Source organism: Marmota monax, unplaced genomic scaffold (assembly GCF_021218885.2).
Source record: "Marmota monax isolate L192 unplaced genomic scaffold, Marmota_monax_Labrador192_F-V1.1 WCK01_AAM20220418_F8-fsc00003, whole genome shotgun sequence".
NCBI lineage: Eukaryota > Metazoa > Chordata > Mammalia > Rodentia > Sciuridae > Marmota > Marmota monax.
In genome coordinates this window covers 27,094,149-27,166,237 of record NW_026694084.1, presented here as the reverse complement: position 1 = coordinate 27,166,237, position 72,089 = coordinate 27,094,149, and the positions used below count along the sequence as shown (strand labels likewise).

General features: G+C 37.5%; 1 protein-coding gene and 1 long non-coding RNA gene across 2 annotated transcripts; one reads left to right on the top strand and one right to left on the bottom strand.

Annotated features, from left to right (window-relative positions):
- Positions 1-25,218: 25,218 nt before the first annotated feature.
- Positions 25,219-28,921, bottom strand: LOC131424967 (uncharacterized). Its single transcript, XR_009228677.1, has 3 exons — positions 28,710-28,921; positions 28,243-28,390; positions 25,219-27,490 (listed from the first exon to the last, which is right to left on the bottom strand). It is a non-coding gene; the product is annotated as an uncharacterized LOC131424967 (long non-coding RNA).
- Positions 28,594-57,974, top strand: Has2 (hyaluronan synthase 2). Its single transcript, XM_046464757.2, has 4 exons — positions 28,594-29,190; positions 40,304-40,930; positions 52,727-52,828; positions 54,477-57,974. Exons 2-4 carry the CDS (start codon positions 40,304-40,306, stop codon positions 55,404-55,406), a joined length of 1,659 nt encoding a protein of 552 aa, XP_046320713.1. The 5' UTR covers positions 28,594-29,190; the 3' UTR covers positions 55,407-57,974.
- The last annotated feature ends 14,115 nt before the right edge of the window (positions 57,975-72,089 follow it).

The window sequence follows — 72,089 nt, the reverse complement described above, 5'->3', positions numbered from 1 at the left end:
TGACAGAGCAGAGTCGCCTCCCTTGCCAGGAACAGACCCAGCATCCTGCAGGCGGGGTAGTCACGACACCCCAATTGGAGTAGGGGCAAAGCAGAGCCTCCACCCGTGCCCGAAAGGTGGGCAGATCTGCGACAGACCAGCGGGACAGGCCCACTGGCCTGCTGGTACGACAGACACGTCACCCCAATTGGAGTAGGGGCAGAACAGAGACGCCACCAGCTCCCAGAACAGGCCCAGTGACCTGCCGGCGTGGTAGCCACGACACCCCAATTGGAATAAGGAGAGAGCAGAGCCGCCGCCCGCACCTGCAGGAAAGATACGCAAGCAGTATGAAAAGACAAGGAAAGAAAGGACCACAAGCAATGCAGGTCAACGCAACTTTAGAAGAGGTAACAGCTGCAGCAGATGGAATGTCAGATAAAGAATTCAGGATATACATGCTTCAGATGATCTGGAGTATCAAGGAAGACATTAAACAGCAAAATCAGACAATGAAAGATCACTTCGACAACGAATTACGCAAACAAATCCAGGAAGCAAAGGATCAACTATACAGGGAGATAGAGGTTATAAAAAACAAGCAATCAGAAATCCTAGAAATGCAGGAAGCAATAAACCAACTTAAAAACTCAATGGAGAATACTACCAACAGAGTAGAACACTTAGAAGATAGAACATCAGACAATGAAGACAAAGTATTTCAACTGGAAAAGAACATAGACAGCTCAGCAAGACTGTTAAGAAACCATGAGCAGAACATCCAAGAAATATGGGATAACATTAAGAGACCAAACTTAAGAGTCATTGGGATACAGGAAGGTACAGAGCTCCAAACCAAAGGAATGAGCAGTCTATTCAATGAAATAATACAAGAAAACTTCCCAGACTTGAAGAATGAGACAGAATCCCAAATCCTAGAAGCCTACAGGACGCCGAATGTGCAAAATCATAAGAGATCCACACCTAGACACATTATAATGAAGATGCCCAACATACAGAATAAGGAGAGAATTTTAAAAGCTACAAGAGAAAGGAAGCAGATTACATTTAGGGGCAAGCCAATCAGGATAACAGCTGATCTTTCAACACAGACTCTGAAAGCTAGAAGATCCTGGAATAACATATTTCAAACACTGAAAGATAATGGGTTCCAACCAAGAATTGTGTATCCAGCGAAATTAAGCTTCAGGATGGAGAATGAAATTAAAACCTTCCACGATAAACAAAAGTTTAAAGAATTCGCAGCTAGAAAACCATCTCTTCAAAACATCCTAGCCAAAGTATTACAGGAAGAGGAAATGGAAAATAACAATGAAAACCAACAGTGGGAGGTAGGACAGTAAAGGGGGGGGGAACAATCAAAGAGGAAAACAAACCATGTTTAGTAACAGAAATAAACAAATATGGCTGGAAGAACAACCCATATCTCAATAATAACCCTAAATGTTAATGGCTTAAACTCACCAATTAAGAGACACAGGCTAGTAGAATGGATCACAAAACAAGACCCAACAATATGCTGCCTACAGGAGACGCATTTGATAGGAAAAGACATACATAGGCTGAAGGTGAAAGGTTGGGAAAAATCATATCACTCATATGGACTTCGGAAACAAGCAGGCGTGTCCATACTCATATCAAATAAAATAGATTTCAAGCCAAAGTTAATCAAAAGAGATAAAGAGGGACACTACATACTGCTTAAGGGAACCATACACCAACAAGACATAACAATCATAAATATTTATGCCCCAAACAATGGTGCAGCTATGTTCGTCAAACAAACTCTTCTCAAGTTCAAGAGTCTAATAGACCACCACACCATAATCATGGGAGACTTCAACACACCTCTCTCGCCACTGGACAGATCTTCCAAACAAGAGTTGAATAAGGAAACTATAGAACTCAATAACACTATTAATAACCTAGACCTAATTGACATATATAGAGTATACCACCCAACATCAAGCAGTTACACTTTTTTCTCAGCAGCACATGGATCCTTCTCAAAAATAGATCATATATTATGTCACAGGGCAACTCTTAGACAATATAAAGGAGTAGAGATATTACCATGCATCTTATCTGATCATAATGGAATGAAACTGAAAATCAACGATAAAAGAAGGAAGGAAAAAGCATACATCAATTGGAGAATGAACAATAGGTTACTGAATGATCAATGGGTTATAGAAGACATCAAGGAGGAAATTAAAAAATTCTTAGAGATAAATGAAAACACAGACACAACATATCGGAATCTATGGGACACATTGAAAGCAGTTCTAAGAGGAAAATTCATTGCTTGGAGTTCATTCCTTAAAAAAAGAAAAAACCAACAAATAAATGATCTCATACTTCATCTCAAAATCCTTGAAAAAGAAGAGCAAAACAACAGCAAAAGAAGTAGAAGGCAAGAAATAATTAAAATCAGAGCTGAAATTAATGAAATCGAAACAAAAGAAACAATTGAAAAAATTGACAAAACTAAAAGTTGGTTCTTTGAAAAAATAAACAAAATCGACAGACCCTTAGCGATGCTAGTGAAGAGAAGAAGAGAGAGAACTCAAATTACTAGCATACGGGATGAAAAAGGCGATATCACAACAGACACTTCAGAAATACAGAAGATAATCAAAAACTATTTTGAATCCTTATACTCCAATAAATTAGAAGATAGTGAAGGCATAGATAAATTTCTTAAGTCATATGATCTGCCCAGATTGAGTCAGGAGGATATAGAAAACCTAAACAGACCAATATCAATTGAGGAGATAGAAGAAACCATCAAAAGACTACCAACTAAGAAAAGCCCAGGTCCCGATGGGTATACAGCAGAATTTTACAAAACCTTTAAAGAAGAACTAATACCAATACTTTTCAAGCTACTTCAGGAAATAGAAAAGGAGGGAGAACTTCCAAATTCATTCTATGAGGCCAACATCACCCTGATACCTAAACCAGACAAAGACACTTCAAAGAAAGAAAACTACAGACCAATATCTCTAATGAACCTAGATGCAAAAATCCTCAATAAAATTCTGGCGAATCGGATACAAAAACATATAAAAAAAATTGTACACCATGATCAAGTAGGATTCATCCCTGGGATGCAAGGCTGGTTCAATATACGGAAATCAATAAATGTTATTCACCACATCAATAGACTTAAAAATAAGAACCATATGATCATCTCGATAGATGCGGAAAAAGCATTTGACAAAGTACAGCATCCCTTTATGTTCAAAACTCTAGAAAAACTAGGGATAACAGGAACATACCTCAATATTGTAAAAGCAATCTATGCTAAGCCTCAGGCTAGCATTATTCTGAATGGAGAAAAACTGAAGGCATTCCCTCTAAAATCTGGAACAAGACAGGGATGCCCTCTCTCTCCACTTCTCTTCAACATAGTTCTCGAAACACTGGCCAGAGCAATTAGGCAGACGAAAGAAATTAAAGGCATAAAAATAGGAAAAGAAGAAATTAAATTATCACTATTTGCAGATGACATGATTCTATATCTAGCAGACCCAAAAGGCTCTACAAAGAAACTATTAGAGCTAATAAATGAATTCAGCAAAGTGGCAGGATTTAAAATCAACACGCATAAATCAAAGGCATTCCTGTATATCAGCGACAAATCCTCTGAAATGGAAATGAGGACAACCACTCCATTCAAAATATCTTCAAAAAAAATAAAATACTTGGGAATCAACCTAACAAAAGAGGTGAAAGACTTATACAATGAAAACTACAGAACCCTAAAGAGAGAAATAGAAGAAGATCTTAGAAGATGGAAAAATATACCCTGTTCATGGATAGGCAGAACTAACATCATCAAAATGGCGATATTACCAAAAGTTCTCTATAGGTTTAATGCAATGCCAATCAAAATCCCAATGGCATTTCTTGTAGAAATAGAGAAAGCAATCATGAAATTCATATGGAAAAATAAAAGACCCAGAATAGCAAAAACAATGCTAAGCAAGAAGTGTGAATCAGGCGGTATAGCGATACCAGACTTCAAACTATACTACAGAGCAATAGTAACAAAAACAGCATGGTACTGGTACCAAAACAGGCGTGTGGACCAATGGTACAGAATAGAGGACACAGAAACCAATCCACAAAACTACAACTATCTTATATTTGATAAAGGGGCTAAAAGCATGCAATGGAGGAAGGATAGCATCTTCAACAAATGGTGCTGGGAAAACTGGAAATCCATATGCAACAAAATGAAACTGAATCCCTTTCTCTCGCCATGCACAAAAGTGAATTCAAAATGGATCAAGGAACTTGATATCAAATCAGAGACGCGCCGTCTGATAGAAGAAAAAGTTGGCTACGATCTACATACTGTGGGGTCGGGCTCCAAATTCCTCAATAGGACACCCATAGCACAAAAGTTAATAACTAGAATCAACAAATGGGACTTACTCAAACTAAGAAGTTTTTTCTCAGCAAAAGAAACAATAAGAGAGGTAAATAGGGAGCCTACATCCTGGGAACAAATCTTTACTCCTCACACTTCAGATAGAGCCCTAATATCCAGAGTATACAAAGAACTCAAAAAATTAGACAATAAGAGAACAAACAACCCAATCAACAAATGGGCCAAGGACCTGAACAGACACTTCACAGAGGAGGACATACAGTCAATCAACAAGTACATGAAAAAATGCTCAACATCTCTAGCTGTCAGAGAAATGCAAATCAAAACCACCCTAAGATACCATCTCACTCCAGTAAGATTGGCAGCCATTAGGAAGTCAAACAACAACAAGTGCTGGCGAGGATGTGGGGAAAAGGGTACACTTGTACATTGCTGGTGGGACTGCAGATTGGTGCAGCCAATTTGGAAAGCAGTATGGAGATTTCTTGGAAAGCTGGGAATGGAGCCACCATTTGACCCAGCTATTCCCCTTCTTGGTCTATTCCCTAAAGACCTAAAAAGAGCATGCTACAGGGACACTGCTACATCGATGTTCATAGCAGCACAGTTCACAATAGCAAGACTGTGGAACCAACCTAGATGCCCTTCAATAGACGAATGGATAAAAAAAATGTGGCATTTATACACAATGGAGTATTACTCTGCATTAAAAAATGACAAAATCATAGAATTTACAGGGAAATGGATGGCATTAGAGCAGATTATGCTAAGTGAAGCTAGCCAATCCCTAAAAAACAAATGCCAAATGTCTTCTTTGATATAAGGAAAGTAACTAAGAACAGAGTAGGGACGAAGAACAGGAGAAGAAGATTAACATTTAACAGGGATGAGAGGTGGGAGGGAAAGGGAGAGAGAAGGTAAATTGCACGGTAATGGAAGGAGACCCTCAGGGTTATACAGTGGAGGGGGTAGAGAGAGAGGAGGGGAGGGGAGGGGAGAGGTGGGGAGGGGGGAGGGTGGATGATGGGAAAGGCAGCGGAGCACAACAGACACTAGTATGGCAATTTGTAAATCAATGGATGTGTAACTGATGTGAATCTGCAATCTGTGTATGGGGTGAAGGTGGGAGTTCATAACCCACTAGAATCAAAGTGTGGAATATGATATGTCAAGAAATTTGTAATGTTTTGAACAACCCACAATAAAAATTAAAAAAAAAAAAAAAAAAAAAAAAAAAAACTATTGCATCTTAATTCTTTATTTTTTTTTCCTTTGGGCTACCCTTTTCTAACTGTATGATGTGAGCTAAATTCAACAGTTAGAATAGTTAAGCTAATAAAGAAATGCATAAAAACAGACAAGCTTATCACTAATTGGGTTTTCTCTTTTTATACAATTTGTTTTGTTTTGCAGTGCTGGGGATCAAATGCAGAGCTCATGCATTCTGGGCAAGCATTCTACCACTGAGCCACATCCCAGCCCTTTGTACAGCTATTTAATAAATTATCTTCCAGAACTCATCTTCTCATGATGCAGGTGGGTCCTTTGCCACAATGTAAGGCCACAGGATGAACAATCGGATTTGAAAATCAATAAATACAGTCCAGATCTTTTTCCTGGGAAAGATCAAATGTTTTGAGTTTAACTTCCTCTCTATCCCTAAAAACATTTCAGAAGGAAAAGACTGATGGATTCCTCATTGGTCCCTTTTCCTTTGTATGTTTTGCTAGTTGTTTTTTTTTTTAAAGCAGGCTGAGAAAAGTTGTTGTTCATTATTGAAGCTCAGAACGTAGTCAGATCCCTTTGAAGTTTAATACAGCATCTGTTCTGCTGTCCAAAGAGAGTAGAAAATTAACATCTTCATCACATGGGTTTCAATGTCAAGCTATTGCCACCCAGAAGGTGCAGGTGCAAGGATATAGTTAGCTTTGTTGTATAAAGCATATTCATATGTGAGTGGTGTGTGTGGGACCACTCACATAAAATAAGAACTAGATCTTATAAAATGCATACTTTAAATATAAGTTGAAAACACATTGATATTAAGCTAAAATTAGTCTTCAGATTGATTTTTCTGTGACCTGTCAAAGTAATTTAGAATTTAGTCAATAATAAACTCAGTCCAGTTTTGAAAAACTCAAAACTTTCTAAGGGTCTACTAAACTTTTCTGGTTTAGCTAATTGAAAGGTATGACTTCCAAAGTGGGAAATCTAATTCTAGCAGCCTGTATAAAGGGTACTTCTATCTCTTCTCCTCAATCAAGATTTTGAAAGTTAAATAAGAGTATTATAAAAATAATGACCAATAACATATTTTATAATGACATATGCTCTAATTTGTCAGTCTATAAATGTACATTTGTGACAATGATAGGGACAGAGATGAGGCATATGACTACTCATTAGTGCCATTAGGCTGTGATAAGCCTTTTCCATAGTGCAACTTCTGTAATTTTCAGTTTTGCTTCCTTAGAGTGAGGTGAGAACCTAGAAATACCTGAAATGCAATCTCAGGGCAGAAGATTTCAATTTTTAAAAAGTTTCTCATTGATAGTATTTCAAATTAAATTAGATTTTATAGATTCATTAATTCCCCACACATTATATTTTGCAAATCTATGTAGAATTTACTAAAGCAAGGAATCACAGTAACTCTCAAACATAGAGTCAACTTCTACTACTAGGAAGATAGAATACACATAATTTTTCCAATTTCTCTCACTAAATAAAAGCCTTGGAAATTATGCGTAAGCAGGCTTTGAAACATAGAGAAAAGAAGGCAGATGGGATAGTGACCTTGGGATCAGAGGACTGACACAGTGAGTTTCCTAGGATTTCCTTTTTGCCTTATAAGTCTCAGATATGGAGGTGAAAAAGCCGGCCACCCAGAAATGCTGACAAGCTCAGTCAACAAGAAAGCCCTGTCAAAGCCTCCTCTCTTCAGCCAGAGGATCAGGGAAGGGACAGCCTAGTAAGACTGCAAACTTTTAGATAAGAACTGCTCTACTCCAGCCAAACACTGCAGGACAAACTGTGGCAGCACCCCATCCATGCAAAGGTCCCATTGGGAGCCTAGATTTCCCACTACATCCGGCTGTAACCAGGTGCCCCAAGTCCCACAGTCTCCTGCCAGGGTGATGTCAAAGACTCAACCAGAAACCAGTACGGCCTGTCTGCTGTCATGAAAACTCAGTCCCCTGAAGTACCAATGGAGAGGATTTAGGGATCCCAAAGCTTCCCATCCAGCACTGTTCCTGCTCCATTCTGGGATGGTACCAGTGAGGCCCAGTGAAACATAGGACCTTTACCACTGCCCAGTGGTGAAAAGGCTGGATACCCTTCCCTACTCACGGTGTCCACCCTTGTCCATAGTTTTGACTACTCCAGCCAACACAATTTTTTCACATTTCATTAAGAATTATTTTTGCATGTGCTGATTGCTTTTTGTCTTTATTTGAATATATGTATTTGTTTACTATCATTTGTTCCATTATTTTTTTGTTCTTTTGCTTTGTTTTTCTTTTGATGGAGGACTAGTGAAATTTTTGTCTCTGTATTGTTTTGGTGTTTGTTTCTCCTATTACTCTTTCTCTCCTTTCTTCTTCCACTAACAGCCAAATCCTCTTGTTCTCTCTTTTTCCTTGTTCCTTTTATTCTTTTTTCTTCTTCTTCTTTATGAACTTCACTTGATATTGCTCTTCTGCTTTCTTCCCTGTCACCTTTTGAATACTCTAAACTTTCTTTTGCCTTCTTACTCCATTGTCTTTTTTTCTTAAGGAAATATATATATATATTTTTTACCATCTTCCATAATTATTTAATTTATACAGTTTCTGTCCCTACCACTTATGTTGCAGTTATTAGTTCAGTGAATGTCACTGTTGACTTACTGTTGTTGCTATTGTTAATTGCTGATGCCACCATTCCCAGTTTTGAGGGATTTGGGGTTGTAAACACCTGGTGTTTTTTTTTTTTTTAATACTATTTACTGTTTACTGCTATTACTGTTCTTTATCATCTTTTCTGTGAGGTGCTGTGAATTTAGTGTGACACTGTGAGTTCACAGAGTAGCTATTCAGCTGCGAAGATTCACACCCAACCTATCTAAGAGACAGGTATCTTTATTCCATACACAATCCAAACCCATTCAAACTTTAGCAATACTTTAACACAACAAATAGGTGGGGGGGGGGAAAAAAAAAAACCTCCAAACTGATGACTAACTCCAAGCATAAATGTCTATGGGGAGACCTCAAGTACCTTTCATCAACATCTTCTCCTGCAGCAAAAGCAGGAAGAATTAATAAACCGACTGCAGACCCTACACCTGCAAGAGGCTTCATTGTAGATTGTTCCCAGACCCTTTTAGAACATATAGAGTTTTCAAGTTTAGAAGAGCAATCACAGAGTGTGTACCCAATATATTCTACTGTGGACAACACAACTGTCTGACCTGCTAGAAAAACCACAGTCTTGTAAGATCTACAGAGAAAATGGGATCCTCAAGCTTCGATACAATAAACAACATATAAAAATACGCTAAATATCACAAAAAAACTAGCAGGGGAATTACACTACAAAAACTCAGAAATGTAGTCAAAATTTCACCAAAACCTGATATCCCAAAATACTGTGAGAGAATGCTCTGCCCTAAAAAGATCTCTTATTAAAAGGGAAGGGACATCCCATTTCAACAGATGCACAAGTCTCAACATAGGGATACAAGTAATATGAAAAAAAAATAGGTAATATAACAGCTCCTTTAAGGTTCATAATTCACAAACAGCAGATTCCAAAGATACTGACATAGATGAAATAATGAATAAATAATTCAAAAGAATGATTATTTAAAAATTAATCAATTTTCAAGAGAACACAGAAAAAGAACTGAAAGAATTAAGGCAGTCAGTTTAGCATAAGGATAAGAAAATCAATAAAGAGAGAGAGATTGTAAAAGAACAAAATGAAAATCTTGGAAATGAAAGGCACAATAAATCAAACAAAAATTTTTGTTGAACACTTCTCCAATAGAGTAGGCCATGTAGAAGTCAGAATATTATAGCTGGAAGACAAAGTGGCTGCCCTTGAATACACGGAGTGCATTGAAAAGAGGAAAATAGATAACCTTGGGCTGGGGATGTGGCTCAAGCGGTAGCGCGCTCGCCTGGCATGCGTGCGGCCCGGGTTCGATCCTCAGCACCACATACAAAGATGTTGTGTCCGCCGAGAATTAAAAAGTAGATATTAAAAAACTCTCTCTCTCTCTCTCTCTCCCACTCTTTCTTTAAAAAAAAAAATAGATAACCATAACCAGAATAAACAAGAATTCTAGGACAACATTAAGAGACAAAATTTAAGAATTATTGAAATTGAAGAGGGATTCAAGATACAAGCTCATGACATAGATAATCTTTTCAGGAAAATAATAAGAGAAAAAAATCCAAATTTTATTCTGTATGGTAGGTATTTTAATTATAACATGTCATGGATTTTCAGATATTGAAGGTATTCAAAATTCCAAATATACAAGGTGAAAAAAACGAGCCTCTCCATCATATAATTAAAATATCTAATATACAGGACAAGGTAAGGATTTTAAAAGCCTCAAGAGTAAAACACCAAATCATCTTTAGAAGTAATTCAATCATAATTATTTATGATTTATCAACAGAAACTATAAATTCCTTGAAATACAAAACTGTCACACAAGATCGCTATATCCAACAAAGCTAACCTTTATAATAGATGAAGAAATGAAAATCTTTTAGCAAAAGCGAAAAGAATTCCTGACTAGTAAGCTGGCACTACGTAAGAAAACATATAAGGAAATACTACACCATGAAGAAATTAAAAACAAACTCCAGAGCCCACAGTGGAAAAATATCATTAGATGAGGAGAGAAGGAAATGAAACACAAACATTACAAATAAATAAAAATGCCAGGAAATGACAAAAATCTCTCTGCAGTGACATTGAATATAAACTATTTCAAAGATATAGATGGGCAGAATGGATTTAAAAGACTCAACTCTATGTTTTTTTTTTTTTTCAAATGATTCACTTCCAGACAAAGACAATAGCAAGCTGAAAGTGTGAAAGTGAAAGGATGGAAAATGATACTTCATGCACAAGGAGTCCACAAACAAAGGAGAGTAGTTACTCTGAAACCTGACAAAGCAGACTTCAAACCAAAATTAATCAGAAGAGACAAAGATGGTCACTTCATACTAGCAAAGGGAAAAATCCAACAAGAAGAAGCAATGGTGTAAATATGTATGTTTCGTAAATACATGTCATGCAGTGTAATTAATTAACACAACCCAACTCAGATAGACCTAAAAACAATAATATTGATTGATTTCAATACAACCCTCTCACTGAAAGGTCAATCAAACGTAAACAGAGTAGATTTTTCAGACCTGAAAGATAAATTGTAAATCAAATTGATCTAACAAACATCAGTAGAAAATTACATGCAATGGCAGTTGAACTCACTTTCTTCTTTGCTGCCCATGGAACTTTCTACAAAAGATACCACATTTTAGGCCAGAAAACAAGTCTTAGCAAATATAAAAACAATCAATATAAACTTTGCATATTATCAAATCATAATGGAATGAAATTAGAAATCAACAGCAAGGAATACTATAGAGACCACATAAACACATGGAAATTGAACAATATAATTTTGAATGATGGATGAGAAAGGTAAACAAATCAGGAAAGAGATTTAAAAATTCTTAGGATTAAACTAGAGGGGAGACACTACATATCAGAATCTCTGGTACACCAATGAAGGTAGTTGTAAAAAGAAAGTTTATACCTATGATTACCTACATAAAATATATATATATATATATATATATATATATATATATATATATATATATCCCAAATAAATAAACTAATGGTGCATTTCAAGGCCCTCAAGGAATATGATTTATCCTATTTCAAAACCAGTAAAAGGAAGGAAATAATTAAAGTCAGAGCCAAGATTTATCAGAGAATTTTAAAAAATATAAAGAATCAATCTAATGAAAATTTTGATAAAATAAAACATCCTTTTTTTTTTTTTTTTGAAAAGATTAAACAGACCTGACAAACTTTTGGTCAAACTAACCAAAAGAAAGAACAGGAAGACACAAATTAATAAAATTAGAGCTGAAAAAGGAGACATTTCCACAGACATGACAAAAATGGGGAGGATCATTGAGGGCTATTTTGAAAACTTACATTCCTATAAATCGAAAAGTCTAGAAAAAGTAGATAAACTTCTAGACTTAACAAAGTTGAACCAAGATGATACAGAAAACCTAGCTAGACATGCCCAAAACATTTGCCCTTCTGAATTTGAAACAAGAGGATATAGAAAACCTAAGGAGACCAAAATACAGGCAATGAGGTTGAAACAGTAATAAACAGCCTTTCAACAAAGAAAAGCCCAGGACCAGAAGCATTCTCGGTTGAATTTTATCAGACATTTAAAGAAAAACTAACTCCAAAGCTTCTCAAATTATTACATGAAATAGAAACGGGTGAACATTTCCAAATTCATTCTATGAAGCCAATATTACCTTGATATAAAAAGCAGACAAAGAAACATCAAGGGAAGAAAATTACAGACCTAAATCCTTGATGAAAAATAGATACAAAAATCCTCAATAACATATTAGCAAATTATATTCAACAACACTTTAAGAGGATTTGTACATCATGACCAGGTTGGTTTTATTCCAAGGACATAAGGATGGCTGAACTTGTACAAATCAATAAATGCAATTACTGCTATAAACAAAATCAAGAACAAAAATCACATAATCATCTCAATAAATGCAGGAAAAAAGCCAACCAAATACAACATCCATTAACAAAAAACAAAAACAACAAAAAAAAAACAAACAAAAAACTAGAGATAAAAGGAACTTATCTCAACATCACAAAGAATATCATGAAAAACCCAAAGCCAACAACATAGTAAAGATGGTTAAACTGAAAACATTTCCTCAAAGATCAAGAATGGGACAAGGATGTCCATTCTTACCTATTTAATACAATGATTGAAATTTTAATCAGAGCAATTATTCAAGAGAAAAAAAAACCAAAGTGGATACGAATAGGAAAAGAAGAAATCAAATTATCACTGCAAATTATATCATCTTCTATATATAGAAGACCCAAAAAGCTCCATCAGAAGACTTCCAGAACTAATAAATTCAGCAAGTAGGGGATTACAAACTCAATAGCTTTTCTAAATTCATTTCTAATAATGAATCTCATGAAATGGAATCAGGAAAACAATTTCATTCACAATAGTCTCAAAATATATAAACAAAAAAAAAAAAAAAAAAAAAAACACCTAGGAATAAATCTAAACAAGGAGATTTATAGAACACTAAAGAAACAAATTAAAGAAGATACCAGAAGATGGTATCTCCCTTCCACATTCATGGATAGGCAGAATCAATATCATTCAAATGGCCATGTTACCAAATATGATCTACAGATTCAATGCAACTCCCATCAAGATATCAATTTGACTAAGAAAAAAAAAGTTCTAAAATTCACATAGAAAAATGAAAGCCTCGGTATGGTCAAAGCAATACTGAGCATAAAAGCAATATGGAAACATCATAACATCTGATTTCAAATTATACTACAGAGCTATAGTAATAAAAGCAGCATGATACAGGCAAAAAACAGACCCATGGAAGGGTATTAGAAGACCAGTGGAGAATAAAAGACACATAGACAATCCATATAGATATGGTTATCTATCTGTTCCTTGACAAATGTCCCAAAAAAACATGTTGGAGAAAAGATAGCTTTTTTAAAAATGGTGCTGGGAAAATTGGATATCGTTATGTAGAAGAATGAAACTAGATCTCTTATCCTGCACCATAGTCAACTTAAAATTGATCAAAGACCTAGGAATTAGACCAGAAACATTGCAACTCTTAGGAGAAAACAGGTTCAAATTATAGGCACAGGCAATAACTTGTCAATAGAACTTTTAAAGCTCAGGAAATAGTATTATAAATTAGTTAATGGGATGGCATGAAACAATTAAGTACATGAGGAGAGATCCTACAGAATGGAAGAAAATCTTTGACAGCTGCTCTTTCAGCAGAGGACTGATATCCAGAATATATAAAGAACTCAAAAAACTGAATGCCATAAAAACAAACAACCAGTCAATAAATGGGCAAATGAACTAAACCGCCACTTCTCTAAAGAATATAAACAGCCAAGAAGTATTTGAAAAAAATGTTCCATATCTTTATCACTCAAGGAAATGCAGATCAAAACTCCACTGAGATTTTATCTCACTACCCAGTTAGAATGCCAATTATCAAGAATACAAATAATAATACTGGCAAGGATGTAGTGAAAAAGATTGTTCACTTTTAGTGGGCTTGTAAATTAGTCCAATCACTACAGATATCAGTATAGAAGTTCCTCAAAATATTAGGAATAGAATCATCATATGACCCAGCTATACCACTCCTCAGTATTTTTCTACAGAATTAAGGTCAGTATACTATTGTAAAACATGAATACACACATTTATAACTGCACAATTTACATTAGCCTAATGAGGGAACCAGCCTAAGTGCTCATCAGTAGCTAAATGGATAAATAAATAAATGTGTGTGTGTGTGTGTGTGTGTGTGTTAATTAAGTCTTTTGTAGGAAAATAGATGAAACTTGAGAGGATTATGCTAAATGAAATAAAGCCAGACTTATAAAGTCAAGGGTCACATGGTTTCTGTCATATGCAGAAGCTCCAGAGGAAGAAGGTTAAAAACAATAGGGGGAAATGCTATGAAACTAGAAGGGAGATAAAGACATCTTTCCCCCCAAAACCCCTAGATTCCCCCCATCTCTAAATACACACAGCATCAACAATCAATATTATACACCTTTGTACTTAATTAAGTTGGAGAACATTTTTCATGTCTACTGAACTGCCACCAAATCAGATGGCTGTAATAAATTTCTGCTGATTAATTGAAAGTTTTAAGTTTAATAAGTAATATCGAAAATATCTGACAATTCATGTAGACTTTAAGAAACTAATTCCAAGTATGATGATAGAGATATGTTGAAAATTAAAGAATGGAAAAAAAGAGCATCATGCAAACATTAAAAGAAAGCAGGTGTAATGGTTAATTTAAATAGTCAACTTGATTGGATTAAGAGAAGTCTGTGGTTAAGGGGCTTATGGGTGTGTCAATGAGGGTGTGTCTAGGAATGTTGGGCATGTGGGATAGTCAGTGGAGACATTCCCTAAGTGTGGGCAGCACCGTCCAATAGGATGATGGCTTGGTTGGAATAAAAGTTGGAAGAACAAGGAAGCAGTAGCAGATGTCAGCTCCATTATTCTTGAACTGGTTCTGGATTGCTGCTGTGATCCTCTAAGAATAACAGACTCTGGCTCCTTCACTCTTCTAAAGTGGATTCTCCAGAACCCTTCGGTCTCAGATTAGGGTAGCACCATTGATCCGTTTGTTTTCGGGGTCTTCAGCCTCTTGGACTGCACAGCTACTGGTTCTTCCAGCTCTGCAGCCTGCAGATGGACATTATGGACTGTCCAGCTTTTGGTCACCTAAGCTAACCTAATAAGTCCTCCTTTTATAATTATACTTTCTGTTGATTCTGTTCCTCTGGAGAACCCCGACTAATATAGCAGGAATGTTGTATTAATATCACCCCAAATAGAGCAATGGAAACTACCAAACATAGAGAGGTATATCTGATCCAGAACTGCAAAGCCTAGGAAGGCAAAAGAGATAGAACTCTATGTGATGAAGTGTGCAGTGGTGTTTGCCTGTAATCCCAGCGACTCCAGAGGCTCAGGCAGAAAGATCCCAAGATGGAGGGCAGCCTCAACAACTTAATGACACCCTAAACAACTTAACAAGACCCTGTCTTAAAATAAGAAAAAAAAAACAATAAAAAGGGCTGGGGATATTACCCAGTGTAAAGCACCCCTAGGTTCAACCCCCAGTACCAAAACAAGCAAAAAACAAAAAGTTATAGAACTCAAAGGACAAACAGGCAAATTTGCAAAGATAATTAGAAACTTCAACACCTCTTTCTCAATCAATGGAGAGACCAATTATGTAATCAGTAAAACTCAACAATAGCATTTATTTAAAAAAAAATCTAACCAACAGTTTTATAGAATATTCTCCAAGAGCAGAACACATTCTTTTCAAGTACTCACCGAATACATAGATAGACCATGTCAGTCTAGAAATTCACAACAGAAAGGGAAGAGAATTTCCAAACACATAAAAACTTTTATATAACCTAGAGAAAGTTCCTAGGTAAATTAAACAAAAACAAAAACAAAAACCAAACATTTAACTGAATGAAAACAGAAACAGTATATTAAGACATGTGAAATATAGCTCAACAGTGCTAAGAAGGAATTCCTAAGGCTACTTAGTTCCATTAGAACTGAAGAAATGTCAAAAAAAAACCTATGAGAAAAATTTTTTAAAATAGATAAATTTAGATTTATTTGTATATTTGTTTAAATATGAATATATAGAGATTTCTTTGTATGTCTACAAATAAGCTAATATATTAGATTTCCCGTGAAAATTTGAAGACTGATCATATATAAACGTATCTTATATATATAAGCTAACATGTATGTATCTGTTTCTCAATATACACAATTTTTTTCTTGAACATTTAAAGACTGATCAAATTTAATTAGGTCAGTCATTGTGAAGGTTTTGAGATAACAAAAAAATTCATCTATAAAAATGAAAATAAGCTGATGATTGATTGCTAAAGAATATTTTGTATTAGACATCAGTATTAAGCTCTTATTCTTGCTCTCCCCTTCTCTTTCTTTCACTCTACTTACATATACTTTACATATCCCAGGCAGAGTACTAGGTGCTAAAGATTATTCAAAAGCTAGTGAAGGAGGGCCCAGTCACTGAATGAACCAACTCCATCTTATTTGTGGCTCCATTTGCCTCTTTTGACTTTTTCCCCTCTGAGCAATTTCCTTCTGCAAGTTACCTTGGATTCTAGGAACAACAGGACCCACTGGTAAGTACCTTCATGATAAGGCACTGAAACTACTTACAAGCAAAGAAGAGCCTTGCAGAACAGAACACCCATAATGAGCAATTGTCCTGAAAGAAAACCAAGGACGCTGACTCCACTGACTCCAAAGCAGGAGAAATCTCACAAGGTAAACTAAACCACCCCCTCTAATGATGACCTTCCAGAAACTCACAGAAACCAGCTGAGATAATGATCAATTAGACTATGCTCTAACAAGGTAGGGTTTTTTCCACCAGGTAAGCAAACCCCCTACCACGTGAGCCCCCAGCCCTAGCCTTTGTTGCTCTTTTCTATAAAGTCCCAAAGTTTCTGTCAGTCCCTTGAAGGCAGATCTTTTGTCACTATACCCTTATATCTGTTCTTCCTAATGTGGCCCACCCATGCTCAGCTTTGTCTAATTGACATATTGAGAGGGGTGGTCAAGCCTGGTCTTTGAGCCCAAGCTGGGGCTGGGCCTTCACCCAAGGACTCTGGTAGCACAAGAACTAGGAAAGACTGTGTCCGTGCTATTAGTGAACTATGTATGCTTAGTTCCTAGAATACATTTCTTCTTCATCTAAATAAGCTACTTATTTTCAACTTTAATCTTCAGTAACTGGAAGAAAGCAAAGCAGGCACTAGGTCCTCAGGTGTTGCTGGTCTGACGCTTAGACATCAATGAAGAAGTGGAAGGTTGTTAAGTCTTATTCTCCAATTTGAGTTTTTCCTCTGGAAAAAGCAGAGTTCTCCTAATCATAGTTATCTAAGAAGCCGGTTCCTCCAGCAAAATTCTGTTTTCCAATGAAGTGGTGAAAAACCATTATTTAGCTAAAAGACTGAGTAGTGTTTTCTCAGATACAACCCTCTGCCTTTTAAGTAAGTAGATAAAATCTTGAAGCTAGAATTCCTTTCATGTCACTCTGTCTCTTGGGGTAACTGACATGAGTCCTTAACATAATATCTTAATATAATATTTCTTTAATAAATATTACCTGAACAAATAAATTCATGATTCAATTAGTGACTGGTTACCTGATATATAATAACTAATACCTAATAATCTAATATCTAATAACTGACCTAGTGCCATACTGTGGTTGGATATTCTGAGAGGAGCCAGACTGGATTTGTGTAACTTCTTTTCACAGAGCAATGATTGCAATAAATTAAAAAAAAAAAAAAGACATAATAGGTTTTGAAATAACAGAGTAAGAGATATTTGCAGTGAATATTGCTGGTGTCATTTGATTTTCTTAACAACACTATGAAAAGATAGAGAGGATAATGTGATATCCACTTTTCACATGAAGAATCTTGAACTCAGAGCAAGTTCCTTGCCTAAGATCCCTCGGCTTTGCAATAGGACCAGGTAAAACAACAGAAAAGTTATTCGGCTCAGGGTTCAGGAGGCTGGGAAGTCTGTGAGTATGGCATGCCTACACTGGTCAAGAGACTTTTTGTTCTGTTATTTCATGGTGGAAAGGTAAGTCAAACTGCACAACAGTTGAAGACTCAATCTTTATATCAGGAACCCACTCCCTTAATAACCAGCCCACCTGAAATCATGGTCTTCATCCAAGAGCCCTCGTGACCTGATCATCTCTTAAAGGCCCCACCTCTTAACCTTGTTATAATGGCAATTAAATTTCAACATGTGTTTTGGAGAGGATTTTCAAACAATAGAAACTCTTTCAAGGAAATATTTCAAATTTTGCTTCTAAGCCTTTAAAACATAGAGTGTCATGGTTAGGATATGAAAAAATTCCCCCCAAAGCTCATGTGTTAGGACATGCAACAATGTTCAGAGGTGAAATGATTGTATCATGAGGCTCTGATTATCATCAGTGGATTAATAACTTGAATGGATTTAAGAGTAGGTGGTGAAAACTATAGGTAGGTGAGGCATGGCTAGCAGCAGTAGGTCACTGGGGCTGTGGCCTTGGGGATTATATCTGAACCTGGTCTCTTCCTCTTTCTTTTCTCTTTCTTTCTCCTCTGTCATGAACCAAACAGCTTTCCTTCATCAGGCCCTTTCCTCTTGATTGGTGTTTCTGCATTGGAGGCAGATGACCATGGACTGAATCTTCTGAAACGGTGAGCCAAAATTCATCTTTCCTCCTCTAAGTGGTTCTTGTCAGGTATTTTGGTCATGGTGATGAAAAAGCTAACAGAATTCTAAACTTTAGGTAGGTTTGGTGAATACACAAAGTTCCTTCCATATTACGTACTCAATATTTTAAAGAAATTTTTCTTTAGGGATTGAAAATCAAATCTACAGATTTTAAATCTTCCAGAAGACTTAACCACAGGCTGTGGGTGTAGCTCAGATGGTAGAGCACTCTCCTAGCATGAATTTGATCCCCAGCACTGTGCACAGAAAAATGTCTTTGGTAACATTTTAGTTTTTGAATTCTGGGCATCATCTAAAAATATTTAGTCTATTAGAAGGAAGTCTATCAGAACAGGGGAAATCAAACACCTCCATTGCAACTGAGGAGTGAGTTCTTAGGGACAAGTACACTTGTCATCTTAAAACATCAGTGTTTTCACCAACATCAATAATTATGGCCAACATTTATTTCAGGCCTATCAGAGCTTTAAAATAATGATTTTATTTATTTCCCACAATGAATTTCTAAGGTAAGGTTTTTACTCTCACACTCATTTTACATAGTGAGAAATTAAGGCTTAGATGAAGTAATTTTCCCAAGATCATACAGATAATAAATTTCTGTGTGCCCAAAGTAATTTAAGTCTAGAGCCCTCAATTTTCCACTTGATATTCACTTACCTATGATAGAAATTACTTGATTAATGTGCCAGCAGGTAACCTATAGATTACATAAACCTCATGGTGTTCAAGGCAACCATAAGGTAACAGAAGTTCTTTGGATTTCACAATCACATTTTACAAAAAAAAAAAAAAAAAGAGCATTGTTATTCTTTTGTTATCCAAGTAGTTTTAAGGAGAAAACCTATAATTTTAAGAATTATGTATAAAACATGCAGGAAGTCTATTTTTTCATCTATAACCATCCAGAAGGCTTTCAAACTGGGCATATTCCCAGGGCCCACTACTCTAAATTCTGATGAAATGGATCTGGAGCTTGAACTCAGAATCTGTATTCTTAAAAGCAACCAGATGATGGTAATGGAAGTCACCCTCCCACCACTTTCAAAAACACAGTTTTATATTTCTTTTCACCTCTGATTCTTGAAGCCACCTGGCTTTTCAAAACAAACAATGAAGCTACTTCCTAAATTGCTTAATTACAAGTCTGACAAATTCAGTGAGAACAAACAACAGGTGCTGTTTGCAAGATGAGTTTGGAACCCAATCAAATACCTCCTGTATTTGTTTTTGTTTTTGTTTTGTTGTTTTGCTTCAGCATAATATATAGTTGCTAAGTTCCCAGGCTCACACTGATCTGAGTTCAACTTTGAAATTTTAAAATGCTAAGAAGAAAATTCTATGGGACAGGACATATCTATAATTGAAGAAAATGTCATTCCTTTGATAAGCATCACTGTTGCTTTCATCCTCAAGCTATCCTGCAGTGGCTTTCAGGGTAGTCAGGAAATGCTTTGAGTCACACTTCTTAATGGTATTTGTAGGACTGATAGCCCTAGGTAATTCTCCTAATGGGGTCTTGGGCTAACACCTCTCTTAAATAAAGATAGGAAGTCTCATTTTACTGAATTGATCCAGGCTTTCCACCCTCAAGGATTTTCACCATGAGTGTTTGAAGGCACCTTTCTTTTTTTAAAAAATTTTTATTATTGGTTGTTCAAATGTATGAAATATGATATGTGAAGGCACCTTTCTTAACCTGAAAACATGGAATAGAATTTGAAGTGTGTGTATGTGTGTGTGTGTGTGTGTGTGTGTGAGAGAGAGAGAGAGAGAGAGAGAGAGAGAGAGAGAGAGAGAGAGAATATCAGGTGTCAATATCTGGGGCAAGAGAAATGTAATAGATTCAGAAAAAAAGATATATATTCCCTGCTTTTTCCCAAGTGACAAAATTCTCTGTGACTCCTTTCTTCCCTAAATTGATGTATTAAAAGAAAATAAAGGGTTTTTTTTAACCCCCTTTCTATCTTCTCTTTAAACTTTTAAGTATATGCTGCTGTTTTTAAATAATTAGCAAGTTTTAGGATTTCATAGTCTTTTCAAAGACTGTGCAATATTTTTCTTGGATAGGTAAGTTTTACCCTGTCTCTGTTTAAAGAGGAACAGTCTGTGAAGCCTTTGAAATTGCATGGCAAACTGGCATGGTGGCACATGCCCATAATCCCAGTGGCTCAGGAGGCTGAGGCAGGAGAATCGCAAGTTCAAAGTCAGTCTCCCCAATTTAGCAAGTCCCTTAGCCACCTTAGCAAGACACTATCTCAAAATAAAAAATAAAAAGGGCTTGGGATGTGGTTAAGCACCCCTGGGTTCAATCTCTGGTATCCTCCCCCCCCAAAAAAAAAAAAAGAAAAAAAGAAATTGGATGGTAATGTTTGAGTACATATTAATTATTCTGGGAACAGAGTAAATCCCCACTCCAAATTATCAAAAAAGGTCACTTTACCTAGAAAAGCTTAACAGTTACACCTTCTCATAAGAAATCAGTTTTCCAGATATTAAGTCTATCTTTTTAAGATTTTAAAAAGCTAAAAACTTTGTTAAGGTTTCATGAATAAGATGAAATGCCACATAATTTCTACAGAAGGTTACTTTTTAAAAATTGATTATTTCCCTTATCTATTCACAAATCATAGCTGTAAATATATATAGGGTACAAAGAGGTCTTATAATTTTTAATAGAGTGTGGAATGAGCAAATCAAGCCAACCAATCCCTCCCTCACATTAAATAGGGGACATCTTCGATGAGAACATTTAAAATCCACCTTCTCAGTGGATTTGCACAGTGCTCAATTATTAGCTACAGCAAGGAAAATTATTTATACATTGTATTTTCCACAATCAAGACTGCTAGTAATTGCTTATAGACAAACAGATATTTCAAAATCTTTTCCTTAGTCATTGCCATTAAGACCATTAAAATATCAAAGGCCAATTGTATTACTGGGGCCTGATAGTGTATGTAGCACTTTCTGTTTTTGTTGCTTTGTTTTAGAAAGTGAAAATCCTCCTTGATAGAAATTGTTGGCATTTATATCAAGGATAGTTTTTTTTTTTTTTTTCCTTTTATGAAATCTGAGTCTGAAAAGTAAAAGTAAAAAAAAAGATATCTTTTAGTCTATGGACCTTCCACACCCTCCAATCTGAGACATGCAGGAATCTGGAGATAGTATTTAAAATTTAAATAGTTTGATAATGGAATAGTAAAGTACTCCCACATAAGTATTCAGTGTTTTAAGGTAAAGTACCAAAATCCAGGGTTTGCTTTCTCTTTTAAAGTAAATGATTCAGATGGCCACCTGGGGATTTTGTTGTTGATCAAATCACAATCATTGACCTCACATACCTTTGGATATCTATCAATCATTTAAGGTTTTGTCTAAGTCATACAATATTTTGAAGCTGGTTTCTTTATCTGTGGAAAGGGCTATTGAGAGATGATTACAAATGGTTTCTAATGATTTGGGGGGTTTTTGTACCCTTCTCTTTCATTGTGGTAATCCTTAAAAGTAGCTCAAACAATATTCAGAGTTTAATTTTAAATGATCAAAGACTGATAAATTGCTGCTCTGATACAGTGAAATCTTCAGAAACCATGATAAATAAAAGTTATTGATAAATAATCCTATCATTTGTGGAGTTGGAATATGATGTTTTTTGATTCCACTGCCGAGCAGTGTTAATGATAGACAATGTGTTAAATCTCACCTGTATATACAAGACATATAGAAGTTGTCCTAAATATGTTATGTTCTCAGAATCTTCCATGTTATAACAAGCATTACTATGTTTCTTATGTTTATGCTTCATGTGTCAGGGCTATTATTGATATTCCTTTTCTTAGTGTTGGAATGTTATGCTTGAATTTGGGGCCCCCAAAAGACCACCAGAGACCAAGATCGATGTAAGCAGCAAAGAGGTGTTTATTGTGAGCTAGCTCCATCCTCTGCGCGCACACACAGCAACTGGTGACGCTGAGAGGCCTGGAGCCCAGGGTTTGCAGCAGTTTTATACACTCTTTGGGGAAGGCAGGGACTTCACATACATCATAGCATCTCTTAGCAAATCATCACACACCGTGGGAAAATCATAAAACAACTCTAAACATTGATTAGCACATTCACAGGCGGGAACAAGTTGGGTAAGGGTGATTGGTTAGTACAAGAGGGGGATTTGTTTGAACTGATTGGTTTAAGCCATGAGAGGAGTATGTGTTGAACTACTTGGTTCCCCAACACATTATCAACCAGGATTAACTACTGGGAGGGTCATCTGGCATCTCAGGTATTTTCCCTGTCTCATGCTGATTGGTGGTTGCTAGGGGGTTGCTATGGGTTCTCACCTGGCCTGACTGAGTCAGGGACACCTGGTGCAGCAGATCTCTCCTGTTATTTGTATATAAACAGCTCAGCAGGGTGGGTATGAGCCTATGAGTACTCTGTGGGTCTTTCCAAGGACAAGGGTCAAGCCCCCTTCCTTGGACAGGCTTTGCTCTGAGGTAGAGGCTGGTTTTTCAAGAAGTCTTTGCTTAGTGTTTAAAGGAGTGGGAGCTTTCAGCAGGTTGTCTATAATCTTAAAATTTTTAAAAGCCAAAATTATACATCACTGAACTGAGTATAACTAATATCAACCTGTATTTTCCAAAGTGTAGTATGAAGATTCTTGGGGAAATCCAAGACCCTTTTAAGGGATCAATTTATTTTTATAATAATATACTTTTATCCTTCACTTTGTTGACTTGGCACAACGACAAAGTTGCTAGTGCCTTAGTGTGAAATGAGTCAGTGGCACCAAATTGTGCCCCAAGAATAACTGAACACAATGGGTTCTCAGGTGAGCACAAACCCAAGGAGCACTATCAGGAGATAAGGGAATGGAGGAAGACTTATTACCCACAGGGAGTAAGGAGTGCAGAGAAGTTATTTGCAAAGTAATGCGCACATGGAAAAATGGAAACATGGGGATGGGGATTTCATTCAGGGAAGATACACATGTCTATTTAGGAAAGCACAGATAAAGATGGTTGTGTTTCTGAGCACACTCATTTAAGTGTACATTTCTGAGCATTTTGGTTTAAGGTCCTAGTTGGAAAAGGTGAACACTGTTTTGGGCATGCTCAGTTCTAAGTTCTAGAATACCTGTTCCAAAAGGAAAGATGGTCCATACCAATGCTTTGGGCATGCTCACTTTAGTACAGAGACAAGTGTACTCTGGGTGGCCTAAAAGAATGAATCAGAGTGATGTAGTGACCTGAGCTGGTTCCTCATAAATTTCTTCAAAAAGTTTTAACTAAAAGAAAGAACAACTTTGAAGGTGTGTGTTAATGGTCTTTTAAAGGGGTGGGAGCTTTCTCTACTTAGGTATAGGAGTTTGTACTTAGGGGTGCTGACAGGCTTAGTGGCCCACACAGGTACTCCCAGGGAAATAAAAAGCAAGTTTCATGTAAGGTCCTAGATGAAGTTGTACCAGTTATTAATTTCATTAAATTTGAACTCTGGAGTTTATGGCTTTTCACTATTCTTTGTGAAAAAGTGGAAAGTATACAGAAAAGATTTCTGTGTATTCAGCTATGACAGCTGTCTGGAGGAAGAACTCTCCTGTGATTGAATTGTGAGCTAAGCTGGCCATTTTAATCAAGGAATATCACTTGAAAGAACAACTAACAAACAAATTCCTATTATTCAGACTGAGATATTCTGAAGACTTTTTTTTTTAATTAAATGAATTGATCTGTCACCGCAATGAGAGTAATGGATAATATTTGTTGATAATGAAAATACTGGGTCCTAAGAGAAGATTAGAATTTAGAAAATTTGTGTTACAATGTCAGAATAACATTTATTGGATAGACAATTAGATAGAAATTGGTGATCTTAAAATTGTGACTGTTTTTAATATTGAAAATGAAAAATACATCAACATTTGGAAAATCTGCAAATCTCAGTAAATTCATATTTTTCAAATAATCAATACATGACATCACAAATTCAAAAATATTTGTTCCTTTTTTTTTTTTTTTTTAAACAGGGTTGCTAAGTTGCACAGACTGTCCTGAACATGCAATCTTCCTGCCTCAGCCTCCCAAGTGTCTGAGATTATAGGCACTTGCTACCGGGATGAGCAAAAGATGCATTTGAAGTGTAAGATAGACCAACATATTTTAATGTAGCAGAGTAGATGAAGTTTCTCTATACTGTTTTAGATCCAACATAACAGTTTACCAAGTTTCGATGTTGTATCAAAGAAGAACATGTAAATAGGCGATTAAAATATTCTTCCATTTTGAATTATATATCTCTATGAGGTCAGAATTTGTTTTTTTTTTCATATACTTCAATCAAAACAACAACTTAATGAGAAGAAAATACAAGAAAACAGCTATCTCCTATAAAGCCAAAACAGTAAAGAGCTTTGCAAAACTAGAAAACAATCCTACTTTTCTATTTTTTTTTATTTTGAAAGAGTTATTTTCACAAAAAAGATATTATTAAGTTGACATATATTTTGGTTTATTATTGCATTAAATTAATTAATATATGCCTCTTTAAACTTTTCAGTCAGCTTTAATTTCTAATATGATAAATACTGATAAACATATCAATGCATTTTTTGAGGCTCTCAATAATTTTTAAGAGTATAAAGAAGTTCTTTACCCAAAAGTGTAAGAACCATTTACATAGAGAATTATGAAGTACTAAGTCCCTGGTTATGGGTACTTTGTTTATATCAGACATATGACCATTGTTTTATATTTTGAAAGGGAGATCAGAAACAATGTACTGCTAACTCCCATCACCTTAGATAAAAGTTCTTTGTCTGAAGTAATTTGTTCTGTTGTCTTGCAAAGCTGAACACATAAAACACATTAACAAAAACTTTTCCAAATACATGGATTGGAAAAAATTAGGTCTTAGGATGTCAAAACCTGAAGTGGGTGGAAGAAAGATGACATTATTTGCTTGGATCACAAGATGACATTCTTGTGATCCAAGCAACTCCTTTTTAAGAAAGAAAGCTGAAATGCAAGTTGCCCCATGTTATTCAGTTGGTTCATATCATAATGTATGAATCTGGAGCTCATATCTCTTAATTTGGTGCCTACAAACCAAGACTGGCTGACTGGTAGCTGAAATTCTGACGGGAAACTCATAAGTTGGATTAAATGGGAAGTTTTGGGATGTGTCCATGGGGACACAGAATAACTCAATCTGAGAGTCAGTGGGAAGATGGTAGAAAGCTGAAGCAGGTCACATGAGAGAGCACAGGACAAAGCAGTTGGTGATGCTTCCACTGTGCTTTGAATGAGTATCTGTGTTGAAGACTTCTCCAGCCTGGGATGCTTTTTGGGGGGAGTGGAATCTTTAGGAGGTAGGGTCTCGTGGAAGGAAGTTGGGTCACTGGGGTCTGTGCCCTTGAAGGGGATATTGGGACCCTGGACCCTTTTTCTGTCTCTCTTTTTGCTTCCCAGCTGCCTCTTCCACCAGGTACTCTCACCATGATATATTCCCTTTCCAGGGCCCAAAAACTAATGAGGCCCAAAGGCTGTAGACTGAAACCTCTGGAACTGTGAGCCAAATCTTTCATCCACATAAGATGTATATCTCAAGCATTTTGTCACAGTAACAGAAAGCTAACACACTTACCAACAAAAATTTAAGGAATACAATGCCAGAAGATGAGCTCTAATGCTTTTTGAGTATGTCCACAGAATTGAAGACACTTCACGTTTAACACATTCCGTCCTTACAACAACTATGCAAAGCAGGTATTTTTCTCTACTTATCAACTAGAAAATCAAGGTCCAGGGAGATGAAATGTGTTTCCAGGATCTCACAAACATTAAAGATGGGATTTGCATGCAAGATCTCTTTTATTTCGGATCCTTTTTTGCATACAAGGAACTTAATCCTCTGGCTTTAAGTTGTGTTGGCCTTTTCCCCATTCCCTTGGTGGAGAGGAGATGAGAGAAATGTGTGGATGTATATCAACTTTTACATCCATCCATAGCCAGAGGACACGTTCCTTTTTCTTTATGGCTCATGAATTATAAATTCAAGGGGAAAAAGAATAAATATGTTTCCCTTTGATGAAGAATTTCAGTTTTATGAAATGTTCTCACTGCTTGAATTATTAGCATATGAAAAGTTAAATGCTACTAAGCAATAGTTGGCACTCCTGCATTACATGTAATATCCCTGGAAGTTTAGAGCTGGGAGATTAAATGTCTCTTGAAGGTCTCACAGGCAGGCGGTGGGCACCCCACAATGTCCATTCTATTCCTACATCAGTTTAATTCTCATCACATGTAGGAGTATAGAATTAAGGAATATATTTTCAATTATAATTTAGCATTTGAAAACGACCAAAGAGGCAAAAAAAAAAAAAAAAAATCAGGAAGCTCAAGTCTGATTAAGTGAGATGAAATTGCTCTGAAATTTAAGCCAGTCTGTCTAAAATTGAACCACCCCAGGCAGAGTTCAGACAAAGGCTGAAACCAAGAAGTTTTGTTGGGGAAATGAGTAAGTGGGTCTCCCAAGAGCGGCGTGAAGTCAGGGGGCCAAGGTAAAGCTTCCCAGAGGTGTAACCGCTGCATGTGGGGGTGGGGCAGGGTCGGAAAGGTGGAACACTTTGCAGGTCCGCCAGAGGGCTGGGCTGGCTGCCTGGCTGGCTACCTGGGGTTGCAGAGAAATTTTTTTTTTTTTTAACGTTCTTCACATCTCCCAACACCACACCCTGCACGACGTATTGAAAGCATCACCCCCAGTTTATCGGACTTTTCTGTTTCTGTCTGATTTGTTCATTATTGCCAAGTTTATTATATGTGATCCTTATCATGGGCCAATAATTTATCAAGGCTTGGTCGAGTTCGAGTGAAATGCACACCTCAAGGTCCCTAGTAAGAAAAAGAGGCAAAGAAAAAAGAAAATGTTTTACCCTGTTAACAATTTCATCAGTCTCCCCCAAAACCAAGTCAGTTCATTTGTGAATCCACTCATTTTTTCCTAAACAGTGCCACCTACTGTCCATTTTAAGACTTTTTAGCAAGGACCAAGGAGAAAGAAAAGGGGCCAAGTATCCGAGAAAATAAACTCTACTTAACTTTGGGGACATTGGGGAAAAAAAAACATGAAAAGCCAACTTAGCAGCAAAAGAGTAAGTATTTTGACTCGCCAGCTTCACAGAAAACTCGCAAGGAAGGTCATCCACTTCCTTAGAGATGGCTATATATACACATATATAACTATTTTTAAGAGTGCTATATCGAGTTCTACAGACTCGATGTTTTATTAAATTTTTATCTTTAATGTTCTCAATTTGCTTATTTTTACCTTAAAGGACCATATTTATGGAAAAAAATACAATACTTTTCTACTTTTTTTTTTCGCCCACCCACAGCGAAGGTTTGACAAAGGGGAGGCTTTGACATTTGATGTCAGTTTAAAAACTTTTGAGCTAGCAGGAAGAAAGGGTTAACAAGTTCTAGACCACTCGCCTTCTTTTGGGGGTCCCGGAGGCTTTCCGAGGCTCCAGGTGCGCGCGCGCGCACACACACACACACACACACACACACACACACCCCATCACAGTCCCTGCCCAGGGCAGCTACTTAGCTGAGGGGCATCATTTGTCTTTAAAGCAAATTACCTAAACGTAACAGGGCGTTTATCGCGTAGAGGGAAGGCGTGTAGCTCAGGCAAGACTTCAGAAATATCTACAAAGAGGGTCTCCTAGCTCCGCCGCTGGAGGAGAGGAGGGAATCAGGTGGCGGCCAGCATGTGGGCACTGCATTTCTCTGCACACGTTAACAATCAAGTTAATTGAATTCATTGGAGTTTAGAACCGGCCTCTAGCTCAGAGAGGGCTTTGAATGGCCAATTTCTCTCTCTCCCTCTCCTCCTCCCCGCCTCCCTCCCGCCCGCCCGCGCTCCCAGTTCCCTCCCCTCCGGGTTCCCCAGTCCACACCTCCCTCCTCCACTCCCCTAAACCCCCACTCCCTCCTCCGCCCTATTAAAACACCCACCAGCTCACTTGCTAAGACCCCCTTAAGTTGGAGGAGGCAGAAAGGCAACAACAGCGAGGAAGGAGAAGTCAAAGCGTCTGGAAAGAATTACCCAGTCCTGGCTTCGAGCAGCCCATTGAACCAGGGACTTGAACCAGCCCTAGCCAAAGACTTTTTCTCCCGATTGATTCTGCGCTTCCTGGGTTCTGCTGAGTCTTCACCGGCATTTTTTTTTTTTTTTTTAAATACGAAAAAGAGACTTTCCGTTATCGGTGGGAGGGGGACTGGAATACACAAAAAAAGTTAATTTATTTTTAAAATTGATAATTTTTAAAAAAGAGTTAGAAGACTGAAGTGCAACTGAAATAATAAAAAGAATATTAGTGAATTTCCTTTCAAAGTGGGAGAGTACTAAACATTTGAGACTCCCCCATCTTTTTTAAATGTTGTTTTTAAATTTCTTATTTTTTTTGGCCGGTCGTCTCAAATTCATCTGATCTCTTATTACCTCAATTTTGGAAACTGCCTTCCAGCGACCCTCCGGGACCACACAGACAGGCTGAGGACGACTTTATGACCGAGAGCTGAACAAGGTACGTTACACAGAGGCGTTTGGGTGAACTATGAAGGTCCTCAGGCCAGGGAAATGGAAGAAATTGTCCACGTGAATGTTAGAAAAAAAATATCAGTTTCTATAGAAAAGTTTGAGGTCTGAAAATTTCCAACAGACTGAAAATGGGAGAATATTTCCGATCAGTATCAAGTTTAGCAATATATCCGTCTTTTCCCATCCGTGCGGCTCTCGCCATAAATCCGCTGCTTTTTTGGGTACACAGGTAGCTTCTCTTGGGCAACGCTGTTTGTCCTGAGATGTACTTTTCCATTCTGCATCTTCTGGAGCGACAGAGGGACTCTGTGTTAGGAAAAAAAGAATTTCCACTGTGTAAGGAAAATGCATCCCTCACAGCCGTCCCTTTCCCCCCTGTCTCCCCACCCCTTCCCTCCTTCTTCTTTTTTTCCCACACACTACGTTGGACGGAAAACCCTGTAACTGTCCTGCGGGTTTTACGGTTAAGCAGCTCGCTTTTTGCTTGGAATGAAAGGGTTAAGCGATCCCGGTTTCCAGCTCCTACAAGCTGAGACCCCCGGAGAAGGAGGGTCCTCCGCCACCTCCTCGCAGCTACCGGCCTCACTCGGCCACTCCCCCTTTACCGAGCCTCCCCTCCTTTGCACTTCCCAAACCCCATTAAAGTGTCAGGCTGGGTCTGTCCCTGCTCAGCTCAGCTCAGCTCCGGAAGCCTCACTCCGGCCAGGGGTCCCTGACGCAGGCGGTGGCACTCGCAGCTGGGAGCTGGAGGAGGGCGCGCATCTCTCCTCCCAGCGCAGCGCCGGCCCGCCCGCCACCCAGGGCTGGGCGTGCGAGGGGACCGCGCGCTGTGCTCAGGCAGCTGCAGCGTCCTAGGAGCCAATTCCGACGTGGCACCGAGCACGCCGGCGCTTCTTTCTGGGGGCACCACTGGGTGGAGGACTTGGGGGCGCCGTCCCGAGCACCCAAACAGGGTGAGGGCTGGGGGCCCACGGGAACCCGGGTGAAAGTGGGAGTGAAGCCAGAGGCTGAGTTGGGATGGATAATCAACACCTTAGGCGGAATTCGTCACGCTAGTTCCCGCCCAGAACGAGCCAGCGCTCCGAAATCGGTCCCAGTGAACAGGAGGGCGGGTCTGAAAGGAGGTTCTGTGTAAGGGTGCGAACCGGAGGGAGACAGAGGCTGCTTCCTCTGCCCGAGGAAACGCAGGCGAGGGGAAACGGCGCTGAAAGGATCATTAAAGCTGGCCAGAGGGGCTGGGAGCAGAGAGGCGGTGCCTGGGGAGGAGGGCTTACAGGAACCCGATCTTATTTCACGGCCTTAGGTGCCAGTTTCATCCAGAGCCTCTCCCTCCATCCCCAAACGCCAGCGCTGAATTCTTGGACTGAAAGGCACTGGCGCGCTTCTGCTCCCGGGGGAGCAAGCTGCTATAACTGCGCTCCCAGAGGGTTTAGGCACAAACCCTCTGGCACCTCCCTGCCCAGTTCCCCGCCCATTAGAACAGTTGCTGCCAAGTTGGTCGCTGCAGCTGCACAGAAATGCTACACCTCCTCAACCCTAGAGGCTGGGCTGGGATTGCCTTTGACGTCATACCCAGGGGGAGGTGTGACGCAATAGGTAGGGAAGCCCTGATTGGTCAGGAAGGGCTTCCCCCTCAACTCACAGCCTGAGTATCTGTAGACTTTCAAGTCAGCCTAGAGTAAAGCGAAGCAAGCTGGTGGACGGGTTTTGCTGAAGACGTGGGGAGGCTGGTAAGAGGGAGAACGATTTTACTCCCGATGTAGATTTCAAGGCAGCCTCAGATTTCTCACTGCCCTGAGTGAAAGCATATGATAATATGCCTTCGGAGGTGTTAAGCCAGATTGTGATTTTTTTAAAGGTCATTCTAATAATAAAGTTTTGATGGTCAATGCATATTCATAAGTATGCTACAAGGTTTTTAATTAAAATATATATTTCTATAGAATGGGCAAGAACAGCTATTTACGCCCGTCAACAGATTTGTAGATATTTTAGATTTTACAGAATTGGATTGAAAAGAACTTTTGTTCTCCTTTTTCTTCCAATATGTGCAAGTTGACTCATTCATAAAATTAGTTTTACTACATACCTTTTAAACACTTAATAAAATTACATATACAGTGGAGATACTGTTTTTTGAATACCCATCCTCTTTCACGGAAGTTTTCCCTAGTAGCTTGGCTATTCTTTTTTTCACTTTCAATGAAAGTTTAATACCTTAAAATACCTATTTTGGCATGTATACTATATTGTGTATGCCTTTGCATTCTGAAAAAAAAAATTCCAAATTCTACATAATTGTTTCTGGATTAAATCTAGAATATCCTTTCCATTCTCTTTTTGCTTATATATTACCAGAGACAAATGCATAGGAAAATGTATTGTAGGTATACTGGCAGATGCATGCTACCTGGATTGCTTATATTGTACCTAGAATTTTGAAAACTTATTTTACATAGATAGTTATGAAGCATATAAAAATTCAAAGATTTAATAAATTGGTGGCTTGCATCAAACAAAGTTATGACTCTCTTCAAAGAAAAGGAGATACTTAGTCAAGTACCTTCCTGGAAAACAGGAATTGTGCAACAAACCAATAAAAAGCTGTTTGTAGAAAGTAAATTAGCTTGGGCGTGATCATTTTTGTTAGGTCTTTAGGATATAGTACTTTTCTCTGCATGATGTCTTTGTGAACTAAGATTTATTTTAAAATGTTTTTGTTTCTGAAATTTTAAAACACATACCTTTTTACTGATGGATTTCTTTTTCTATTATTGGCAAGGCAGGAAAAGCACTTTGTCTAAGGATCAAGGTGGAGATCTGCTTTGACAATGTCTGTCCCACAGTTGTGCATAAAACTTAAGATCAAATAACAAGTAATTGCATTATTAGCTTCCTGGCTTTTTCATGAAGTGCATATACCCCAGGTCTCCATTTGGGTTCTCCTTTTTTGCATGCATACCCAGGCCATGTTCCTCTACAAAGCTGCCAGGATGAGCTGGTAGAGCAGCCTGGGGACAGCTCCACACTTTATTCCTTTCCTATCCAGCAGCAATCTGCATAGAATAAGTATCATCCCCTACCACATGTAGCCTTAAATTATTTAACAATACATGCATATTATGGTGCCTGGGATTTAACCCAGAGTCTTGCACATGCCAAGTAAGTACCCTACCACTGAGCTATATCCCCAGTTCCCATTTAAGAATATTTTGAATGTTATCTATGTGGAATTCATAGGTATATACTGCCTTGCTTACAATCTAGGAAAATGTAATTGATATGATTTGATTAAATAGAATAAGGTCACAGTGTTAAGTTTTAATTTTTAAATTAAGTATTTATGAATGGATGTCTTTTAAATGAGTACATTTGTATTTCAGGTAATTAAAAATTGAAATTAACATAAATAAACATTGAAAAGTCAAATAACCAAAATTCTATAAAGCAAAATATGATATAGCTTATAAGAAACAATAGCCATTATTTATCACATATCTATGTTACAGGTCCCAAAGTAGACACTTTCTGTATATTGTATCTTATCCTAACTTGAAAATAATATTTTATGAAGAAACCTTGCCTCAGAACAGTTATGTGACTCATCCAAAGTCACAGTTTTAGTAAGGGATGTGGATGGAGTTTAATCCAAGAATTCAGTATAATACCCTTGAACTGTACTATGCTGCAGCTGGATTAGTTAAATTTTATGGGGTCTCAAATTGAAAAGAAACTACATCTGTTTGAGAGGACCAGAAAAGATTTCACACAGAGACTTGGCATTTGTGTTGCCTTTTACTGTCCATGATTTTGACCTATAAAGATAGTTCTCAAGATTCAATATGGGTAGTGAAGATACTCAGTGGCAGAGTATATACTTGCACATTTAATATAGTATGAAAATTTCATGTCAAATCTTTGGAATGTTCCCCCTATCTGTAACTAAGTTAAGGATGATAAAGTTCAGGATCTAATCCAGCAGTTGGGAGCATTGTCATCCTAGGAGTAATTGATTAAAATTGATGGTGCAAAGAAAGAGAAATCCGAAACTTAAGGCTCTGGATGCAGCTACCACTGGTGTGATGGTGTGTTTAAAAGGCTTGTATCCTAATCCTGCCAACTTGATGCCAGGGTCTTTGCTAGTATAACTGCCTTGAAACTGGAGGCAGACTTCAAAGACAGGGAGAGGAGGACAGAAGGGGGAGAAAAGAAAGGGGTCTCAGTGTGCTGTATCCCAGAGGGCAAGTATTCTAATGTGAAGACTTTGGGGAGTGATTTCATGTGAGTATTTTTGTCTCAGATTTCTAGACGGGGACATTAGCAGAGGGAATCCACAGAAAGGATGTGCATCAATGCAAATGAGGCATGATATCTTTGACTTTAACCCAGTGAATGCCAAACCAAACTTTATGGCACATTAGAATCTCCTGAGATTATAATTAATTCCTTTCAATTAACTTAGAATGTTGTTAGAGCCACATGTCAGGGACTTTCCCAAGTCATCAGGTAATTTGGATGTACAGCACAATTTGAGAAATACTACTTTTAAATCTTTGACTCACTATGCCTTCCTAATCCACCATTCACAGGCAGATAGCCACCATGAGATTATGATTTATTTCCAAGAAGCCAATTTCCATTGTCTTTGCTGGTGTCACCTGCATATATTAATAGTCCCAATTCTAATTGTTCTCCTTATGGTACAAGGCCTTTTTCCTGCTCTTTGCACACAACATAAGTTTATATGTAAAGAAAGCCTGTGCTCTAGAACTGGTTCTGTTGATGAGATATGATATCAAGCAATGCTTTCATTATGGACAGACACATTCTTTAATGTCTTCCATCATTGTTTTGCCTTTGTGTGCTTATATTCTGGCAATAAGTTAGAACAACACTGACTTAGTCTTCAGTGGATTTGAAAATATAATGAGGAAGAGAGGAAGTACAAGTGCCCTTTAACTTCAGCTACTCTTCCTTTGGATTGAATTGTTAGTTTGCAACAGCAATAATACCCACAATAATTAATTTTTGAATGAATACATATTTCAAGTGCTAGACTTTGTTTATGCTATCCTTCCTAGTTAGAATAATCCTGTAAAAAGGAATTATTCCCATGTTAAAGATGAGGCAGTGAAGCTTAAAGAGTGGATAGGAGGAAGAATTTGCAGTCTACTCTCATCAGGTGGCAGTGATGAAGAGCACAAAAGTGAAACACTGAAGATGAACTCCATCCTGATTATGGACACTCAGTGATGGCAGTAGAAGTGTTAAACTTAATGGGTCTTGATCACATATCTAAAAATTTTGAAGTTCAAAGATAATTAAATTGTCCAAGAACATAGACTTCTTCACAATACCCTCAAGGTTTGGCTTAAAGTCAGTTTGCCAATATAAGGCAAGAATTGGGATGAATCCATTTCTTCTGAATCCTAACCCTTCTATTTTTTTTCACCATGCCACAGTTATTATTTGTTATCTAACCATCAATAGGTTAAAGGGGTGGAAGGTCGGGTTCATTAGGTAATGTCACTGATAGGACAATAATAGAACTGGGAAGATTTTAGGTATTAAAATGAGTTCCATTTTAAATCTCATTATCTGTTATTTGAGTCAATATGATTAGCTGCGTTTTATAGAGGAAAATGAAGATGTCAGCTCTTATGGAACTTGGTCAGGTCAACCAACTAATTAAAGAAAGAGGTAGGACTCTGTCTGGAGGCCAAATTCTCTGGTATGAAAGGTGGATTTTGAATACTAGTGTATATGATTTAAAAAACTTTTGTTAGTCTAGTTAATGTTATTAAATTTTTCCAACTGAAAAGAAAATATACAGGCACACTTATGCTTGAGTCATTAGAACCCAAATGCAAAGCATTGTATAAATGAGTCAACAATACATATTACCAGTATAATGGATTACAGGTTGATAAAAGAAGATCTCATTATTTCTCATGTCCCAAACACAACCCCTGAAATCATAAGATTGCTCAAATTGCAACTCAAAATTGTTGTACATTGCTCTTGTGTGTTTTCTGTCTTTATTATCCAAAGGTCTTTTAGAGCTGGTTTAGTGTTGCCTACAGCCATTCATATATATTAAGCAAGAAAGTATGGAGCTGTTTTTAAAAATGGTAATGGGGGAGAAAAAGTAAGAAGAACCATTGGAAGGGAGGTACCTTAAGGGCCTGGTTGACTCTCAGCATGTATTCAGTGTTCCTGCAGTGATGACAGGGATGGGACCCATGCCTATCTGTCTACATTGACTGCCTAAGTTCAAAAGAATTTATGCATTCATTTGAAATGCATTATTGAGTATCTTCTATGTGCCAAACCCTGCTTTCAGTAGGTTTCAGTATAGGGACCTAATGGTTATGGAGACTTGTAATTCCCTGTGTTCTGGAGAGTGCACAGGAACAAGTTAGAAAACCCAGCAGGGCAAAGGGTGAGCATATGCTGGGGGTAAGGAGATTGCAGGGTGGGGGATTATTTTAGAAAGGAGTGGTAAACTGTGACCTCTCACAAGAGGGTCATCTGACCTAATCTCTGCAGCCTTTCAGAGATGCTGACTCAACAAATTTGAATTCACATCAACCAGATAAATAAATGGAAGAAGCACTTTATGAAAACTATGGGAACTTCGTTTTCACCACTGCACTAGGGCACTGAGAGCAGCTGTTGTTCTCCCTTCATCCAACATTTTGCTCTCTGGGTAATGTAAAAAGGTCAAGGTAGAGGAAAAGGCTCTGAGGTCCAATGACCCAAAGATTCCCATTTGGGGTATATGAGCTAACAGCAAGACTTTATATCTGCTCCACAGGTGGACGCAATGGAAACAGTAATGCCTTTCTTATGGTGAAACAGAATTTTGGCTTCTGGTATTAGAAGCAGAATTGCTGTTGCATAGATGGAATCAGCAGCTTCTTTTGAAACAATCCCCATGTCCCTTTAGGGTGCACTCACATGGGAAAGTATGTGAGACCAGAAATCCTCTCTGAGCATTGGCTGGCCTAGGATCTGTATTTGAGCAAGTGCCCATCCCCCACTTTCCACAATAGCAGGGATACCACTTTCAAAGTTTTCCCCCAAACTACCTTATACAACACCATTTTATTAGAACAAAAAGATGCTGCCTGTCATGAGAATTCAATTCTATTCAGCAAATATTTATCAAGAAGAGTCAGGCGTTAGACTAGTATGTGCCCTTAGTATGGTTTTTGACTTTGGACAGCAAATTTACATACTCAGCCTCTTGGTTCCCTTGGCATATACATATATTGTAACATGAGTGAAGAATATATTTGTCACCTAAAGCCAATAAGATTAAATAAGATCATGCTACTAAACAAAACAAAATGCAAAAAAATTTCTTCACTGACTAAAATCTAATAAATGATGAATGAATGTTACCAGCCATTATAACGAGGATGATAGGAATGATGGGATTTCATTCATTCAACAGATATTTATTGAATGGTAGTAGTAGATAGTATATATAAACCATGCAATGTTTTATGTCCTTTGAGAACAGATGTGTGTGTGTGTGAGTGTGTGTGTGTGTGTGTATGTATCTATTGACTTTATGGATCTTACATTACACTCTATTAAGCCATTCCTTACCTTGATTTCAGTTCTGTGGACAACAGAAGTTATTAAATAATTGGTGTCAAGGTTAAATATTTTTTGATAGGCTCAAGACTGATAATGAGCAAAAATTACTTTTTCCTATTTTAAGTGTTTGTGGAATATAGATTTCTAAATAATCTTTCTGTCTCACAGTAAGCAAGCTCTCATGATCTAGCAGGGAACTTTGTTTTTCCAACTTGACAGAAAAGCCATGTAGCCATGCTCCTGTTTTAATAGGAAAGTATGCTTACGAACCAGAGCACATGAATCAGGGATTGTCTCACAAAGTCTTACACATATGGCGCCCATAGCTGTGAAATGACCCAGGGGAATAATAAAAGAAAAAACACATCCTGTGTGTCACTCCCTGAGATCAATGTATTCACTCAGCAAAGTTGGCTCTAAGATGGGCCTTTTGCCCTTTAGGCTGTACTGAAGTGCTGTGTGTCATACTAGGCCATGCTGAGATATGAAGCAGGAATATAAGGGTTCAATTTTAGTGACACTGTTGCAGTTCATTAGTAACTTTTCCCAGGCTTCAAAAGGACATCCTGAGGCTCCCATGATGTAAGAGGGTGTTCCCACTTTAGCGGTGGCCAGCAGATGCTATGTGACCACTCTCTGTGTCCACGTGTGCTGATAAAAGCAAGGAAAATGTGAATAATGGAAAAGAATGTCAGGCAGCTCTTTTGCTGGTGATGGTGATTTAAACACAAGCTAAATACACACTTAAGCTTCTGCCTGGCAAAGTGCTTTAGTCCCCATGAAATTTTTCACTCTTGTGAGAATGACTCATGTCTTGGAAATGACAAGTTCCAAGTCTGGTGCTCCCAGCACCTTCAGGCATTGGTTAACGTGCCCTTTGGGAGGGCTCAGCACCCCGTCAGCTGTTTTAATTAAGGGGATGCTGTATTTGCTTGCCTTTCACCAAAATCTCACCATCTCACCCTTTTGCAGTAGTCTCAACTTTCCATTTGTGTTGAGGTTGCTTCTGTTAGGCTCCCATATTACACTGTATGGTGTCCTATGCAGCTGCTAAAAGTGGAACACACATTTGTGCTTGTTTTGTACGTTTTTAAAACAGATATGTTAAACTGCATTGTGTTTCTTTTTTAAAAAAAACTTTCACAAATGATTTTATTTTGCTACTCAGCACAGCCCTATAAAGAGTCTTTGAAAAACATTATCATCTACATTTAACAATGACAACAACAACAAAAAGATGTTCATATGCTAGAAACCTGGTTTCTAGGCTGCTGTGTATTACCTAGATTATACTAGCTAGGGCAAACTAAACCCCCAAATGCACAACAGCAAACAGAAACCAATAAAAATCCAGAAATCATTTCTTGTTAATATGAATGCAAGGGAAGTCCCCTGTCTGTGGGCGCTCTCTCTCTCTTCTCTCTCTCTCTCTCTCTCTCTCTCTCTCTCTCTCTCTCTGTCTCTCGCTCTCTCTTTCTCTCTCTCTCTCTCTCTCAGTGGTACTGGGGATTGAACCCAGGGCCCCACACATACTACTGAACTATACATTCAGCCTTTTAAATTTTATTTTGAGACAGAATATTGCTAAATTGACCAATAAAGTCTCAAAATTGAGCTCCTCCTATTTCAGCCTCCCAGATAGCTGGGATTATAAGAGTGCCTCACTGCGCTGGGCTCCGAGTTCAAGCAGATATCCTGATTCTTGGGAGACTCCCTTCTATAAGGCAATTCAAGAACCAAGCTCCATCATGGGACTCTACACTGCCCTAGATATTGATGTGTGTACCCAGCCTGCAGAAGGGGTCGATTAGAGGAGGACACCCTCTCTCTTAAATGATGCACATCTCAGATTTCAGGAGGCTGGAGTGTCATGGGTGTACCACACAGTCTGTGCACAGGGAAGAGAGGTAACACAAAAGCATCCATGCTAATGTTTAGCAGAAGTAGAATGCATACCTACTTAGGACCATTTTGATACATGAACAGAATGGGAATGTGTGAATGGTGTCTTTCTAGAGCTGAAAAAATATGGTGGCCATGCAACTGTCAACAACCAGGATGATACTACATTCCTATGTGGATATTCAATTTTAAATTTTGATTTGGAGTAGGAAACTATAAATACGCATATCAAGCAAGAGGTTTTACAGAGATAAATCTTAGCCCAAGTTTCCACGTAAAATAACTTTTTTAGCTTTTAAAATATTAGTTGAGTCAAAGAAAAAGATTAAGTACTAGTTATATACAAATAAGACAAATATCCAAAATTGATATAAAGGTCCAAAGATGGGAACATTACATTTATATCAATTATGTCCTTATGATAGTCCATTCTTAGAAGAGGAGGAAAGAAAACCTCAAGGGGGAAAATGACACAATAGGTTTATCAAGCATCTTTTCTATGCCAAGCATTGGAAATTATTTTTGAAAAAACAGAAAAATGGCTCTCTTAGCTTTGAGTTGTTCAGACTCTCATTTAAGAGACACATAAAATGTAGGGGAAAGTACAAAACTGGTTATAATTAAAAACTAAAACATGTTTTAGGTCTAACATCCTTCAGATTTTAATAGTATGCACACTCACCTGTTGTAATTAAGCATGATGTTATTTCTTGAATATATTCATTATTTCTACAAACACTTATATGTGCTTACTGTGTTCCAATAAGGTTCCTGATCCCCACTATCTAACATCTAATATTGATGGTGATAGATGAAAGGGATAGATATTTGATGTGTGTATCCAGTTCAAAATTACAAGGGCTTTGAAAAATATTGTGCAGAATACCTAGGAGTAGAGAATTGTTTGTGTCAATGGGAGATTTGGAATTAATCAAGGATAAACTTCCTCATTAACAGATTGAAAACAAACAAAATGAAGCTCTGAAAGTAAGGTTCAAACAGTTAATTGATGAGCTAGGAGATGGTTTCTCCACCTCCAATCTCAGCCAGATACATGGAAAGGACGTACATTGAAGGATTTGCATTGGAAATGAGAAGAAATTAGACATAAGAAATTTATCAAAATCTTCCATGGGTGTTGAACTTGTCAGTGTCAAGGAGTAAAGAGATAATCTGGTACAGGAAGAAAGATTATGCTGGGCTTCAGAAATTTTGATTCTATGCCTAGCTATGACCACACAGAGTACACTATAGTCAGAGAGGCTGACACATTAAAAACAATGTGTGTGTGCTGATAAAAGCAAGGAAATTTGTTTAATATATTATGGTATTTTTTTAAAACATCTAGGTAGTCGTTTAATACATTATGATACTTCAATAGCACCATTACGGATTGGATTCTTGAGTTATGTCAGAAGGCTGTCTTTAGCCTCATCTTGCAGATGAGCAAAGTGGGTGCCAAAAGTCACATAGCAAGTGAGGGAGTAGAACTTCTACATGCTCCGTGTAGTGCCCCCCATTGACACCATGTGTATAACAAGCTTGGGACAGGAATGGTTAACTGAGAGTGTCATTTGATTATATTGCAGATGCATTGTGAGAGGTTTCTATGCATCCTGAGAATAATTGGAACCACACTTTTTGGAGTCTCTCTCCTCCTTGGAATCACAGCTGCTTATATTGTTGGCTATCAATTTATCCAAACGGATAACTACTATTTCTCTTTTGGACTATACGGTGCCTTTTTAGCATCACACCTCATCATCCAAAGCCTATTTGCCTTTTTGGAACACCGAAAAATGAAAAAATCCCTAGAAACCCCCATTAAATTGAACAAAACTGTTGCTCTTTGCATCGCTGCATATCAAGAAGATCCAGACTACTTAAGGAAATGTTTGCAATCTGTGAAGAGGCTAACCTACCCTGGGATTAAAGTCGTCATGGTCATCGATGGGAACTCTGACGATGACCTTTACATGATGGACATCTTCAGTGAAGTCATGGGCAGGGACAAATCAGCTACTTACATCTGGAAGAACAACTTCCATGAAAAGGGACCTGGTGAGACAGATGAGTCACATAAAGAAAGCTCTCAGCATGTAACCCAATTGGTCCTGTCCAACAAAAGTGTTTGCATCATGCAAAAATGGGGTGGAAAAAGAGAAGTCATGTACACGGCCTTCAGAGCACTGGGTCGAAGTGTGGATTATGTACAGGTAAGTCTCAGATTCCTGCCAGGGCAAACATACATTGAAATAAAGCAGCTTTTGTGTCTCTCCAGTCATATGCTATAGCCCATCCTTGTCCTGAACACAGTACTTCTTTCAGTTCATTTGAAAACAGCACGACTGTTGAAAGCACATTTTGAAAGACAGAAAAAAAAAATCTTGTAAAACTGTTAAGACTATCTATGAAAATGCTTAAGTTGGGGGGTCATGTTCTTGGTTAGAAATCAAGATTATTTGGACAGGAGACCCTTCCTTCCCTTCCTGTGCCACCTTTCCTTCTCTGTCTCCTACGTTCTGCCAAGTCAAATCCAACGTCATTTTCCACACCCTTAAAAGTCTCCAACTCTTGTAAGAAAATAGTGTCGACCTAAGCGAGGGGTCTTGACAGAATCTGCAGGCTGAGGGAAGTCTATATTATGTTTTGGACACAGATTTGGAAAAATGGGAGTGGAGAGGATGATTTTGATTAAAAAGAACAGGGCATTCAAAATTGAGCTAGAAAGACAAGGAAAACAAAAACAAGTTAAAAAAAAAAAAAAAACTTAGAGCAAAATCGAAGTAATGTTTATTTCACTCCCCAAACAGCATTACCTCACTCACTCCAATTTGACCTTTGAGAGCATCTGTGATGATGTTTGCTTGCATGAAAATTAGGCAGGCTGTGTCTCTCAGTAATTGGCTGACAGCTCACTATGGGGTTTCTCTTGTCCCAGTTCTCACTGAGGCTTTCTTCTTTCGAACATTAGGAAGATCTCTGCGAATTTTCTAATTTTAATTTTCTGTAAATTCTTTAATTGGATTTTGGACATGAGATATCAAGAAGGAAGAACTATCACTGGTATAAGAAAGCTACTGGAACACTGCCGTCTTAAAAGTAAAGTCCTAGTTTTCAGAATATCCATTCTATTTTTTAAAGGGTCTTTATTGCCAGAAGTCTTAACTGTTGGATTTCAGAGTAACGAGAAGGGAATGAGCATTGGCTTTTGAGTCAATTTGCTGAGATCATAATCACAGATATTACTAACTGATTGACCTTGCAGACCACCTTCCTGGGCCAAGGATATAGCTCAGTTGGTAGAGTGCTTGCCTTGCATGAACAAGGCCCTGGGTTCTATCCCCAGCACCACCACCACCACACACACACACAAAAAAACAAAACAAAAAAACAAACAAATAAAAAAAAAAACAACAAAAAACACCTTCCTAAGCCTCAGTTTACTGGAAAGAATAAAGCCATCTTAGAAACAGTTTGAAGAAAATTTTGTCAAACAATGTATTCCAAGTGCTTAGCAAGAGTTGTTCATGATATTATTGTTAATATGATTACAACTTTTACTGTTAATATATTTATTATATAGTCAGCTAGTCCATACTAAAAAATTATAGTATCTGTAATTTGTCACCTTAGGATTAATTTTAATTTATATATGAAGAATTTTGAGGTATTTCTTTGTCGATACCTATCCACATTGTAAGCTCTCCTCTGGGGAGTTGGCTGAGTTTCTCTCTTAGGTTTCTCTTGATTTCTCAATGGTAGAACTTTCACATTTGAGGTGGCTTCAGTTATTGCAGGACATTTAGGATCTACATATGCAACTCTAGGCCTAGATGAGAGGATGGCAGGATATTCTTAAAGGCAGGCATATGAGAGGAACTTTGAGGATATGAAGAATGATGCTCTGTGCCTAAAATGAGAAAACATCTGTTTTCGTATTTTGCCTTTAATTATAGTTAAAACAACTGCTACATTTGTCAGGTCTAATCAAGAAATCTTTGTGTGGGTTTTTTCTCTTTCTTTTACCTTCCCCTCCCAAATCCCCTTCTTCCATCACTCTTGTTTTGAATTTTGTTTGTATCCTTGACAACTTCACACTGTGCCTGTCCAGGAAAAAAATAATTCAAAATATGAAAGGTTAGAATAAGCTTCCTGTTGGAGGCCTGATCAGGCTTGAGAACTGTCCTTCCTCCAGGCTGAACCCCTCCAGATAGACTTACCCCAGCAGCTGCTCTGACCTAGGCCCTAATGCCTCCTGGGACTCTCAGCCAGTTCCAAGCACTCCAACATATGCTAAAATCTTTTAATGTTCTGAAGCTAATAATTCCATCCTACTATTCCTCTTCAAATCTCCTAATTTTGGACCATGTTTGACCTATAAAAATGGTAATTTCTTCAGGTTTAGACTACACACTGAACACTCTGATCTTCTGACTGTCCAGGCTTCCGGAACTGCAAAGTCGAAGCCACCAAAAGTAACATATGGGAGAGGGTTGTGAGGAAGTTGGCTACCAAGTGCTCCTGGTGATCAAACTTGGCATGTGGGCTGGTTAGGGAAGGAAGGCAGTGAAGTCGGGTGGCCATTCACAAGAGCAAATGGGGCGCTGAGGAAGAGACTGATGACCTGCTTGTTCACATACTTGCTGGAGAATTCTGCTGGGATATGCAGAGAGATGGCCAAAAAGACTGGGTTCCAATTGCAGCTGGGTCCTCATCTCTCCTCAGCACTCTTTCCACTTGATTTTGAGTGTCTAGCTTATTTCTCTCATGACCTATTATTTCATACCTTCCCCATGCTCCCAGCTTCCTACCCAAACTCCTCCCAGCCTAACTACTAACAGATGACCTTGCCTCCTACTGAGAATCAAACAAGAGTACTGGGTCTGAATGCTTTCAAGACCACCCTTATTCTGTTCTGCTTATACTGCTTCAATAGTAGCCCACCCCATCTCCCGACTCATATCCTTTCTACCTACCCTCCTAGGATAAGCCTCTATCAATGGCCACTGTCCCTCTATTGTCTCAGCTTTCATCTGTAGTCCACTCTGCTGACTCATGTCCCATCCCAGAAGCCATTCAAATCACAAATGTTCATGCAGAACACTTAGGGAAGCCCTAGTCCAGGAGGAGGCCTACATGACAGCAAGCTTACCTGGTGACTACTGGCCACTTTCAGAGAGAGAGAGAGAGAAGATAGAACAGAAGAAAATTAACAAAGTGATAAATGAATAGAAAGGGAATGTAAAACCAAAAAGGAGAATGAGGAATATCTTTAAAATTTAGAATCAATGTATTTCCTAGATAAACTTTGCTTTTCAGTAAAGAACAGATTCTGACCTGACTGGATATGGCCTAAGATAGAGCAAAAGTCATTCTTACTTCTTCAGACTAGAGCTTCTCTTGGCTCTTTTATTTACTAAAGTAGCACATGTTTAGAGTAGCATGTTTTAAAAATAGAAAAGAAGCACAATGAACAAGTTGAATTGACCTGCAACCAATACAGAAGTGGGGAATGAATCTTTCCAGCCTAGATCCATCTATTTACCTCTAACCCCCAAATCAATACATGCAGTTCATTAATTAAAAAAAAAAAAAAATATATATATATATATATATATATATATATATATATATACACACACACACACACACACACACACACATAATATAGCAAAAAGATGGTGTCATCCATGCTGCACATTCCAGCTAAGGTCACATAGGTGATGCTTTGCCTTCTTGTTTCAGTGTAATTATCTTCTTCTTTGTGTATTTGGTGCCATGTTTTTACATTTCTGTGCAGTGGTTGGTGGGGAAGCTGTTGAATGTGAACCCAAATGTACTACTGAGGTTGTTTCTCTCTGGTATTTCTAAGCACAGGAGAGCTGTGACGTGCCTTATGGAAAAAAGTCCTTTAGGTATGAGTTGTGCTATTGGGTACAAGTTCAATGTGAATGCCAACAATGTATATTAATTAAGGTATATTCAAGAAGAAGCTAAAATAAACAGGGTTACGTATTGATCAGTTGAGAAAGATTTTGTACACAGGGACTTAAAGGAACCTAACCCTGTGTTTCTGCTAGAAGCAATTTTTTGGTAATAGCTAATCAATCTTCATGGCAACTTTAGAGAACATAACTACCATAAATAATGATAATTAACTGTGTTTAATATTTGCCTGGTTCCTGTTCTCTACAGAAAGCCTAAGCAACTGAAATGTTCTGAGGGCTAGACTCCAGAATTGAGAATATTTTTTTCTTTCTATTCTTCATGTCAGAGGAAAGGATTAACAGCATACTGAAATAGGAATGAGGAAATCTGAATTCCAGACCCAGATCTGTTCTTTATTTGCTATGGACTTGGCTCCAACTGAATCATCAAATGAGCCTGTAGAACACATGATCACTAAGATCCCTCCCAGCTTGGGATTCAACTCAGTACCATCTTATCTCCATTGACCTCTTGATTTTTTTTTTCCAGCAACATACTGGAGATCTGCTAGAGACTAAAACAAAGAGAATTAACAAAATTTCTTTTCATTTATCAATTACTATCATGTTTCTCTTATCACTTTGAAGCTGCCCTTTCCCCAAATCTGGGTTCTTGAAGATAAACTCTGATTTAAGGGCTACCATTATGGGCTTTCCTGATTTGTTTCTTTTGAATGAGAATTTCAAACATTTTGGGGAAAAAAAAGGTGTTTCATGGCTCAAGACTTAAAACAGTTGACAACATTTGATTCCCCACTTTTCCTGGTGGCTTGTCACCTTCACTCTGCAGCTTCTATAACTTTCACTCATGTTCAAGCTTTCTTAAAAATGGAGACTGAACAACCAATAACTTTTTTTATTACTTTAGTGCTTGGAAGAGATTATACGTTGACTAAAGGTAGGAATTATGTTATAATGACTTGGATAATTCATTCTCTAAAGGAATGCTTATATCTATTTCCTTTCCAGAAAAACATAACAGAAGTGCCAAACTGCTTAGATGTGTGTGAATTAGAAGCTTTCTGTTGGCTGGATTTGAGATCCCATACCATAATCCAAATTACTTTTAGAGATGAGCCTTTCATTGACATTTTTTATTATATCAGAAATTTTAAATTGTGGGCAATATTTTGTTTCTGTAAAGGTTACTTTTTGTCCTTGTTTTCTGTTTTTTCCCATGTCGTGCATGTATGTAGTCCTCCCCCCAAAAAAAATTACCAACCACATGTTATTCCTTTTCACCAGACATTGAAGTTTTCAGGGTCTAGATTTTAAAAATAAATTTGTTATCTACATTTATATACTTCCAAATCCAAAGATCATATTCCTGTTTGCCATGTCCAAACCAGGTGGAGCTGCTTCCCTCCACCATGTCCTTCCACCATGATGTTCTGCCTCACCTCAGTCCCAGAGTCATGGTGTTGGCTGACTGTAGACTTAGCTTCAGAAGCTTTGAGTAATGTCACACTCTTCAAGTTCAATGCTAATGAAGAGATGCCAGATACAACGCATACTTATGTAAAGTTAAGTGAGTCTAAGTATGCCATTGGCCACATGATGAGCTTTTGTAATGTAATGAAAAAAAAGTACAAAGACATGAATTGATGTGAACATACTTTATATACAAAGATATGAAAAACTGTCCTGTACATGTGTAATAAAAATTGTAATGCATTCTGCTATCATGTATTTAAACAAATAAAATCAATTAAAAAATTCACAATGGTACATTCTAGGTCAGGAATGAATCATAAATCAGCTCAAACCACTCTCTAATTATTTTATTTCTTTTCCCTAATTAACAACCCAATTTGAGGACTTTTGCTGTCTGCTCTAGAATTCAGCTTTTTGATATAAATTGGTTGGATATTGGATGAGACATTGGTTTTCTCGTTCTGAGTAAATTATTGCTTATTTACCATAATTATAACAAAGATGCCTTCTCTCTGGACTATTGTCTTGAATTTGTGCCTTTGGTTTTGAATTTTCACTTCTTCATACATGTGACTTCCATTTTTGAGGATTTTTTTTTATAAGCTAGCCATTATTAAGTGGTTTACATACATTATCTCATTTATCAACCATCCCTACCAATTAAGGAGATGGTATGGGTATTCATATTTTCACCTGATAAATGGAGGCTCAGGAAGATGAAGGGGTGAGTACAAATTAAGAAGCTAGTTCAAGTTTACACAGCTGGGAATTATGTTGACAACCAGATCTATTTGATTCCAAGGTCTTGTATAGTGCTTTCTTTTCCTTCCTATGGTATGTTTACTCTGGTTTACCATCAGGGAGAGTAGAACTATCTTGGGTTTCCTAGTAATTAACTATTTTAAGGTCTTTTTGGTTCATTTGTTAGTTTTTGTTCTGGTCCTTACCCCTTTTCCTTAGAGAAATTGCTAGGGATGGATGAGCAGAATCTTCTTTTACTTTGGTTAAGTTGTGTGGCAGGGACCAAAAGCAAACTGCAAACACTCTAAAAATAGACTCACCAGGTCAAAGTTAAGATGAAGGGTCAAGGTTAAGATGAAGGATCAAAATGAAGAAGCAGCTCAGATTTAAGAAAGGATTGAGCCTTATAACAGGAAAAGGGTGAAGCCAGTAGCAACAGCAGTGGTCTTGATTTGTTTTCAACCTGTTTCCTCACCGAAGGCAGTAGGAGGAATAAAGATTTTCTCTTGCTGCATTGGCTTTCAGCATCCTTTGAAGTAGAATGAGAGGTAGAGAAGGAGATCTATCAGTCAAGCTGAAAGGAAAGATATTTTTAAAAAAATGAAATATGGACACATGGCATTTTAGACAGGGGTCTTATAATTTGAAAGGTATTGGATGGAGCAAATAGTAACATTGTAGAGAACTTTATTGGGATTGCTGTGAGGTAGATGAACTTTTAATATTAGTGAGAAAATTTGCAATGGATAGTTTCATGTTCCTTTTACTGATTTTCTCCACTGAGACATATATTTGTGGTAATGATTACCATGATTCTTTAGACTTAGATTTGCTTAAGAAGTATAAAAATTTAAGGGTCATCACTTTATACTAATGGGATTCTACTCTACAGTCCTTTCTGATTCACAAAGTACTTTCATATATGGAGTCTCACTAAGGCACTATGATGGTGGTACAGGGCTTGTCCAAGGTTATAAACATTGTAAGTTCTGAGACTTAATATTTTAATTTAGGTTTCTTGATTCTGTGGGCATTAAAATAGGCAAAATCTAAAGAAAACCTGCATAATAGTTTGTTAGTGAGGCTCAGTGGCACATGCCTGTAATCCTACCTATTTATGAGTCTGAGGCAGAAGAATCCCAAGTTCAAGGCTAGTCTGGGCAACTTAGTGAGACCCTATCTCAAAATAAAAAATTAAAAGGGCTGGGGTTATAGCTCAGTGGTAGAGTCCCCTTGTGTTCAATCCCCAGTACCAAAAAAGAAAGAAAAAAAGAAAGAAAATAAAAGGTTTATTAATATTCCCCTATTCTTTATTTTTAATTTTTTTTAAAAAACCTATTTTTTATGCAGTTACTGCTCTTTATAGCACAAGAAAATGGAGGCAACTTTAAAAAATCCTAGAATTAAAATTGGGGCTTAAAACATATTTAATCTCAACATCGCTGTTAATTAGATTATTTATTTTCATAGTACTAGGGACTGAATTTTATGTGCTCTACACCTGAGCTATATTCTCAGCTCCTTTAAAAAAAATTGGGACAGTATCTCACTAAACTGCTCAGACTGACCTAAACTTTGAGCAGCTGAGAGTACAGGCATATGCCACAGCCACAGAGTCTGTATGGTGACTGTTATGTTAATGAAAGTAGATTATTATTTTGAAACCAGGGTTGGCAAACTTTGCTTATAAAACAAATAAGGATAGAATATAATTAGGAAGAACCAGCCACTTCAGTGTTAACCAGTAAATATTCAGCCTTGCAACTGCTCCTCTTTGCTGTTGTCCTGTGAAAGCAGCCATAGAGAACACGTAAATGAGTGAGAATGGCTAGATTCCAGTAAAATTTTTATGGACAGTGAAGTTTGATTTTCATATAATTTGCATGTGTCATAAAATATTCTTTTGATTTTTTTTTCTGCCTGCTTAAAAATATAAAGACATTCTTAGCCACTAGGCTATATCAAAACAGGTGGCAGGCTGGACTTGACCCAGTGGCCAGCCCCTGTTTTGACAGGGAACTAAAGGGAGGTGTTAACTCTTGGCTAGAACAGAATAGCTGAAAGGGCACTTTTTTCACTTGATTCTGTGGATGAAACTGAGATGCCTGGTTCTTCCCAATAATTTCATTTCATCTTGTCATTTTCCACTCCCTTTACTCAAAAGTTGTGACTTTGTTTCATTTCCAAATCTCCTAGTGAAAAATCTTTCAACAAATTGCAGTGATACTCCCAGTGTGGCCCAAAAGACTTTTGATTTGTTCCTGGTTTCCTATATGCAAATCATGTCTGTCATTTTTCCTTATGTGAAGTTCAATTCTGCATGAATTGGTGTGTCTCCCACAGATTCTAGCCCAGAGCTGAACAGCCAACATTCATGAACGTGCACACTTGTTATTGGTGAGGAGGTAACTAGATATTTTGTCTTTGCTGATTTTAAGGGCCAAGGCGGTGTTCTTCACATCCTACTAAGCAAATGTCACTGTGTTCCTGAATATACATGCTTTTCCAGACTGGCAAAGACTGACTTTCCAGTTGGCATTCTGTCATCAAATAACATCCAGGAATGGAAATTCTTTAAAACTCATAACTCCTCATAGAAGAAACCCCGTTCCCAAGAGACTTCTGAGAGCTTTCCCTTCTAATGCAGTTAGGTCACCAAGGGAACAGTCTCTCAGAGGACATTTGGCACTTCCCTTTTGGAAACAGGGAGGGGCACAGGCCAATTTTAATATGCAGAACCTCAGAGGTTTGGTTCAAGTGTGGTCATTTCAAAGAGGCTCTTTCCCTGCTTGCTTGGGCTCCCAAGCAGGCGGAGTTATTTGAACACTAATTCCGGATTGGTCCCTTCCTGTTGTTTTTAGACTTATTTTAGCTTTTTGGTTTTACCTTTCCCAGCTTAAGTCAATAGAGGAGGGTGTGGCCATGAACTTGGGAGGCTGGGTTCTAAGCCTTGGACTGGACTTCTGCCTTCACCTTTCTCTACCCTTATTGCAGGACTCCTGCCTGGCTTGAAGCCATGTACCAACTGGTGATAGACAAAACATAGGAGAGGAAAACATCCCTCTCAGATAACTTTGTGTAGTTCCTGAGGCTTGGGATAGCTGGATTTAAAACCAAGTGCTAGTAAAATCCTGTTTTTCAAAATAAAAAATTAATGCCTACCTTTTTTCTAATTTTCCTCCTTAAAATAAAGTGACTATGCTGAACCTAAATGAAATGCCAAAAAGTAATAGATTCTTGTTTTAAAAGTGAGTGCTTCTAAATAACCAAACTAAAATTTTAAAAATACAGGAGTTAACCCCCAAATTGCCATACTTAAATCTATAGGTGTGATAAGTTCACTTTTTATTACTGAATGTCCCATATACTCCTTGAATCCTTAAATTCCAATAATGCACTTAAATCAATCTTTTCACCAGCATTTTTCATTAATGGAAAACTTTTCACACACAAAAAAAAGCCATTAGTAAAGTTAAGAGTGGTACTTTTAAAAAATTTTGTGATTCCTTAGCAAATAATATGAAGAATACATTCTGCATTTATCTAGTGTCTTCTTCAACCTTGAGTCTTTATGCTGCTACACACTGATTTTTTTTTTCAAATGTTGACTTTTTATGGCAGAGTTTGGAGAACTGTTAAGATAATTACTTTTGATTATAATTATAGTCACGTGTCACTTAATGACAGGAATATATGCTGAGAAATGCATCACTGGGTGATTTCATCTTACAGACATCATAGAATGCACTGGCACAAAGAAAGATAGCTACAAGATCATTAGAAAATCTTGTAGACACGGTAAAATGTGGTCAGTCTTTGAACAAAGTATTGTTAATGTGGCACTTGATTGTAAATAGACTAAATCTTGATTCAATTCAACTAGTATAGCTGGACTTGGTGGCAGAATAATAAAAAATTAGCTAATATTCTATGCCAATCATATCCTTCATTGTTTGGCTGGCTCATCATGTGAATTCTGATCAATTTATGTTTGTTAGGGCCTTGGTGCATTCAACAGAAAAAATACTATGTCCAATTAGTAAATATTCCAGGGATAATGTCTTAGTTTATTTTCTGTTTTCATCACAGATTATCTGAGACTAGGTGATTTATAAAGAAAAAAAATTATTTAACACACCGTTTTGGAAACTGAGAAGTTCAAAGCCATGGCAGCAGCTTCTGGCAAAGGCTTGTCTACTGCATCACAACAGGATAGGAAAGCAGAAAGCCAACTGTGAGCATGTGCAAGAGAGACAGAGGGACACCCTCTTTTTTAAAAAAATTTTTTGTATCAACCTGTTCTCACAATAACTAATCCAGTTCTGAAAGAACCAGAGCTTATTGAGTGAGGATCAGCCTGGTCCTGAGAAAGCCATCTGTTTGTGAGGGCTCTGCCTCTTAGAGGTCCCACCACCTCTCAACACTGTTCTGTTAGGATTCCATTTCAATATGAGTGTTCAGGGGGACAGACAGTTTCAGATCATAGCAGATAGGAAGATGGGGACATTTTTTTTCCTAGTTCTGGTTTTCTCATATGATATGGAGGCAGCTCTGTCCATAAATTTAGTCCACCAGGACTCTGCCACCTGACTTCCTCCTTTCCTGAGAGAAGAGTTGTGCCTTAATCTAATTGGTGAGTGTGGAAGGAGTAATGGTTTACCCATCTTTTCTTTCTACCCTGTGTTCTGGGATGGGGCTGCCAAAAGATACAGCATTAGTCAGACCCTTTTGAAGGGGCACACATTGTGTCTGCAGAGGAGGCAAGTCTTACTTGGACACCGTGAGAGACTGAGTCCAGTGCTGGGGTACATGATTATGACCCCCCTTCTTTACACAGAGAAACCCTATTCTTCATGTCAGCCTCATAACTGTACAGGTAGTAATATGGATTCTCTAATCTGCTTCATTATTCTTTTAAATTTCTCAGTTGATTTAGAAGTCAGGCCAGAAAAAGAAATTACTATTTATAACTTTTCTCACTTTGGCTTCTGATAAAAATGACTAGTAGGGGTACACACATTTAGAGGAATTCCAATAATCTTAACTTTAATTTTGTAGTTGGTTTGGCTTCATCATTGCTTGTTATGACTTTTTTAAGGATTGTTTTTAAGAATACAAATTGACAGTTCTAGAATAACCCAAGGTGATTTATATCTGCTTTTAAACCCTGAGGCATAGAAGAACAAATAACACTCTAGAATAAAAAGGTTTTCTGAAGGTCACATGAGTTCTCTTCCCTTTGCAAAGAAAGAGGGTATTTGCAAGCCCAGGTGGTATGGGCACTGAACTCTCTTGCTTTACAACCATACAATCACTTGGAAGAGACTTGCCTTCTGTCTCTCAATCAGCATATTAAAATGAAGTGGGGTTGGGGGCACCACTAAATATATCTTCTTTTAGTACAGTTGGATAATTTTATTATTATTATTATTCAAAACTGAGAGACAAGTTTTTCAATTCTTATTTGAGGAACTGAAGAAAGACATCTAGGGTGACTAACCATCTGAGTTTCCCAGGAATGGGATGTTATCTGGGACAGGAGACTTTCATTGTCAAAATTTGGAACATCCCTGGCAAAGTGAGAACAACCTTGTTAGCCTATAAATTATACCCAGCACAGCATTTTAGCTCTTCTATCTAGCAATGTCACTAACTTAAATATTGAACTTTCTGAAAAGTCAACTCTTTGTATTGTCCATGATATAACAAGAATAACAGATTCTTGTGAGACTTGTTCAGTGAGGTCTTGTGACAGTAAGGCTTAGGGCATAGCACATATGCCTAATTTTGACTAAAGTGCACTCATAGTTCTTTTCTTTAACTCATTTTCTTTTTTCTCCTTTGCAGGTGTGTGATTCAGATACTATGCTTGACCCTGCTTCCTCTGTGGAGATGGTGAAAGTTTTAGAAGAAGACCCCATGGTTGGAGGTGTTGGGGGAGACGTACAGGTGCATACAGCTTCATTTTTTAAAGAAAACACTTTTAAAAACACTTTCTTTCATCAATCCATTGAGTACATATTTATTATTCTGTGCCAGGTATTGTTCTTGGTGCTGGACCCATTAGAATGTGCCATGGGCCCATTTCAATGTCTCATTTCCTATCTAAATTGAAATGATCTATTATTTCTTTCCTTAGTCATGGGGTATCCCCTGTGTTCATAGTAACTGATAAATTATATACAACATAGCATAAATGTGCAATGATTTCCACCATATCTCCTGGGGTCACAAGTTAATCTTTAGTGTTCTGCTAAAATCTGATATTGGAATTCACTTAGTTATAGAAGTAAAGAAATAAAAATATGGTAAAAAATATGCTTCTCTACTTAAAATCTGGCCAATGTGTGGTTGATTAAAAATATAAATTGGAAAACAAAGGGAGAAAATAATTGCAAATAATCAAATGTATACTAATAAGGCAAAGAAACAGCAGGTAGGTATTCCAATATAAACCATCATTTACTACCAATAGAAAAACAATTAGTGAAACAAGTATTAGTGAAGGTAAGTTTGAAACTTGCAGAATGGAAAAATGAGTGTGTGAAGATGTGTGAAGATTAAAACGAGTCCTTTGAAAACATGAGGTTAGACTTTAACAAAAGATGAGACAAAAGGATAATTATCCTTGAAATTTAGATTTTGTGGTGTTGCTGTGTAACCCATTTTGTGTATGCATGTTAGTAGAAATGGTGAAAACAAATTGTTTTAGAAAGAATAAAGAAATAGACAGGTGATACAAAGGAAGCATGCAAAATCCAGATTAAAAAATGAATAATAGTGAGACAGTGAAGAACATTTAGACATATCACCAAGATAAGGCATAATTTTCAATAGACTTTATATAAAGCATTATTTCAGGATTCAGATTTTATGTGGAGGTCAGAGTGAATTCTTTTTTTTTTTTTTTTTTTTTTTTTCGGCAGCACAGTGAGTGGCCTTTATTTTTTACCATTTGTAAAAAACTGACATTTAGACTTCAAAATTTATAATACAAAATTATGGGCAGCAGTTTAAAACGTTTCAACAATGGTGAGATTCCACTTTGCTGACACAAACAAGGCTATTATTCCATGTTCAAAAAGTAGATTTGTCCCAAGACCAGAGTGAATTCTTATGTCATTGGCATTACAAGACAACGTGGAGAGCAGGGAAGGAAAACTGACAGCCAGGGATTGGATCAATTGGAAATTAACTAGAACAGGAAGGAGCAGGACTTTAAAACCTTCACACTTTAGATGGTGGGAAAGAATGTATGGAGGAAGCAGTTATGGACTGAGAACTAAAGCCTAAAAAACTCAGTTTTATATCAGAATAGCTGGAACAAGAATAAAAAACAGCAAAAAGAAGACAAGAATAATGAAGTTGAAGAAAATGGTCACCATAGAAAAATACACAGATACACACACACACACAGGTCAAATTAATCTAGCAAAACAGAAGACAAAATTGACTATGTCAAAAAGAGGATAGGGGAGTAGGGGATAAAACAACAAATCTCATGCTAGGTAGTCATCTCAGTATGGTTCAGGTTTTCTTGACATTTTTAGCTAAAGCATACATTTATTTATTTATTATTTTATTTTCCTCCTTGCAGATTTTAAACAAGTATGATTCCTGGATCTCCTTCCTCAGCAGTGTGAGATACTGGATGGCCTTTAATATAGAGAGGGCCTGTCAGTCTTATTTTGGGTGTGTCCAGTGCATTAGTGGACCTTTGGGAATGTACAGAAACTCCTTGCTGCATGAGTTTGTAGAAGACTGGTACAATCAGGAATTTATGGGCAACCAGTGTAGTTTCGGCGATGACAGGCATCTAACGAACCGGGTGCTGAGTCTGGGCTATGCAACAAAATACACAGCTCGATCCAAGTGCCTTACTGAAACGCCTATAGAATATCTTAGATGGCTGAACCAACAGACCCGTTGGAGCAAGTCCTACTTCCGGGAGTGGTTGTACAATGCCATGTGGTTCCACAAACATCACTTGTGGATGACCTATGAAGCCGTTATCACTGGATTCTTTCCTTTCTTTCTCATTGCCACAGTAATCCAGCTCTTCTACCGGGGTAAAATTTGGAACATCCTCCTCTTCTTGTTAACTGTCCAGCTAGTGGGTCTCATAAAATCATCTTTTGCCAGCTGCCTTAGAGGAAATATCGTCATGGTCTTTATGTCTCTCTACTCAGTTTTATACATGTCCAGTTTACTTCCTGCTAAGATGTTTGCAATTGCAACGATAAACAAAGCTGGGTGGGGCACATCTGGAAGGAAAACCATTGTTGTTAATTTCATAGGACTCATTCCAGTGTCGGTTTGGTTTACAATCCTCCTGGGTGGTGTGATTTTCACCATTTATAAGGAATCTAAAAAGCCATTTTCAGAATCCAAACAGACAGTCCTAATTGTTGGAACATTGCTCTATGCATGCTATTGGGTCATGCTTTTGACGCTGTATGTGGTTCTCATCAATAAGTGTGGCAGGCGGAAGAAGGGACAACAGTATGACATGGTGCTCGATGTATGATCTCACATTGTTGATGTTTGCAGGCACACAAGCAGACACACACACCACCTTAGTTCCTCCAGGGGCGCTACAGTAATTGTGGCATCAGATGATGCCACCAAAGGAGACATATCACTGCTGCTGCGACTTGAACAAAGACATTTTTATGGATTATTTTGATTCTGCCAAAGTAAAATGATACATCAATAAGAAGAAATTGAAATTAATCTGTTATTTCTATGAAAATTGGATGGATTCTTTGTTTATGCACTTTTTCCTTACCGTGCATCTGCCTGACAGTGTTTGCCCTATATACCTCACTAGCCATGCTTTATGTGGGTTATCATGGAAGAAAAGGATTTTGGAAACTCAAGGAAAAGTTCTTTCAACCTATACGACCTAACTTATGGACTGTTTTGATAGCTAATTTTTTTAGGAAGGATTTCTCTTCTTTTTAACTCTACCAAATGAAATGCCAAAGGAAATGTTGAAGGCCGTTGGCTGTGCTGTATTTTGATATAACTGTACTGTGTTTTAAAATTTTGTATGCTGATTTTAAAAACAAATTTTGCATATTCTATATTTTACTTTTCTGCCAAAATACACCTGTTCTTCCTTTTTTTAATAAAAATAAATTCTGAAAAAAATTCATACTTAAAAAAAAAAGACTTGCCCAAAATGTGAAGCTTGATTAACTGATGTTCATGATAGAAAGAATAAAATATTTCTCTTATTCTGTACCTTTTAAAATTGAATAGTTTGTTTCTGTGAAAAGAATTTAAAATCTTCAATATTCTAACTTTTGGTTTTCATTTATTTTAGAAAAGGCCAATATATCTGTTCCACTTTGGTAGTAAACATACACACTTATGTGTGTATCAAAAGAATTCATTGAAGAGCAAGGTCCAAGGGTAGAAAAATGCAAGTTTTTCTTCAGGTAATAAAAAGGGAATGCTAGTCCTTGAAAGAAAACATGAGGCATTCAGCACTGGACAAATCATGAATATCAAAGAGGAATAATTCTAGCTATGTATTCCCAAGCCAAATAAAATGGAAAGTGGAAAAATTATCTGAATAATTTGGACAAATGCAATGCAGTTCTTCAAGGTCCTGTTTTATAACCTGAATGCACCAGTTCCTATCTGTACATTGAACATTTTCATCTATTTTTTGAATTGGCCATTTTGTGTTATGTATTAGTATGATGTTTACCCAGGTGAACTGGATAAATTGTAATATAAAACGTACAGATTCAAAATTGGCAGATTAAATCTCTGTGTCCTTCTACTTTCTAGGGAAGACTTTTTTTCCCTGAATTATTTAGATAATGAATGGCCTCATCTCTCCTGTTCTTGGTCTCCATAAAAATGTCTGCACAATAGAAATGACAGCAAGATCTAATAAGTCCTATCAAGAATTGGCACATATAAAAATTGACGAACCTGATACTCTGAACTTGACCAGTTTAGTTGCTATGGGGCCTCATTTGTTCAGTTTGTCTTTTACATGATTGATCTTGAGTTGTAGTTGGTGCTGTGTACACCTGTGTTGATGCACAATCAGAACATGTGAATAGTTGAATAAAAAGCACTGTGGTGAAGCAGAGACAGTGAAGAAGATCAAGCAGTGTGCTCCTGTTTTTCTGCTTCCCTTTTATGCAGATACCTAGCACAAATATCCTAAGAAAAAAACTGCATGTTCTACCTACCGAGTATAAAAAGGTACATTCATCTTCTGAATCTCAGACTCTCACGGATTGGAGAGCCTGTGGGAAACAAACACACCATGCCAATAATTAAGACTAAAACTTGAGTTTGCCTTTTTAACTATTTATGTTCTAAGTTAAGCTTTGATAACATTCAAATGTCAAATTCTCTCATTCTTAAAAAGTTGAATTAATTGCCTGTATTTATTTTAGCAATTATTCAATGTATTTCCAGTATAGGATGTATAGTATAATTGATTTTTTGTAAATAAAATATTTTTGATAAAATCATTGCCTTTTTTCCTGAGGGAAGGGGAACTTTGTTTTCTTGATTGTAATGGTATGGATTTAAAAATGGGGTATAGAAAAAAAAAAATCATGTTGGGCAAAGATAATGTTACAGAATGGCATATTTGGTAGAAATCTCTAAAATTAATATGGTTTGGAAATCTGGAAAACTAAGAGACAAAAAGATAATCTCAATCAATGTTAGCCTTTTGTCTTTGATCTTCTTTCTCTCAACTCCCTTGAAAGTAATCCAAATTTACACAAAAGTTTGATTATAGTAACTTATAGCAGAAAAATCACAGATATGAAGAAAATGAGCAAGTTTATTATAGCATTATTTACAAATAATAACGAAACTTTAAAATAACCTAAAATTCAATAATGAAGGGGAAAATTAACTCAACTATGGCATATCCAAATAATGGAACATTGTTATCCACTGAGCACAGTGTTCTCAGAATATCTGAGGAAATCATAGAAGTGTCATCCTTAATAATAAATAACTATTCTGTATAGTAACATGCCCATTTTGTAAAAAAATTAAAAAATTGTTCAAAAATGGTTATCTCTAATACTGGGAATTTGACCAATTGTTATTCTGTAAACATTTGTTTGTTCTCTAAATACCATAAACATGTATGCTTTTATAATCAGAAAAAGGATAATAAATGTTTTTTAAAAGTGGGTTGGGATATCTAATAGCATTTCCTGGTTTGAGGAACTTTGATGGTAACCCATCTTGCCACTTCTCCCTCAAATTCATCTCATTTCCTAATTTTCATAACTTAGATTCTGTGAATCTTTTATTACATTGGTACTGATACATTACAAACTAGAGCCACTAAGCATAATTGCCACAGTAGATAACAGAAATATGTATAGTTCCAGTTCCAATATTGATAGTCATTTGGGGCTATAAAAGGACTGGAAATCTTTTAAGGTGGTACCTTTTAGGTTTTGCTGGCCCTATGGTCAGTTATCCGAATCCTCCTCAACTCTGCTATCTTAGCACAAAAGCATCCTTAGGCAATACGTAGACCAAAGTGTGACTGTGATCCAGTGACACTCTATTTATTGGCAGTGAAATTTGAATTTTATGTATTTTTCACATTGTGGAAAATGCTCTTCTTTTGATATTTTCAAACATTTAAGAAATAAAAAGCCATTTTCTTAGCTTACCAGCATTACCAAAACATCCAATGTATCAGATTTATTCTGCAGGCCATAAATTAATGACCCCTGCTCTTTTAGGAACCTATTGACTTCTTTGTACCATGGAATAACTGACACCTAATTTTTGAGCATGAACTTTACTATGTGTTAAGTGTTATCAGAAGCAGATTTTATAGATTAACTATTTTAGTCACCATATCAGTTCCAAGGGGTCCCACTACTACTGCCATTTTACAGGCGAGGAAGCAGAGTCTCAAGGAAATTTGGTAACTTCAGATAATAATACCAGTAAATTGCAGGGCTGGAGTTCAGTGTCCAGGCATCCTGACATCAAGGTTACCCTTCATACCAGTGGCTACTCACTGTGTTGTCCATAGTCCAGCAGCGTCAGCCATGTCTGGGAATTTGTTAGACATGCAAATTCATGGCCCTACTCTGGAGTTATGAATCAAAATCCAGGGGATTTAATAGTATTTCCTGGAACAGGTGCATAATTAGACCTCTAGATGACTTTTGTAGACATGTAAGTGGGAGAGGCATGGCCCTAATCCTTAATCTTATATACTTCCCCTCCAGAGTGAGGATCATTTCTAATATATCTGTCCATTCCTTTGTATTCTCCTATTAAGCTTTGCTACTTTTGGTATCATTTATGAGTATTGGCAGATAGCCAGTTTTAACTAAGTTTAATAAGTACCAGTTACGAGCAGAAATGAAGAATACTTGTTTCTATACTCAAGGAGCCTATCATTGAGTAAAAAGACTATTATCTACACAAAGATTTGATGTAAAACAAAATACAGGTATAAATAGTGGCATGAGGATATAAAAAGAAGGAATGAACAGGTACAGTTAGCTGTGTGAAGGGAGGTTTCATGATAGATAGCATGCTGTTTGGGTTGGTTCCTAAGAATGTGCCAACATGAATGGGAACTAAGGACTTTTCTGTGGAATAAATAATATGATTAAAGTGATAGACATATGATTTTAATAGGTGGTCTTTAAGCAACACTAATATTTAATTGAGGTGTGGGTTACATTTAAGCAAGTGTAACTATAGTAAGTAAATTTGAAGGTGGACTGCAGCTGACCATACACAATTGGGAGAAACACTAGAAATGGGTATTTACATTAATTCAGACAGATCCTGGTACATTCAGGAAGTTTTTAATGGGGTGCTTACAGTCTTGCAAAGTTGGGTACTTTAGGTGGTTTGGGCTTGAATATCCCACATGAACCATTGTATTTATGGTCATGATTTGGTCTGAGCATGTTTAGAATAAACTGGCATTGTCTTCGAATCACTTGACTGCATTTGTCACACACCTTCCCATGGCCTCGGAAGTCACACCCTCACTTCATTAATGGCATGGGTTTCCGCTGGTTACCTAGCCCATCTTTAGTTTCCTTTCTGTGAGGAGTCACAACCATCTGGTCACGACAGCCATTTGACTGAACCTTTGCCATGTCCCTCAAATTCACCTCTCATCCTGTTAAGAAATTCTTTTGTCTCTTGACTAAATCATTGAAAGCACCTCCTGATCCCCTCTTTTCACCCCATTTCTATTTCATCCAGTGGATGCTCTGTATTTCTGTCAAAGACCTAATTTGGGATACAAAGGTTTCACCTGGCCTCATCGTCAGCAAGTAACTTGTTGCATTGAACACTTTAGAAAGCACTCGGTGATGATGGTTAAGCTCCACCTTCCCTGGAAGTCTCCCTCCTACTGTTTTCCTTGGTCCTACTAAGTTAGATGCTGTGCTTCCTCCTGAGCACACTGTGCCTTCACCTTCATCTTTGCTTGCATTTTCCTCTCATCTGGAAATGGATTTTTCAATGGTTCCTCTATCCCTGTACCTATTGATCAGAATTCTTCTACTTCCTTCAATTCACTATCCTCTCCTTTCCCATATTCCTCAACTTAAAGGGATTTCTCTCCCCTCTTTCTTACTATATTTCATGTCCTCTCTGTTATGGGATACCCACTTTCTCCCACATTTCTAACAGATTGGGTCTGTGTGATCACGACTGGATAGACTAAAGGTTTTGGGGGGATTAAGGAGAGGTTCTCATCATTTTTTAAAAAATATCTCCATGGTAACTAGCAGATGCAGATGATAAATAAAACTTGGTGAATAAACAAATTAATGCACCCAAGAACAAGGAAGGAAAGATGGACCCAAATAATGAATCTTGGGCTGATGCTTTTGTTCCAATAAAAAGAGTCCCTTGGGCACTGTCTACCAAATTAAGAAATCCATTCATTAAGTGGATTTTAAATAGTGATTATTTGCCAGACTTTCTTGGGATTTTGGAAACTTTGTTAGGGAATTTAGTTCCTCCATTAAGCCAAACTCCCACCACATTTGGGGCCTACACGGAAGCTCTTTTCCACTTTTCCTTTCTTCTTTGTGATTGGAAAAAGTAGAAATGTGGATTCAGTGAGTGCTTGCTATATCAGTGCTCCAAGATGCTGAAAGATCATCCATGAAATAAATAAATAAGATTAGCAAACACTGAATATGTCTGATTTTTACGCTGCAGAAATTGTTAGAAATCTTCTATGTATTGATGAGCTTTATGAACCTGCAAGAAATGCCCATCACATTCAGAAAACCTCACACTTAAATTACAACAGTCCTTGTTCCACAGGGATGTTCTTTATCATCTGGGTGAGCATTATTATTCTGCAGAACACGGTCCAGGTCACTCTGGTATATAATTCCTGACATCACAGGTTGGATTTGTTTTCACTCCAGATCTGGAAACACCACTCAGAGCTTAACCTCCAGATTGCTTGAGTAATCAGCACCAGGTGTGGAGACCACGGGGTAATGGGGAGACACTTTCAGGTTCACTTGGCTGAGCCTCTGACTACAGAATCAGGCTCTTCTCCAAAGAGCACAGTTTGTTCAAATGTGGTTGGAAAGTTCCCCATACTGTCGCTTAGGCAAACCTAAGTGACATGTTTTAGCTCCGCTGTTCAGGGCAAGGAATGTCATCCTGGTGTTTTGGGAAGATATACAATTAGTGGGTTAGACAATATTTGACATAGCTTTGGCATGTATGAGAACACCGTAGGAAAAAAACACAATTGCTTTAAGAAATGAGGGAAAGGTTGCCATCTGATTCTCTGTCTTGGATTGGGCTTTTTGAGTTACAAAACAAGTCGTTTTCATCAGGTCAGGACAGAATCACAGTACATGTGCTCATTCTCAGAATGAACAGAGGCACTGTGTGTCATTTAAGTAAACATTTAACTTCTCCAGACACCACATCATGTGTCTTTCTCAATTAAAAGAAAAAAAAAAGATGAAAGTTTTAAAGAAGTAAAAACCCTGGAAAAATAATTATTTGGGGGGAATCAAAATTGAGTGTCTGTTTCATGAAGCTATTGATAGAAGCACAGCAGAAAGGAAACTTTAAGCACATAAATCCAAGTGGGCTATCTTAATTCTTCACTGAACTAAGGCAGAGGTATTAATAGAAGAGGAGAGCAGAGAATGTCCAGGCTCCTTCAAATGAGGAAACTGAGACCCAGAACTGATTTCAGCTCTTAGCCCAAGGTTTAAAAGCTAGTTACAAACTCTGAGGTATCTGGGTCTCTTCTACCCATATACGAGTTTGTGTCCTGCTTTATATTCTGGAAACCTCAAAAGTGCAAATTCTAGACAGCTTCTCCACTCTTAAACTGATACATTGAAGCTCTGCTTAAATTTGTTTCCCTTGAAAGGAGTTGTAAATTATACGCTTTTAGGATTATGGGACTTTGATATTTAGGTTTTAAATATAAAGCTACCCAGGATAGTCTAGCACAGTACTTAAAATGTTTAGCTCCATTAGGAGATACCATAACACATCAAAAATGGATTCTAATGCTCTTTCCCCACACCATTTTGGAAGTGAATAAGGCCACACAAGTTTGAACCTCTGACTCATTGTGTACTTGGGCTTTGGTGGCAGACTGACTAGCATTCAGAGAACTGCTCTGCTACTTATCAGCTGTATAAACTTGAGAAAATTACACCACTTTTTTGAGCCATGTTTTTCTCATGTGAATAATAATACAGGGGATGATATTCAGCTCTCAGAGTTATTGTGTAATTAATAAATATGAAAAGTGCCTAGGAAAAAAATCTTGCCAAATAATAGGAATTTAATAATATTTTTCTTTCTCTTCCCTCTCTTGTAAACAACCAGGTTCATTAGTGTGGTCTCCTTCCTATAATTTCTCTACTCAACAAAACACTGGGCTCAAAACACTGTAACTCAACTACAAAGAAATTTTACCTGTCCAAAATTTTTTTAATTCACCCATTTTCTTTGCTTCTCTAGCTTTAAGATTTTCTCTATGAATAGGTGGCCAACCTCTCATTCAGACGCTGAGCTGGCAAATTCTTTAAAATTTTTTTTATTCACATGTAATAATTGTACATCTGATTGGGGTACAGTGTGATATTTCAACACATGCATAGAGAGTGTACTGATCAAATCAGGGTAATTAATGTCTCCATTTTCAATTTTATTTTTAATGTTTGGAGTCTTTGAACTCCACTCTTCTAGACATTCATAAAATGTATAATATGTTGTTCTGTTCTCAACTGTATATGTTTCTAATATGTGCTGATGTCTGAACAAGAACACTCAATGAATAGTTTTGAACCTGACAAATGTTTTAAATGTCTAAAACCCATCAGATCAATATATTAGGAAGAGCATGACATTGGCTTCTTATGAATTTGAGTCCTGACTTCATTGGTTCTGGTTTTTAGCAGACACCCCAATTTCTTCATTTGTAAAAGTGTAAGAACTCCCCGGATACAAACTTCATAAAGGGACACTATCAAAATAAAAAAAAAAATGATAATAACACTAGAAAAAAAAAGCCCACTGGAAATTCAGAAAAAAATTCTCCATATTTGACTTGCTGTTATTAGTTCTGAGCATTAGAAGAAGTCATTCAGATTTTTACGACAGCAAAGGTTGAATTAGGTTCCTGAGTTCCTAATGGACTCTTCTTTTCATCCTTGCTACCTCCCAGGTCAAGTGCCAACACCTCATGCCTATTATCAGAGATGTCTATCCTATCTTTCTTCCATTATTCATGTTCTATATTTCATCATGAAACAATCAGTGGGAAAGCACAACATCCACCTACTTAGAATTTTTAAAACATTTTCTTATTTCAGGGTACCATGTTCTATAAGGCTCAACAGGGCCTGCCTCCATCTCTTTCAATGACCACCTGTTGAACTTCTTTCTTTCTTCCAAACTATAATACACACTGTGTTCTTCCTGTTCCTCACCAGGTGCTATTTTTTGTGACTGAAGCATTTTTTTCCTAGAACTTAGCATGCTTGATCTCTTCTTGTCATTTATATCACCTTCTCAGAGAGTCCTTTCCCCATCCTATCTAAAGTGAAATTCTAACCTTCCATCGCTTTTTACCATATTGTTTTGTTTCTTTTCTCAAAAAATACAGCCACCTCATTATTGGAAATTTGTAGATTTACTTATCTGTTTATTTGACTATTGTCTCTCTCAGTACCCAGATTATAAAATTCAGAGAACAGGGGCCATGGTGTGTATCTCAGAGCTCAGAACATTGCTTGAGATTTTAGAAAGTGCTCTATGAATACGGTTGAATACATGCACACACACAATATTGGTGCCAAATACCCCAACTTTTTGTAAATCTTGGATCTACTTAGCCATATTTTAAAAATGTATGGCTTGTTGTTATGTATAGATTTGGAACTAGAACTTTCCTTCTTTACTATAAATGTTGTAATCAAGAGTGAGTGAATGTGTATTTAAGTCCACAAGCTAGGATTTAAAATTTTTTAAACTTTTAAAAATGTCTGATAATGAGAGGAAGGGAAATACACAGATTCTGATTATTGCAGTTATTGCTTTCCCAATATTTGACCCCACCCAGGAGAAGTTCCACCCCAGATAGCCAAGAATCAAGGCACTGGGTGGTGATTTGTGACCAGCAATAACTGCCTGATTTTTGGCAGGAGAAACATAGTGAGTAGAGACTACAAAGAGAGCTAAGAACCTCCGATGACCTTCCAGAATGATGACTGAGGTTCCTCGTGTTGCTGTGACCCCATTAGATGGCCACCTTCCAAATTGTTTAAAACATTATTTCTGGGCGTATAGAGCTGATATCTCACTGTATGGATAGGAGCCCAGCCTGGATGAGGTCTGATGAAGAAAGCATCTCCACGGGAATGATACTATCTGTGAAGGACAAATCCAATGATGACATAGGTATTTCCATCTTCCCTCTGCATGACTGAGTCATTTCCTTCATAGACAAGATAAGGAGCAGCCTATCTACAGGACTATGACTGGGTCAGAGTTCCTATACAAAGGTTGAGTGCTCTCTCCAGAGGTGACCTAACCCAGCTGAGCCTCTGCAGTCAGATAAATATGGGCCCACAACATAGCCTCATTTCTTCCTCCCTTCTACCACAGCCAATGAGAAACATGGGTCTATACTTTCATTCTAACCCCACTAATAAATTAGTGTTTTTCTTCTGTTTAAATTGACAGATGTGATTGGTAGTGAAGGGAGGTTTAGATTTAGAGTGAACAATAATTAGTTTATTCTAATTCACCTACTTCCTGCTCATAGGATTTTGTTTAATTAATTTTTTAAAGCTTCACTTAACTTGTTCCATTATCCTACAAGACCTATGTGAAATATTGACCTCCTCTGTGAAGTCTTTCTGGTAATCTGTGACTCCATCTTTTATTTCCAAATGGTATTTGTATTTTCCACTAATTGTGCATTCAATATATCTTATTATTTATAAGTTTTGCTCTTCTCCCTAACAGATTGTGATCCATTCAAGGAGGAGGATTAGGTCTAATTCATCCTTGCAAACATATTTTAACCAATACAAAATGCTTATTGACTGAAGGAAGACTACATTAGTAGATAAGTGGAGTGAAAAAGGGATCTTGTCATTTATGACTTAGTGATAAATAAAAAATCCTTGTTCAAGTCAGTAACTAGCAAATACTCATTGATTTCCAACCAAATGGCAAGGAGTTTTGAATGTGTGATTTCATTTAACCCAAACAAACCTATAAGTTAAACATTAATAATTGCATTTGAGACTAGTACAACCACTCTGGAAAGCAAAATGGAGATTCCTCATATGGAATCACCATATGATCTAGGTATACCACTCATGGATATTTTCTCAAAGATATAAAATCAGCACACTATAGAGATACAGCCACCTCAGTGTTTATAGCAGCACAATTCTCAGTAGCTAAATTATAGAAATCAATCCATGTGTCTGTCAATGGAATAATGGATTAAGAAATTGTTATATATATATATATATATATATATATATATACACACACACACACACACACACATACACAATGGAGTTCTACTCAGCCATAAAAAAGAATGAAATTATGGCATTTGGCAGTAAATGGATGGAACTGGAGAATATCTTGCTAAGTGAAATAAGCCAAACTTAGAAATTCAAAGGTTGAATGTTTTCTTTCATATGTGGAAGTTAGAGTGAAATAAATAAAAAAGAAAACAGAGGGAAGGAAGGAAAGGATAATATAAAGAACCAATCAAATATAAATTAATAGACCAGTGAAAGGAAGTCAGGTAGACTGGAGGAAGGAGAATGGGAGAGGGGAGGGAGCATGGGAAGGGAAAATAGGGAGGGAAAACGAATAGTCATGAACTGAAATAAATTTCCATGCATGCTTGAGTTTGTCAGGATGAACTCAACTACTATATATAACCATAAAGCTCTAATTTAAAAAGGAAGCTAGAGGAAGGAATTGTTACTCAGAAAAATAAGAGGATTTCCCCAAAGTCCATTAAACATTAAGGCAGCATTGAAAACAGATTTATTCTCTTTAACTCTGATGCTCTTTCTTGTCTCCCATAACCATCTTGACAAATAATTTTTTCTACAAGGTGTATCGACATTTCTCATGTCTCAGTAAACACACTTTCATAGGGTTTTAAAATAATGGAGCTTATTTTTGTTACTTTTAAATCACCAAACAATGTAGACATCCAGCAATATTCTGCCTAGAGAATATAAAAGACAGATGCTTCTGAGATTAGAATGGTTAAAAGCAAAATTTGGGGGTTAATGGTATGAATCAGAATTCCAAATCCGTCATCTCTAACATGTAAAACCTTAAGTAATTTACATAGACTCAGTGAAACTAAGTTTCCTCATCTTTAAATAATACCTTTCTCCTTACCAGCAGAGCAACACTAGCCAAATAAAGCAAGGAATATACTGAAAATATTCATGAGCAAAGACCAGACACCCAGGCATGGAGAAAGGTAGAGACATTGCGGTTATGGCTAAAGAACCCTGATGTCTGATCTTTCCCAAGCCTGTGTCCCACCATGAATGTGGTCCAGCCTTGTCTCTGTCTTTGTATTGATTTACACTTGAGTCACATTTTCACAAGGGAGATTCTGATTGGCTAGCATGGATTACATGCCTAACTTTTGGCTAAGGGATGACAGAGTTCTTCAATAGCCCTTGCCATCAGTTCTGATCATAGCAAAGAGGACACGATTCTCCAAAACAGAATAGAGATTCTCTTACCAAGAAACTCTCCCAAAAATGAGAGTCCTTGAAACAACAAATGCCTTGTTAAAGGTTAAATAAAGATAAATGTATTTACAAAGTATTCCAGTGCTGGGCTTGTAGTAAACATTCACAAATATCTTTTTAGTATCAACAACAGAGGCTTCTTTAGTCTAGAGAAGTGATTTAGCTTACTGGTTGGAGCAATATGCTGAGATTGGAAAGTTGGATGTTATGCTATGGCTTATGTCATTATGGGGAAGTTTAAGTAACCTCTTTGCTTCACTTTCTACATTCATAAAAATGGTATCATAAAACTACCTATCTCAAGGATTAGAGAATTTATCTAATGGTCTTTCATATGTAACAAATCATCCCCAAACCTAGTGGTTTCAAACTATAGCAACTTATTATTTTTCACAACTTGAAATTGTGGGCTGGGCTCAACTGGTTGGCTGGTATATCTGCCTCACACAGTATCTCTCAGCACTGACTGAAACGTTTACAGTGGCTTCTTCCCCAGGGGTCCGTTATCTCGACTACAGTTTCTGAAATGAATCTAGTTTAGTCTAACCACAGTGATTTCTTGATTTCTCAGGCAGCACCATTGCGATTTCATTCTGTCCTTCATGTTTTCTTTCCAGCAGGATATTCAAACCTCTTTACATGGTATCATTGGTCGGGACTCAGAAAGGAATGAAAACTTTAATGGAAAATGTCCTAGAGCACAAGTATTTTTCACGTCCCTAGTTATGACATGTTTGTGAATGTCCGATTGTCCCCATCAATTCACATGCCTAAATTCAGGCTCCATGTGGAAGGGCTGTATACAGGATGTGCATGGTCAGGTACATAGTTGATGGGGATGTTCCACAGTCTACTGCCTTGAATCAATAGATTAACATGTAGAGCATTTAAAATAGTGCTCAGAAAATATTAGCCAGTCTTTTAAGCCCTTCGTGTTACAAAAGATACACACACACACACAATATATACATATATAAAGATGTATGTCTTTTACATATATAAATATATATGTCTATATATATATATAAAGATTCATTATCATTTTCAGACATTTCAAACAAAATATTAAGTCAATCTTGATCATGAAGTGATCTATTGGTTTTGTTCTCATATGAGTGCTGAAGTCATAATATTTTTCCTTGAAGAGGAACACACCTGCCATTCAACAATAGTCAACTCTTGGCAGCTGGGGGAATGAGCACTTCTGTCCTGAAGTAGAAAGTGGGCCTTGCGTCTACCACACTGTGCTCGTTAAAGTGCAGGTTCATTGGTGATTGAAGTTTCTTATTCAGAAGACCCTGCATGGGCCTCAGGAATCTGTGCATTATCGTTTGTATCTTGTCTATATTTTGGTAAGAATTGCTCCAATAAATAATGAAGTCAACTCCTCATCTGAAAGAAACTTTCTCTTAATTTTAATTCCTCAGTCAGAATTTCTTCTGCCCATCAGTGCATCAGTACATCCCTCTAGGATCTCCCAACCTGTCTTTGGGAACAGTGGACTTACCTCTAATGCCCCAAGATTCGTGACTACAAGGTTCACTTCAGTTTCCAAAATGGCTTCTCACCCATCATTTTCCCTCTTCCCTTTTCTCAGGAGGTTCTACTATAATACCAATTTTTAATGACTCTAAAGGGAAACAAGCCTACCAGTCCCAAACTCCCAATAAAATATGGCATTTTGTGGCCAAGACTTGGGAATAAATCTCAAAGCCTCCTAGAGGTAGTTCACTAAACTCTTAATTCTTAGTTATATTTTAATGGAAATTCTGGGAGAGAGGATGTCCCCGAGTCTTCTCTGTAAATATTTGCTTTATAATTCAAAAGTGAAGCATGGTGCTACCTGCTGTTTTCTTCAAAGCCAAAATGCATAATGTTATTTGTGTTCATAAAGAACATTTGGCCCAGGCAGGAAAGTACAGAGTCATAAACCCGAAGACACAGGAAGGGCCAAGGGGATTGCCTTGCCATTGTTGGTCTTTTCGTCCATGACTGGGGATTGAACCCCAGGGCCTCACACATGCTAGCCAAGCACTCTTCCCCAAGCTCTATCCCCGGCCCCTTTTACTTTTTATTTTCAGACAGGGTCTCACTCTCACTGAGTTTCTGAGGCTGGCTTCTGACTTGTATTCTTCCTGTGTCAGCCTCCTGAGACTCTGGGATTAAGTCGTGCACCACTTCACCCAGAGCGATGGCCTTTCTTTATCCATGCATCTTTTTGAATTTCAGAAGAATATACCAAGGATTTTGAGGACCCTTGATTTGAACAAAACTGCAAACCAGATTGGTGTCATAGCCTGGACTTGAATTCAGATTTTCTAAATGCAAATTCAGAACTCCACCAAGCTAGGCAGGAGTAAAGAAAGATAACTCAGAAGGGCAACAAATAAAACCTCTTCATCTTCCTCATTATAGGCCTGGAAAACACTTCACATAAAATGTGGATTAACCAGTTCCCATCTGTCTCTCTTCAGAAGAGCAATCAAGAGATTTCTTTCCCCAGACAAATAAACCCTTTTTCTAAAAAGGGGTAGACTCTTAGTCAAGAGATAGGTGATAAGAATGACTCCCACCTGTCACCAACAAAGCACTTTTTTTTTTTTTTGATTCAATATTTTCAAATTAAACATTTCAGGATAATTGCAGATTTACATGAAGTTGTAAGAATAAATACAGAGAGATCTGTTAGTTTTTACCCAGTGTACTCCAGTCTGCTCATGGTAGCATTTGCATTCTGTAGTACAATATACAACAACAAAAAATTGACATCAATACAGTCTTATTCAGATCTCTCCAGTTTTTTTTTTTCCTTTTTGTACTCGTGTATGTGCTTTGGTTTAAGTTTAGTTCTCTAGAAATTTATATCATGTATAATCTGTTTGTCTTCCACTTAGTCAAGGCATAGAACAGTTATGTCATAAGAATCCTTTGTGGTGACACTATGACCACACTCACCCGCCCCCTATGAATTCCCTAACCTTGGCAACAACTCTGGCTACTGGAGATATCCACTGCAGAAGGACAGGTGCAGAGGCAGGATGACATGTGAAGGGGCCTTGACAGCATCTCAGTTGACAAGTGATGACGGCCGGACTAGGATGTTCGCACCCAGGGACAGGAGGACAGATTCTGAATAAACTTGGAAGGTAGAATAAACAGTACATTCTGGTGTAGTGAATGAGGGTTTGGGGAGAAAGAGAAGAATCAAAGGTAATCCCAAGATTGTTTTGAGTACCAGAAAGATGGAGTTTCCTGGCAGATGGAAGAAATTAAAGTGCATTCTATTTGGGAAAGAAGATTAGAGGGGTTGATTTTGATATTTCTATTAGACATCAATGTCAATGATGAGTGGGAACATAGATTAGAGCTGGGAACACAAATTTGGGGATTATCACCACATGGACTGTAGGTAAGGATGTGGGACTGTTTGAAACCACCAAGCAGGGAATGTAAACAGAGAAGAGAGGATTGAGGACAGGGTCCAGAATGCTCCATTGTTAACAGGTCATAGGAAAAAAGAGCCTCCAGCTAAGAATTCTGAGGTCTTGTTCTCCATCCTGGCTTAACTATATATTCAGTTTTCTAATTGATCATCTTATTTACATGCTCTCTAGTTTCTTAGATATTTCTTTCTTGTTTCCTGCAGAAGACTGAAATTTAATGTGAGGAACAGTGTTATGTTCTCTCTCTCTCTCTCTCTCTCTCTCTCTCTCTTTCTTCTTCTTCTTCTTCTTCTTCTTCTTTATTTGAGGGGGGCGGTGCAGACTTGTGTATTATACTGAATCCAATCACAAGAGAGAAAAACACTGTAATTTCAACAGGAAAAGTTTAAATAAATAATAACTATAACCAGAGACTGAAGTAATGAGGTATAAACTATTAAGGATTAAATAAAACTATAAAAAATGTAGAAATGGCCAAGATGCCTCTCCTAAAGCTGAGACGGACAGCCCACAGAAGTGCACTACCCTCTCACCTAACAGGATAAGATCTGCTCCTGATGGGGACAACAAGACTCTGTCTCAAGAAATAGCTGAAAAGTCTGAGTTGCCATCCTGCAGAGAACCGCTGGAGATCACTGCTGAGATTAGGTCTTGAATGTCCTCTGAAGGCCCATGGGTTACAGGTCTGGTACCTAGCCCGGGGTGCTATTGGGAAGTGGATGAATTTTTAGGAGGTGGGCTAAGTGGAAATAATTAGGCCACTGGGGACATGTTCTTGAGGAGGATATTGGTAATCCAGCCCCTCCTTTTCTCTCTCTCTCTCTCTCTCTCTCTCTCTTCTCGGGTTTTTTGTTTGTTTCCCAGTTACCCTGAGGTACACAGCATACTCTGCCATATTCTCCCATTATGACGAACTGTCATACCACATGCCCTAAAGCAAATGGGCCAATCAACCACGGAACTGAAAGCTCTGAAACTATGAACCCAAACCTTATGTGTTGATCATCTCAGATATTTTGTCACAGTGCTGGAAAACTAATGCAATCACCATTCTAGATCTTGCCTGAAATCTGTCCTCTATGGTGTGCCAGAAAGGTATTAATAGGGAACAATCACCCCAAACTCACTCTTTTTGAGACCACCCAAAGGGCATGCTAGGGGAAGCTGCCCCTGGTGGCTGTTGCTGGCTACAATGTACTGTGGGTGCAGGGGACTGGAGCAACTCTCTGAGTCTATGATGATGGACCCTGGTCCTGGAAAGACACATGCTGGGTAGCAGCCAAATGCTTGAGAAATTTCCTGTGCTGCAGGGTCAGGCACTGCAGAAGACCATCACTGGAGATGTCTAGAAATGGAAGTCTGTGTAGGAACTTTCTAAGAGGAGCACATCACAACCAGGAAGCACATCTCCTCCTTCCTGAAATTGCCCTTCTGAGCCACATTACCCTCTACCAACAAAATCTGTTC

What these genes read in the sequence shown, in the direction of transcription:
- Has2 (XM_046464757.2), top strand. Translation starts at nt 40,304, where the DNA reads ATGCATTGTGAGAGGTTTCTATGCATCCTGAGAATAATTGGAACCACA. An exon ending in GAAGTGTGGATTATGTACAG is followed by an intron (nt 40,931 to 52,726) that starts GTAAGTCTCAGA and finishes TCTCCTTTGCAG; the next exon opens with GTGTGTGATTCAGATACTAT. An exon ending in GTGTTGGGGGAGACGTACAG is followed by an intron (nt 52,829 to 54,476) that starts GTGCATACAGCT and finishes TCCTCCTTGCAG; the next exon opens with ATTTTAAACAAGTATGATTC.